Below are 72089 nucleotides of genomic sequence, written 5' to 3' on the forward strand. Positions count from 1 at the left end.
AGTGTAAGTATACTTCGATAAAAATTCTAGTGATGAGGAACATGAAATAATTTTAAATCAAACTTCAAGCTCTTCAAATATCCAGAAACTTGTAAATCAATGAAGCACACCTGTGACAATTTTAAATTAAATTTTATTTGGCTTTAGTGCTCCGAAAGCAAAACGCGCTACATTATTCAAAACATTTTTCGACAGAAAAAAGATCCATACTTTTTTGAATAGCCGAGCAATCGTATAAAGAGAAAGATTGATTTTGAAATTAAATTCATTAAGCGACAAAACTTTATAAGCTCTAAAAGGCACACCAAATCAAGGCGTATAAACAAAATATTAACAAGTACTTCTGAGTAAGTTTTGATAAAAAATTGAACACTTATTTTGCAACATTAAAAAAAACTAAATCACATAAATCTACTTCAAAATAGTATGAAACTGATTGATTGTCTAACATTTTTTTCAGTTTTTTTCTTTATTTTGTCAAAAGTAGCAAACTTTTTCCAAGTTTATCTCTTTTTGGCATTCCATAAGCCAATTTAGGACCAGTAACGTTTTCTCGAAATCTGTCATTGGCGGGTTATGGAAATTATTTTCGACCAATCCTTGCTGAGAAATAACACCAGCATAAGGTAACGGTCTAGGGTCGCCCACGTCGGGAACCGAACCTAGGTCCTCTGGGTTGTTAGTTGAACTCCTGTTTTTCTTTCTGAACTGACGTAATGTACTACTACTGGCACCTTGACTGTCAAAAAACTGGTGCAGTTTTTTGAAATCGATCTCGGAACCTCGATAAAATGATCCACTAGAAGTCACATCTGCATTTTGTTTATCTTGTATACATTTCATTTGATCAAATTGTTTACCAGTGACATCGAATTTCGTTTCGAGGTACTGATTTCGTTGGCAATGTTTAGACGTTATGGTTGAGTAATCTGGTTCTCTTGGATTATGAGTCGATTTAGTCGAAAGCAAATTACTAGAATTTTTCAAGAACCTTTCGCCCAAAACTGGCGACGCGGGCGCAGACCGCCCGTGGTTTTTACTTGTTGTCGGGGGCGGAGAGTCGACGCTCCCATTTGGCAGATATTTATAAGTTTCGGTATTTTGTCTGGAATGTTGTTGGGATGAGTTCTGCTTAAGGTGATTCGGTTGGGCGGATGCTAAACTAAAATCGAAGTAGTATTTAACTTGATGTGATTTTACAGGTGATTTTGGTGTTGGTGATTCTGCAATCGCTTCACTGACCGAAGACTTTCTAAGTCGAAAATTTGGGTTCGTTGATGGCAAAGATTGCGGAACGTATAACGACGACTTGGCAGAAACTTGAGCCGTAACTTCAGGATAGGTTTGAGTACATTTCGAATCTTGTCGACCGTTGATACTTTCGGCTTCGCGAACATCGGCTCTGTGATTTGACGAGGATTGCTTCCGGATATCACCGAGCGGTACTCGTGCTTGCCGATTGGTCCTCAGATTTGGTGTCGGCAACGCGGACCCGCCTTGAGAATGCGCTTGCAACGTTGTCGCCGAAGCGCTCCGAGGTGTGGGCGTATTTGTACTGCTAACAACCACGTCTAAATTTGAGTGATTTGATTGGCTGATATTTACTGGATTCTGATTGGCTGACGCGATTCGAGGCGAGGATTGGTTGACCAATAAGGAATTGGCAGTATCGAGTGTTGCGTAACCGCTGCTTTTATGTTCTGGTGATGACGAAACTGAATGGTTGTTTGTGGCGGCGATGAAATTTTCCAAGGATAGCACTCGTTGCTTTGAGGATGAACTCGGGTGGTTGTGAGATTTGTGGGATCGACGGCTGTTTTTGGAATCCCTTCTGAAAAACAATAGAAACTTTTAGCTCAAAAGTAATAGGAAAGTAAGCATCGTAACTGGAATTTTCAAAACATATTTGCCCGAAAATTTTTTTGCTGAACTTTTTTACGTTCGTTTTTCAATCATAAACCTAAAAGTTTTACCATCATTTTGCACCATTCAAAAATTTGAAGCGTAAAAACTACTGCTCGCAATTATTTTAAAAAATTTGTAGAAAAACCGCAGAATTGAATCATAACAAATAAAAACAAAAACGACCAAGCAAGAAATAACAGTGAAGAAAATTCCGAGAGAGTAGCTGATCTAAACCATTGATTATCCTCATTCAAAATTGCTGCTCCTTTCTTTCAAAAATTCATCCCTCAAATTTGCACTTAATTTTGTCTTCTATTTTTAGTTTTGCAAATCTGCAGTTATTCAAAGAAAATGTCCCCTGTTCAATTCCTCAAGCACTCCCTAATAAACCCAATTATCTTTTGATCAAAACAATAATCCGTGAAGACATTTTGTACCTCAAAACTGATCAAGTCCTAACAAAAAAAATCCATCATTATTTGCGGGGAAATGGAAAATTTAATCAAATGCACCCAATTGTACCAGAAGGGGGAAATAGTAAAAGAGAAAAGCCCAATAAGGAATGAATCGGAGAATCAATTAGCCCTTCAAACAATTTCGTCCCACTTTCTTCCTTTTGATTAGTTATTTCCCTACTGAGAAAGTGATACCAAATTGATATCAAAACGATACCAATCTTAGCATTTCCTCAATTTAATATCCGCGAATCTCTGATGGCATTTGAAGCAAAAAACTGCGCAAAAGCGTGAATAAAGATTGATTTCAGAAGAAACTTGAAAATAAACTTGAGCAAAGGAGTGAACAACTTTTTTTGAACAAAAATATTCTGTAATTCACCAAACCGGAAAAATTGGAAAAACAATTATAGTAGAACCAAAAATATGCGATTAACTTCAATTGGAAAAACATCACAGCGAAATTTTAAAAACCGCTAATCTACAAAAAAAATTGTTTTGTTCAAGGTGAAAAATCCTTAGGCAAAAAAAAACAAGACTAATTACCGAAAAAAAATCAGATAAAACAATTGTCAGTTCTAAGCCTAGACATTTAAACATCAATGAAAATCGAAGGCGTTGATTTTCATTATGACTAATTTATGTCTGAGGTTTGCCTTTTGCATGAGGAAAAATCAAATCCATTTTTTTAATGTGCGCTAGGCTACAAAATGAGTCAATACTAAAATCAGTGCAAGTTGATAAAAAAATCATGTTACTCAAAGTAACATCTGCGCAAAAGTAATTGTCTTTTTATCGCAAGAAAACGAAAATTCAAGCACTTTCGAAAAGTCCTCTACACATTTAATAGCCCTCTATGCTACATTCTTTTAAAGACTGCCATCTTAAAAACGTAAGAAGTTGGCAATTATGTCAAGTATTTCTTATCGAACGAATATAATGAAGTTGTCAACTTCACGAAAATTAAAAACTTACGTTGAATTTAAGGGACCGCTAGCGCCTTGACGTGAAAATCCACCTTTTTGGGCTGTTGAGTTTTGATGTGCTTCTGGGCCGTGGAAAACGTTATCGGAACTTTCGTTGGACGAAGTAACTTTCGGACTTCGCATTTTTCGTTCGTTGCAGCTTGTCATTGATTCTTGCGTATGTTCATTGTTCAAATCGGTTTCGCTTGTCAAGTTTTGAACATTTTCGTTGGCAAAAATCACAGGACTTGAAGTTTTATTCGGTTCCATTCGACATTTTTCCGAAGGTTTTTGAAGTCCATTTTGGTTTTCAGCAGAGAAATCACGATACATGTAATCACTTTGCTGGTAGCTTTTAGGCACCAAAAGATTTTGTTGATGCTGTTGTTGTTGTTGTTGTTGATGATGATGTTGATGAATAGGCTGATTTTTTTCTACAACCCGTTTTGAACCGTAAGTTGGGTTTTGCATCTGGCTTTGATTATGATGGTTATGAGTTGTAGCGACAACGTTTGACAAGTTTTTATTTATCTGTTGTTGTTGTTGTTGTTGTTTTCGCTGTTGATGATGATTCTGATGCTGCAAACAAGCACTTGTACCATAATGATTTTGCTGGACCGAATTATTAGTACTACTATTAACACCGCTATTCGTGAAATTACTCTCATAAACCTGGTTCGAATGCGCGTTCAAATCAATGTAATTATTCGTAAAACTAGCAGCTTGATAATCTCGACGATTTGGCTCGACTGTTTGATGCGTGCTTGGGTAATACGTTACGTATGTATTAGACCGATCGGTTGTTATAATTGGGTAATAAACTAGTTTGTCAACTTGAATAGGATCTTCGGCTTGGAAAACAATCGGTTGATTCGAGTTTGGGTCTTTGTAGTACGAGTGATTCCCGAACGAATGATTTCTCGAGTGTTGAATACTAGTGGGTTGCATGTATCTCACGTTGCTTCGGTCGCAATACGGCTGCTGAGCCGACGACATGTATAAAGGTTGCAAGTGATTCAAGCAATCTGATTGGCTGACGAGACCGTTGGTTGGAGTCGGGTTGTTGCCGGGATGTAGAGGTGGCACTCGGCTGCACGCGTTGCCACATCGATTTTCGAGGAAGTCACGAGTTTCGTAGGCTGGAGTGTCGTACCTGAAAAGCAAACAAGAAGTTATTTTGTCAGTCACAGGGTCTAGGGTTCGAGTCCAAACAAGTCAATTTATATTGATTTATTTTTTTGGTTTTTATGGATATATTCTAAAAAAAAACACGAATTTATGTTTAGACAAAGTAATTTTCCCTTTCATTAAAGACGATTATTAACCTGTTGCTGTTTGTTTGTTTTAAGTTCTTAATTTCATTAAATTCAAGTATTTGTTTTCGATATTTTTTGAATCTCTGTGAAGAAATTTCATTCGGCATAGTTGAGTAATTGTTTGAATTATTCATGAATGTGCTCTATTAGACTGGGAAACAGTAAACAAAAGTCTGGATTCCTATGATTCATTTTTCTGGATTAAATTTTTTTTATTATTATTCAACCATGGAAGAAATTAATTATGTTTATTGATGTAGATTTGAGTCTCCTTATCTTTTGACATAAAATATGTTAGAAAAGATATTAAATGCGTAAGCGGCAAAGAAAAGCTAGTAGTTTAAATAAAATCATTGGGAAAAATGTTATGCAAAAACCAAAAGTATATTATTGAAAACGAGAAAAAAAAATGAATAATATATTAAGCTAGTCTTGATCAACCGACATTTTACTTGAAAACCAGACTTCCGTGACGTTTTGTGAATGAGTCACTTTTTTTTGTTCTCCAGGCATCGGTTTAAAGACAAACAATGCTTCACATTTGAAGGGGATAATGTTTTTAATGTTTTGCTTGACATATTTCACACAATAAATAATAGCCACCCTCTCAAAATAAAGATCGTGGATCACATATTTAATAAAATTCAGCAAATTTTTTTCTGTTTTACTCTGTTAATTTCAATTTAGCAAAAAATGATGAATTCATTTTTTCAGAAAAAAAGTTAAAAAATTGAGAAAAGTCATCTTAATAAGATTACAAATCATAACAATATAAATAAATTTAATCCAAAGAAGGTAGTTTTAACCTTAATTTTTTTGTCAGAAACATTTCACTGTAAATAAGTTAAGATAAATTTTGCTCAGGTGAAACATTTTGATCCTTTTATGGATCGTATTATACACATAATGCCACAACAAAACATCTGTTTTGATGTATTGTTCGCTTTTTACAGGTGAAAGTCCGGAAAAGATCTGAAATGTCGTCTATAAGGAAATTCTTTGATTCCAAAAAGTCATCACAAATTTGCAAGGTGTGCATGCCGATTTAATAAGCTACTTAAATTATTAAGCAGTAAATTCTTTTTAAAAGTTGACTTGAAAAATAACAAAAGACAGTATTTTTCTTTTGTTTTGATCAGCTGAGCTAAAAAATAAAACAGCACCTTTTTTGGTGCTCATGCATTTCTTGCTGTCATAAAAAGTAATGCAAAATCAATAATGCGGTTAGAATTATTGATATTGTCTTGACCAAAACGAGTAGTAAAATTAGGGGTGGGGCTATGGCTATCCTTTAAGCGTTCATATGACAAGGTACTTGATCATCTTGAAATTAAGTAGTTTTTGGAAGATGACTAGATCCATTTTTTTCACAACACATAATAAAAAACCAAAAAAAAAAACTAAAAATTTAATCCGATTAGGTTTTAATTTTATAGAATTAAAAAGCCGAACAAAATTGAACTCGTTTTCGTTATAAATGTAATGTCTTTTTGCCGTACAGGATTTGATTTTTGCTAATTTTGCAGAGATTTATAAAAAAGAATTAAATAACCCGAAAAAAATAACTCGACTTTGTCTGCAAAAAAGAGAACCGTAGATTTAATTTAAACAAGATAAAACAAATAATTTGAAAATTCGTATTGGCAGGAAACAAAAATGCTTGTATTTCGGTCGTTTTAATTCAAAGGTCATTTTGATTACGAAAATGAATTCCCCTGAAGTGATTATACATAATCATCAATTTCCGGCAACTTTTAACCTTCATTGCTCTAACGACCGATTTCAAATAGTTCAAAAAGAATCAAATTCCTTTAAGGGACAGTGGTAAAAACAATTTGTGACCAAGAGACAAAATGAACTGAATCATTGCAAACATTTTGCTGGGCGTATTCTATATCATTTGGTTTGGATATTTAAGTCCAGGGTTATACAGCTATAGAAATCTATGTACTTTCTAAGATTCCCAACCTCAAAAAATGAGTTGGAATCGTAACAACTAATTTTACTGTTAACTTACAAAAACTTGCAGTTTGAGTGGACTAGAATCTGTTGAACTTATAAAGCTTAAAATAATTCAAAAAAGTTAGAGAGGGTTTTAAAAATAGAAATGGGACGAGCAAAACCAAATATTTTTGAAATGTCAGACATTTGTCGCTCTCGAGTGATTTTTCGTCCCAGTAAAAACACTTCGCAAATTTACTTCAAGCTGAGCTAGAGACAGAAAACTCAAGTGCGCTTATCAAATTTTGCTATAGTTCGAAGTCACTTTAAAATTAGGGTCAAAAATTAAAATATTGCATTATTTATAAAATCTCAAAAGATACGGCAGACTCAAAATACATGAAATTACAAAAACTTTGTCGAAAAGAGTTTTCATTGAAAACTGAATCACACTGATTAATTACAAAGACATTGACCATGTTAATTGGGCCACGTATTAAGGATTTCAGTTTTGAATGTGCGTTTTTCGGGCAAAAAATGTAGCCAATTATTGTTAGACATTAAATCAAAACAATTGATTTCTTATGGTGAAAGCAAGAGACAAAAAAGAAAAAAAAATGTTTTTAGCCGAAATAGAAACTGCTATTCTTGTTAGGCTAAAAACTAGAGACAATATGTAAAAACTTACATTTTTTTTGTTTTGCTGAGAGATTTGAAATTTTTCATTATTTTGTTTCTTTGTTTCAATTTTTTCATTTTTTGTCATTCAATTTTGCAGACAAATGTGGGTTCTACCAACTACAGTAAATTTTTACCCGGCTATACAGTTTTTTAATCACACCAAGTAAACGACACTAGTTTGAAGAATAAAAAGAGCAAACTTGTTGTATTTTTTTATGATTGTCGTCGGAACATTCTGTGCCACTTGCACAGCAACCGGCTATCCTTGTTTTGATTTTTTTATTGAATTTTTATTGGTTTTGATTTTTTTTGTTTTTTAAATTTTTATTTAATGAATAAATCTGTAGCACAAAAATCAGGGTTGGGAATGTTTTAAAACATGTTTTAAAACAAGGCAAAAAAACACGTTTTAAAACAGAAAATAGAAAACTGTTTTTTATTTTAAAACTTTTATCGTAAAAAGCTAGCATAAGCAGGGAGTCGAACCCCTGCGCCATCCCTTCTTATCCCAATTGCAGTCGCCTGCCCTTCCCAATTGCTCTATTTTCCTTAATAAGATGCGGTTGTTTGCTTGAATAATATGACGTATACGTATGTTTGGGCGATCGCGGCATTATTTGGAAGAATCATTGGAAAATCAATTAGAATCCGAACTGAACAAATTGTAAAAAAAACATGTTTTTTATAAAAAAACGCTGTTTAATTGATTTTTTCAATAAAAAATGTTTTTTTTTCACAACCCTGACAAAAATCAAACCCTCGAAAAAATCTCGAGCATGTATACTTCTTCTTTTACAAAACTCAGTCGACCAAAACAGTTGAAAATCTACTCAATTTATTTAAGTTTAAATATAAAATCCGAACTTTAACTACATTCGACTACTGCGCTTTTTGCCATCCCCTGAATTGTTTCTAAAATTCGATGCACGAAAACATGTCTAAAGTGATTTTTACTATTCCAACCAGCAATAAACGATTCGGTCTGAAGAATTTAGCAAATTTAACAAAGTTTCTTTCATAAAAATAGCTATTTGAATAATTTTTAAGCAACTCCATATTATAATTTTAGGAGATCGGTGGAAAACTTCAAAAGAGTCGATAACTGCTCTGTTTGAACAAATGCACCTTTTTCCCGACTTTATAATTTTCTCCGGAATTTTTACTTTGCGTTTCGCTTGTATACATTTTTTTGTGAAGACTTTCTAGTAACAAAAATTTGTCGGGCAAACCAAGAAAACAAAAAGAGAACACTGCAGTTCAAATTTTATTAAGGTAAAATTGAAAACAACACGAAGTTCAGAATAGTTGGCACAATTTTGAAAATTCTTTTACGTTTTCCTTTTATCATATAAAAGCTTAATATTTCCACTAATAAATTTTTGTAAGCTTGAAACGATGATAGCAAATCCTGGTGAATATGTTGGGTGAGGCTGCGACTCGAACCTGGAGCCTATCGATTAAAAAAGAACGGCGCATCACTAAATGCAGTTTTTTTTAGTTTTTACAACCAATAATTAATTTTTTTTGCTTTTTTTTCTAAACAAAACGTTTTAGTAAAATGTTTTTAATGTTGTAGATCATTAAAAAAACTTACAATTGTTCCATTGACTCGCAATTATTAATCGTGCAAGATCGTTTTCTCAAATTCGGCAAATTCTGAACTGCAATGAAAACTTCTTCTCCTTTCTCGTGCTTTGACTTATTTCTCCTTCGGAAAAAGTTGGGAATTAATTTTGGGAGAAATTTCGACTTTTTCTTCTTGTTATGATGAACGCAATGACCTTGCTCGACGCAATTCCAAGCTTGGGTCGAGGATAAGTTTTCGCAACTTGCTGCTGTTCGGCTAGCTGCCTCTTGAATGCAACCAAAATTAGCTTGAGGTGCTTTTGAAACGTTGACCTTTTGGTGTGAACTTTCCTTTTTTTCACGTGTGTTCACTTTTGAAAAATCGACATAATCTGAAGATTTTCTGGGATAGGCGCTGCCCAAACTCTTTCCTTTTTGAGGCTTTTTCGGTTTTTCTAGGGCTTGGTAATCGGTGTAGAATTGGGCACGTGTTATCGAAGGGGTTTGGTAACAGTAGTTGTTTTGATGGGCGTAAGGGTTTGTTTGACTTGGCTGAGCGTTTTGGGGTAAACTGCCAGGGTAAATTCCATTTTGGGCTAAGAACTCTTGGTAAGCAGCCTGCTGCATTTTGGAATCTAAATGAAATTTGATTTTTTTAAAACAATTTACTAACTGAATCTGAATGTAAAGGAATACTGAAAAAGAATGATTTTTTTCCTTGGTCGAGTTTTTTTAACTCGGCATTGCTAAAAATAAACTATTGTGGAAACTCGTCAGAAAAACAAGCTGCATAATTCAACCTACGTTGTCCTTATTGACTTTTATTGTCTTAATGGTTTGAATTATTTTGGCTAAAACCATAAAAAACTGAGCTATGACGCTTAAGCACAGCTAGCAGCTCAGTAGCTAAAATTACAACTAATCAATTTTAGTCAGAAAGGTATTTTGGTACAGATTGGTAAAAATGTAACTCCAGAACACCAAAGTTAAATAAAAACCAAAGCTCGCCAGTAAGTAAAAGCAAATGGTAAAATTGAAGATATATTTTTTAACTTGTGTTCTGGCTAATTACTTCTGAATTTTCTGGCGTCACGAAAGCTCGAAAAACGAATAAAACACAAAAGAATGACTGTTTTTCAGTCTCCTACGCGAGATTGATTGAAGCAATAAAATAAAAACAAAACATCTACAGGTAAGTTATGAATATGATAAAGTTATTATAAACTCGATAACTTTGATGTTTTTGTTTTTAAAGCAGTTTTTGACCAAGTTAGAAAAACAAGACAAGTGCGTTCAACTCACGATAACAATTGAGTTAAGTCGCTGGAGATAAATTCAAGGCTCCAAGATTATTATAACCAATAACTATAATCGGTAAGTTCAAATCCAAAAATGATGTTCGAAATTGCTATTATTGGATACTCAATCACAGAACATATCAGAGGAACTTTGAGTTTTTGATCAAATAAGATCATAATCGTGACAAAAAAATTTCCAGAATAACAAATCTAAAAGGGTTAAAGGTCAGGTCAAAAATGTGATTTTTGAAATAAGGAAAATGCTCAGAATCTTGACAAAATGATAATTGCTAAAATTTGAACTCAAATTTGTCGAACTTTTATCAGACAAGAATCAACGGATAACTGCTAAAGATCGCAGGTAATTTGAGGTAAACAAAATGTTTATAGACAAATTTTCTGGATTTGTGTTGTTTAGTCGATCAAGTTCTGACTTTCCGCAAGAACAGTCTTGATTCTTTCAGCAGGCGGCTTGGCTTGAGGTAGATTAATCAAGAGATCTAAGAGCTCTTAAACGTCGTCTAAAACACAAAGTAAACAATAAATTTATCATCATTATTTCACACACCACCGAAATTATATAGTTTAACTTGGTTAAGTAGAAGTTAATTACATTTTTGAGACGAGGCTTTTTGTTTGAAGAGTCAATATTAGTTTTGAGTGGTCGCCCCACATTTGCGATAAATTTCATAAGTTTTGGATTATCGGACTCAGCATGGGATGATATTGCTGGGTTAGTCTATTTAGTAGACTGTCAGATTGACCGACAACTTTGACAGCCCAAGCTGGAAAAAAAAATCAAAACTTTGCCAAAAAAAACTTAAGATTTTCAAGTTTGTTGAGTTTGATTGCCAAAAAAAAGAAAAGAACAGAAATTGTTAGAAATTCCGGCCGATAGTGTATAAAATATAATTTAAACGATAAACTATATCAAGCGATGAGCATTGTTTGGTTTTGATTTGTGCTTTTTCGGCCCTTTTTGAAATCGGGTTAGTCGTGCGTCGACTTAGTTTCAGGCCAACATACAATACCGAGGTTATAAGAAGACTAAGACGATATCATATTTTATCGATCAATTTCATCATCTTGCATAACAAATTTTCCAAAAAAATCTTATTTAATAAAAACCAGGGTCGTCAAAATTTTGATGAATGTGTTAATCATTGAGTTTATAGGTTTGAAAACTTAAATTTTCCGATAAACAGTTTGAAAAATTGTGCGCACTGTCGATTCCACAAAATTACCAGACGTTAACATTCCACATGCCATAATAAAACACCCATTACTAATGTGGCCATTTTTTGGCTGAAAAAGAAAGGTATAACACAGCGACAGGGACAATTAAATAATCCGACTGAAAAGCTCCGAATGACATGAAAAGAATATCGCTTACGGTGCAAAAAAAAAATCAATAAAGCCAAGATAACACACCGTCAATATCTTTTGTTCTTTTTTTAAGGGCACTATATTTAGAAAAATAGCCCGCTAGGCTAAAGAGATTAATCAGGGTTTTATCACTTATACGAACCTCAAAGACGACGAAAAATGGTACATTCTAACCTTACTCGGTCTGAAAAATGGATGAATTACTTCTGGCAAAAATGGTTAGAAGGTTCCAATAAAAAAAAATCCTCTATAAAGAAAAAATGAAAATATCTGTTTTTTTTTCGGGAAAAAGTAATGAGCCAGGGAAAATTTTCCCTTTTGGTGATAAACTTTTAATTATGGAGAGCAAATGAAAAAGCAGGGTAGTTAATTGAACTTTTAGCTAAAATAAGTGTACAATTTTTATTCTTTTTCAGGTCAAAATAAGGAAAGATTTCAGGTATTTATGAAGGAAAGATGAACCCCAGTGCCTTGGGAATTGCAAAATAAAAATATTACCTGAAAACTTTATCGGTCAATTGTATAAATTGTAATTTGAATTTATCTGCTCAGCAGAAAAGAAAGATGTAATTATGAAAAAAGCTTGTTTTTGTTTTTCAAAATGAAAAAAAAATCATTTTTCGGAATTTGCGACTCGTGTTAATTAAGGCTAATGGATGTACATAAAGAATAGGTGTAGATTTTGACTAGTGTGAGCTATTTAAGAGGAAAAAATAAATATAAAAACACACTTGGCTAAATTGCCCAACCATAAATTGGAAAGATAACAGCAAATTCTTGCAGAAATGCGAGGCCGCAGTCTTAAAAAATTTAAGTATTTGCTAAATATACATAATCACGAAATGCTGGCTGACATTAAAAATCAAAACAAAAGGTGAACTTGTTTTACCTGCGATTTGCTATTTCAATAGGGAAGCCAATTTTAGGCCTAAAATTTTGGGGAACCTATTTAACCTGCGAATTACTAATTTTGAGTTATTATTTGAAACAACAAATAACGAATTAACAAAAAAGAATGTCGAACTCGCATACATACCGAAATTGAATATAAAAAAGAAAATTTGCTTTTTTGCAATGCAATTCCCAATAATTGTTGGCAAAATGACAATATTTAAACTAATAACACCCACTTAAGCTCAATTAAAAAATTATTTCCTATAAGGAACAAGCCAAGATAACTATCAGTACTTACATAGCGAGTAATTTAGCTGGATTCCATAACTTTTCCAAGCTTGCAATGAAAATATTTTGACAAAAGGATTAAGAAGTATGAACAAGACTTTTCAGATCTGAGTTTTCGTTTTGAAAATTGTTACCTGAAATCAGAACAGCTAATAAGATAGGCAATATTTTTTTATTGGCTTGATTATTACTCGAACTGGGAAAATAATAATTTTTAAGCTAGCAAAATTCGGAGTTTCCGATCATAGCTGAAATAAATAAATAATCACAAATTGAAATCAACGATATATGAATTATGGTTTTTGAAGAGGAGACTCGATTAAATAATTTATCGCTTAAACAAAAATAATTAAAGTAAACTGCAAAACTATGATAGGCGGGAATTTTAAATGAAGAAAAAAATGCTATTTTTCAAATTGAGTATGAGCCGCTTTAACTAAATATAAAATTTTTTTTTCAATTTCGTAGCTCAACATAAATCTCTTTTATCTAAGCGAAATAAAAATAAATATGCACATGTTCCCAATGAGAATGCTACTTACATACACGCTCATTCACTACTGCTGTTTTTTAAAACTGGTATTTTGGAACAGTTTAATAACGAAAAGATAAACGTTATGCATTTGCTATTGAAACATTCAATGAATAAAATTACGACGACTAAAATTGTATTATATTCAGGGAGCGGATAATAGTTTTAGCAACTAAAAACAACTATTTCCAACTTTTCTGTTGTTTTTCCCTATAACTATCTATTTTCCAATAAACTTCACAATAGCAACTTTTTCGGAAGTTTTCTTTGTTTGAAGCTCATATTAACGGATTCAACGAACACAGATGCGCTGCAGCTGGCGAATATTAATTATCCAATGGCAGCTCAGCCATCCGTGCTTCGTTTTGTTTGTTTCGATTCTTGTTTCTTTTCAGACTTTTGACGGAGAAAACTGTACGCCAACTTATGTTCTGCTACTGTAACAAAACGTTGTAAATTTAACGTTTTTCTGCAAGTTTTTACCAACTTTTTGAGCAACTTTTCCAGTCAATTTTGAGCAACTTCTTAGTAACTTTTTTGCCTTTTTGAAAGCAACTATTATCCGCTCCCTGATTATATTACTGCATGCATAGGAAAAATTAGCCACCAATTGTTTTTTCTAGGACGTTTTATCTTCAAAGTTTTCTGAATATCTTCTAGTTAAAAAAACTTGCTCTTTTGTGAAAAAATACAAAACTTAAAAATCAAATAAAACAAAAAAATAAACATAGAGTGGGTAGAAAACAAAATGAAGTTTTTCTTGAACTCAAACTTGAAACTACGGAAATATAGCAAAAAAATTATTGAATGCAAAAATTGGAAAAATTTTTCTAGAATTTCCAGCTATTTAAATGAAAATGAAGATCAAAGTAAACTTTTGATTTTTGCAGACACAAATAGTTACTAAACAAAAACAAATAATTCAACGAAATGCAGACCAAACCGTTGAAAAAAAATTAAAAAAAGTTTTTGATATTGACATTCATAGCTTTTTCATTCTTTTTCTAACCAAAAATATTGAAGCCCAATTGAATGGCAGTTGAAAAATTCAAGCTTTGTGCTGATATTCGAGCAGTCTTGTTCTAATTCTGGGATAGTCCCGAGGGGTTTTTTGACAAGCCTTAAATTTCAATTGCTACAATTATAAGCTGCAATTAACCGAACAGCTATAATCAATTTAGTTGCATTGCAATCTCGGGTCGAGTTCACATTGAAAAGTAGCGACAAAAAAGTAGAAAAAAAAACAGCAATCGCCATTGGTAATTTCACGATGTTCATTGCCACACTAGCAAATATTATCGATAGGCAATTTTACTAATTATCAGCGATGAAACAGCAATGAAAAAACCTATCAAAATGAGCATGAATGGTGAAGTGCCGGGGTTCGATCCTAAATATGCGGTACTAAGCCTCAGCAATAACAAGTTATAGGTTGAATAACTCACACTCTCATTTGAAAACTACTAGATTTTCATAAGTTTTAGCGCTGATTCTCTGCGGAATAATTACTGAAATAGCTCTGAAATACAAAATCGCTTTTTTATTTATACAAAAAACTCTGAATTACACATCAATCGGCGCTGGAAAATAGCGATTACTGGGATACTACAGAAAAAGCAAAAATCAACGGTGTGACTTCAACTCGAGATAAAATTAGGCAAATATATATTCAGTTTGTCTGAAACGCGCAAAACAATTACGCTCAGTATAATTTTAACGATACCTCGCTAAGTTCTCTTCGTCGCGGATTTGAGTGACACCTGTTTTTGATGTGGAAAATGGCAGATATCAATAAAAAAAACTCGGATAATTCGATATTGTGTTTCAAATTTATTGCAATCCCCACATGCAGGTCATGTGAGGTCTCAACTCTAGGGGAATTTTTTTGAGATCGGTTAATTTGCGGCTTGCGCTTCAATGGCACAAAACATGTCGAGCATTACTTGTCCCAACAAATAAACAACTTGGCAATTTTCAAAATCCCATTGTTTTTTTGATAAAAATCCCAAATGTACAGATTTTTCAAATTCAATCTCAGGGGGTAAATACCTCTCAAATAGTGTAATAACTTTGTTCAAAAGAGACAAAATAGAAAGATTTATTAGAAAACGCCAAAAACTTTAACCTGACTGATAAAAAAAGCCAGCACTCAGTGATTAAAAAGGTTGGTTAAAATTTCTTCAACGGTATTTTGTTACTTTTGAAACTTTTAAAACTATTTTAAACTAGTTTTTAAGAGAAACAACCTTATCCGCCTTTTAATGAAATATATTTATCTTTAACTTTAGAGGGATTTTCAAAAAACCATTCCCTGGCTTTGATCATTTCGAATTGGGTCCATTTTTTTAACCAGCGGCTCAATTTTCAGAAAAATTCTACCATTGAAACTAAATTTCGAAACACACAGCAACATAGGCCTTTCTGAAAACCTTTCAAAACTATGCGAAATACACAGCAACATAGGCCTTTCTGAAAACCTTTCAAAACTATTTGAAAACGTGCCAACTCTTTATTGAAAGATATAAACTAATTTTTTTGCGCCAATTTTTTTGCTCAGTACTCGGTTTTTTTTTAGCTTTTGGCCGTAACTCCTTTTTTCTTACGCTTTCACCAGTCTAGAAGTAGAAAAAAACCCGCGGGATTAACATAAAAATTGAAAGAGGAAACTTAAACCTGTAACTAATTTTTTGCCATCCCGAAAGTGAATTCACAATCAAACATCTCTTACATCTGCTTACGCAGTATCACAATTTAATCAGTGAAAAAAATAAAATTTGAACTTGATATTTGATGTCAAACTTAACCTTCGTCGATCGGTAATCAGTGCTGTACGATGGAATTTTGACCCTTTTTTGGAGACTCCAGATTCAAAATGAGACACTAAAAACTAGAGAAATGAAGCGTTGCAAGAAATAATTTGAGCGAAGATACAACAAAAAACAGCAATTAATCAGTCAATTGTCGAAATTTTTGCAAGCAAATGGTATCGATTATTGTAAAGAACTACAAAATGAAGCTAAAGAGTAACAAAATAGTTTTTCTTTGCTAAAACCACCAAAACCTGGAACCATATAAGCACATGTTTAAGCTCCGAAACTGTTGAATAAATCATAAAGCTAAGCGTCTTAAAATTCAAATTTTGCCGGGAGGAAAATTTTGCCACTAAGCAAGCAAATTTTGACGCTGTAAAATAAAAATGGAAAAGAAGGAAAAAAAAAGAAAATGTAGCGAAGGTATTTGCAATGATTATATGGTAACATACCATATGGTGAAATGCATAAATTTGAAGTAACCGCGTGAATATTTTATGATCGAACGCGGAGCTTTGAAGGATATTTTTCACCATTTCAGCAAACATTATAGGCCTTCATAAATTTTATGATAGCAACCTTGTTGCCTTTTTGACCGTTCAGAAATTTTGATCGTTAGAAAAAAACACGGCAGAAACCAACGGTTAAGATCTTTTTTGTTTAAATAATGACAAAAGAATTTGCAGTTTTGTTTTAAGATTGCAAAAAAGATTAGTCGTTTGATCAAATTTCTTAAATATCGCCGTCCTTTGAAACTAAAGTTACTCATCGAAATTAATTATAATTTCAAAGGTTAGCCGAAATATGATCTGTCGTTTTTTTCTGAAAGACTTTTTGAACTTATGAACTTCAATATTATCACGGCGAATTTTTTCAAAATGGCTTTTGATGATATTCAATATAGCTATCAGAAAATTGAATTCATTATCGTTTGGATGATATTTTCATTGCGTCATGGCGCGGCGCTGTTAGTCATGGAAATTAAAACAGCTAGGGTTGATTTGGAGGAAATTGAGGTTATAAAAGTCTGGGCGCGGGGGATTTAATTTAAGTATTTGCCCTAGCAACCCCATGAAATAAACCATATCATATCTCAGTACCTTCAAGTTTGATTTTTTTCTTCAATATTAAAAAAAAAACGTTTAAAGAACCAAAAATTTTGAAAAAAATGTCAAAATTATGAAGACTTTATAAGGTTGATCTAAATTTTGTTACCGTTTTTTATCATGAACGCATGAAAAAAACGTAGCGGTTATTTACCTGGTTCCAAGGATTTCGAGTTTATTTCGAATTGGCTTCTCAATTTTTGAAGATAATAAAGTTAAGTGTCCGCTAATAATTTCCAGAGCGCGTTGCAAGGCTTGAACGGAATGCGTGGGATATTTTTTACACAATGCTCCAGCTTATTTTTTTTACTATTTACTAAATTAACTCAGAAATAGGTCAACGGCGAAAAAAAATCCAAACAGTCGGACCAGGTATTAACTTCAAAGCAATCAAGCCGCCACTTTACTTGCAACGCTTGGACGCTATAGGGGAGACTAAATCATATAAAGGATGTAAATAAGTGATTTGTTTACGCGTATGGTCATGCTTGGCTAGAAATGCAATAAAAGATTCTAAATACAAAAATCAGAAAAAAAATGGAAAAAGTCTCTCACATTGTATATGAAAAAGACCGGTGTTATTTTTCTAGGGCTTTTTGTCTAGACTTTTTTTATTAATTGTTTATTGGTTTAGAAATACAAAACCCAAATTGGAAATTCAATTTCAAAGACAGTTCAAGTCTTAATTGAAAAATAGGTTTTTGTTTGAAAAATATTTTATGATTCAGAAATGGGATTTTTATGAGGCTACGCGTGCATGAAAGAAAAAGTTTCCGAATTATTTTCTTGAAAAATTTGAAGCAATCATATTGGCAGGCAGGACAAATTGTTTCGAAAAAAGAGTCCATAATTTGTAACATACAAAATTTATTGGTATTCGTTGCGAATGAGCAGTGAACTGATTTCTGGTTATTTCTTTCCAGAAATTGCTGATTTCTAAACTAAGAAAGAAATAGATCTTTTCTGTACAGAAAAGACAAAAAACTGGCTAAGTAATCTATGTAACATTTCTATCAAGAAAAGCGGCCTTCGTTGGGTACGGGACCCGGGACCCAGTCATCGAAAAAACATTTAAAACCGATTATGCTTATTTTTGATTCGAAATAACAGAAAATGCGGGTTACAATTGGGCAAAATGACACGCTGTCATCTTATATTGTCATTCAAAATTTAAAAATAGCTTAGAATCTGGAATGCGTAAAGCCTTAAGAACCGAAGAAAAATTTTAATTGAAATTTTTTTAAAGAGAAACAATTTTCGCACCTATCAAATCCACTTCTAATTAAATACAAAACCTTAAAAATTAAACTCTTGTTTTTTGATATTACAATTCGGCTCCTGTAGAAGCAAAATTGATTCGAGACAAATATAAGTTGAACAAAATACTCAAACATCGGATTTTCGGTAATGAGATTAAACAGACTGAAGACAAATTGCTAACATTTTGGCGACATTAAACATCATATGTTGTCATTATGTGACTAATCCAAACTGAATCTTTGACTTCATAAAGTCATATTCTGATAGTTGGTTATAACACTTAAAGTCACTGCTTGAGTGCGTAATCACCAAATATGTAGATAAAATTACGTAAAACTCTGTGATTATTACGAAGATAAATCTAGGCCGGTTATGGTAACTGATTTAATGTTGTTAACCGCGAAAAACGCGTTATTTTTTCTGTTTTTGGTTAATTAACTAAGTTATATGTTAGTTATTAGTAGTCATATCATAAAGTATAAATTATCAGGTGATTGTGATGTGAAGTCGCCGCTAAATTGTCAGTTTTTGCCGTCATGAATCTGATTGTTGTTCTTTTGTTTGACCTGTCAAAAGAAATGTTGATCTGGCTTGATAAAAATAAACAAAATCATTAAAAACCAATTTTAAAATGTCAATTTAATGGTAATTAAGCTAATGAGCTGCTTTTCGTTCGAAAAAAAAACATGTTTTTCTGCCAGTTTTTGCCAAACAAGAATGCTCGTATCAGAAGCAAAGCCATGAACAATCCGACTTACGTTAAATGTGTCTGAAGTAACTGTTCTTTGAAAATATTCCCTCAAACCCAAGTAAAAAAGAAAATATTTTGAATATGTTAACCCAATATTTGGACCAACTAGCTACTGTCAGTTCAACTTGGAATCAATTCTGAGCCTGAATTTTTTTTGCCGCTGACGCCGCACGATTGTTCGGCCGCACGAAAAACTTCGCGCGAGCAACTATTTTACATGTATTCCAAATCTGCCGTTCTGGCCAACTTCCGAAAAATGTTACGGCATCGCTATATTTCAGACTGTAGAAAGCACTTGTGTCAAAATTTCTTGGGAGAAAAAGATCACCCAAACAAAAACGTTCCGTCACTTTATTCGAACAATACTGGGGTTATGCAAGGTGTGGTTTTTTTCAGTCAAATTTCGACTTGTTAACTAAGCAATTTTGACGGAAGTTTTTTTTACCAGCTGAGAGATAATATTATCTTTAACTCAAATTTAGAAAATATATTTCACCTCTGGTCATTTTTGATAAAGTTACGGGCGTTTGGAAAATGCTAATTTGGCCGATTGGGGATAACTAATGTGCGATAAATTCCGTACTTATAACACTCGCTTTCCAAATTGAAAGGAGGTCAATAAATCAATCCCATTATTAGATTAAGAGACGTTTAATAAACTCTTATTTTTTTCATGGAGTGTGGGGGGAAGAAAGTGAAGAAACAACGAAAAAAACGTTATTTTTTCTACAATTATATTGAAGAGTACTCAACCAAAAAACTTTTCAATTGGCCCTAATTGCAGTCGGAGCATTTAAGGCTTTATTCTGATATACGAGCAGTCTTGTTTTGTTTCTAATTCTACAGTTCAAGGAATAGCTGGTTGCTTTGCTGCTTAGCAAGCGACTGTACCCGCACTCAATAAAAAGAGAAAATAGTCGATCAGATTGCAATTACTTTTGTAATTTTCATCAAAACTATAATAATCTATATGCGCTAAGTTAAGATGTTTAGGCAATTTATAATCAATTATAATGATAACAATTTTTGTGACAATATAACGAAATGTATTCAATTATAATTGATTAGAAATTTTCCGAAAACCTCTTATAATTTCTTATAGTATCTTATGATCTATTAAGTTCTATTATATTAAAAAAATAATCCCTTTTTCTGTCAAAAATCACTGAAAATGAGAATTTTTGCCTCATTTTAATGAACCTAAACCACAGAGTTTTACAAGGAAACAAATGTTTTATAGACATAGTTTCATACTAGTTGAAAGGTTTCTGCGGTAGGTGAAGATTAACTCATCAAAACAATTGATAAAACTTTAAAATTTAAAATGAGCATCAACGAACAACTGTAGTCGATAAGGAATGAAAAACAAAAAACTATAAATTTGAATTCCTTAAAATTATGCGAACAGATTTTTCTCATCTCTCACTTAAACCAATGTTTACGAAAAGCAAAAATTACAAGCAGTTCAGATGTAAAGTCAAAGACAAATTATGCCAACAACAAAGATTTTTATCGATTGCAGAACAAATGAATTAGAAAAAATGAAATAAACTATAGAACAAATGAATAAGAACTTCGGATTGAAACAATCGAATATAATCGATTATAAGTAACTCAAAAAATAATTGAAATATGATTCAAATCATACTGAACAAAACTTATTTTAATCGATAATAATTTGATATTAAAAACAGAGATTACAATCAATTATAAATTAATCAAAATCAGTTTTTTCTCAGTTTTAGCAGGACTGGTAATAAAATCATACTATAATGATTATCAGCGCTTAAAATTGGATGCGGAGAAAATTATTTTTTTTTAGAATATTCCAGAATAATAAATAATACTAGCAAGCGACTGTACTCGAACTCAGTAAAAAAAAAAGAAAATAATCGATTACATTACAACTTTTATTTAACTTTTTGTCAAAATTAAATTAAAATATAAGCGCCAAATTTAGATGTTTAAACAATATAAAACCCATTATAATGATAATATTTTTCGTGACAACTTATAATACTGTAACCAAAAATCATTGATTATATTTCTTTTTGAAAATGTCTTACAATCACATATAAATTACTATAATCTATTATAGTAGATTATAATTTTTTTTGGTCAAAAGCTCTAAAGTTGAGATGTGTTGTCTACATTTGGTTCATCTGAACACAATAATATACCACGAAACGAAAATTCAAAGAAATCCCTTTATATTAGTTGAAAAGTTCCTGTGGTAGGTGGAAAAAAATCTTCCAAACAAATCATGAAACAAAAGCAGTATACTCAAAATTTAGTGCTTAAGAAAACTTATAATGTGCATCATGAAATACTGTAGTCGAGAAGGAATGAAAAACTGAAAAATTTTTAAATTTGATTTAATTTGAACAGTTTTAAAAGATTTTTCTTATTTTTCACATAAACCAACGTCCACAAAAAGCATAAAATATAAGCAATTCAGATGTAAAGTAGAAGTCAAAATGAGCAAACAAAAGAGATTAGAATAGATTTTTGTCGATTATAATGGATTTTGCTGCAAAACAACTGAATTAGAAATTCGGATAAAATTATTGGGTTATAATTGATCATAATTGTCTCAAAATTAGATAGGTTAATAATCGTTAAAAATGATTGAAGTGCATTTTAGTTGATAGTAATTTCATTTTAAAAAGAGAAATTATAATTGAAAATAAAAATTGATTAAAAATTGATCTCAATTTAATACGACTGGTAGGAAAGTCATTTTATAATCGATTATTGAAGCTATTGAAGCTTAAAAATGGATGCGGATAAAGATATTTCTTCAAAATTTTCCAGATTTATTAACAATAGAATAACTTTAGGAAACTTTTGTTCCAAGTACTTAAAGTAGGTAACAAATTTGCCTTTAGTTGGGTTTCAGATTTTTTAATATCAAAACCTTTTTCATTTTTTTATTGTTTTCATTTTTCGCAGACAACTGTAATCAAGTATGCCCAAATCAGTAACTTTTTCTCAGTTCTATAGTTTTTAACCACAACACAATCGATACTTTATTGAAAAAGTATGAAAAGTCTACTTCATGATGAATGTGTCGTAACATTCTGTGCCAATTGCACAGAAGCGGCCTGTTCTTGTTCTGATTGTAAAAGTCAACAACGGTCTCAATAGTTTTCAATCTAGCCTTCAAAGCTCACTGGGGTACCAAGAATGCAGATCATTATCTTTGTATTTAAAACTTTAAAAGTAAGAAACGAATCGAATTTATAGGATAAAGCAACGCCTACCCATTCTAAATTTTTTTTATTCCGGTAGCCCTAAGGAGCTCCAAGGGATTCTGGTTTTTTTGTCATAATAAAAACTGTATTACACGCAAAAATTTTCTTAGTGTCATCTTAGGGCCTCTAAGTATCATTTTTGCCCATGGATGTTGTGTTGAAAAATCAAACATTTTGTGGATCGAGAAAAACTTGAAATGAAAGGTTTTACTACTCAGATTCATCTACCGCTGAGCTGAATATAAAACTGAAAAAATTGCTTGTCTGAATAAATTGCATTTCACATTTGGTGCTGTTTTTGAGGCCGAATAGTTTTCTCTTCCTATAAACAATTACAAAAAAAAATGTTTGGTATTTTTTTCCAGAGGTTTCTATACTAATGTTGATGGAGCTTTCCTGATCAGCTACCTGTTTTTAATGCTACAAATTTGAAATAATACGACAATGTTTGTTTTTTATTTGAGGTTGCTGTAATAAAAATTGTTTGCTGTATTCAGCTGTCAAACAATCTCCTGAAAATTTCTCTCGACAAAAAAAACACTTATCGCTCGTTATGTCTTTTTTTTCAGATTGCTCCGTTTTGCTTTTAGTCTTTCTTGGTGTAGGAAAAAAGAAAATTTTTGGAAAACTTTCAAACATAATTTTCTAAAGATTTTAAAAATTTTTACACTTACAAAATTAGGAAGCTATTTATTAAGTAAAACTCACCCCTAAGTAAAACAACTTATGCACCTCCGTGAAATATCTCTACAATAACTCAGAATCTCAATGAAGGTAAACTGACACCGATGACCCTTTAACTAACGCAATAACTCAAAAGTCTTCGAAAGATAGATAAAAGCCAGACTGCATTAAAAAAATTAAGTCTAAAAATAAACGTTGGAATTTTACATATTAGATTATAACTTGACCTCAAATGCCATGAATCTGTGACATATGTCGAGATCACATGTAGTTAAATCAAAATCAAGAAATTAATTTTTGACCTCTTTTATGAACTTTGAACCCTAATAAATCTGAAATGGCGATATGATAAATGATAATACATGATTAGGGTGAGACTTAGAAACCATAAATTATTGGCGTGGTTTCTTACCTATATAACAAAAACTTCGTTTGTCATAAATGGTAATTATCTAGATAAAAGTTAGAATCAATATTAAATACTTCTTGAATCTTTGCCCAAAATTAATTGAAATGTTGTCTTTGGTCAGACGTAAATTTTCAACGAACCTAATTTCATGTAAATTACTAGGATAGTTTGATTTAAATTTACAATCTGATTTTTTCATACCATTTCTGTCATTGCAACGACAAAATAGGTAATGTTATACCCAATTAAAGTCTAGAATGACGGTGATATAGTTGTAGTATATCGACAGAAACGCAACACGTTTTGCAAGTTTCTGGGATATCCTTGGTAAATTCTAAATTAGGTCTTGGGCTATTTTAACCCTGTCATGCTATGGTGTTCTAAGTTTATTTACGCAGTTATAAAACCGTTGCCTGAGATTTATCTTCAGTATTAGTTTCAGTGCCTCCAATGTTTATAACTATGCTCAAAACTCTCGCAAAATGTTGAAAATATGTTCAAATTTTAGGGCAAAGTTTTCGACTTAATATATAAAACTTAAGTGAAACTCAAAACTATTTTTATCCTTTTCCAAAAAAATTATTTGAGTGTAAGATTACACTTTAAGGTACGGCTCATTCTTACACTTTCAACATTTCTTATATTTTCTTACAAACCAACAAGTTTGATTTATTGGTCAAATAATCGAAAACTTAAGGATCATAAAAGTTACATTAAATGCAGACAGATTTACCTTTTTTGTTTTGACTTCAAAGCTTATAACCGGGATAAATTTCTCATTACAAATTGAGAGCCCAAATTCGTCGCTGGCTGATAGAAAATTTTTCATAAACATAAATATATGAACAGAAACTAGCTCACCAAAAAATGTGACTTGAAGATTTTTTAATAGCTGTTTGTGGTCTTGAAATTAATTAACCAATTTTGCTCATAACAAATTGGTCTATTTTTGAACAAGATCGCTTGAAAAGTTAACTTCAAAAGACATTTGTGAGAAAATACCACAAGTTTTTTTCAATTAACTGATGCGAAAAGTTTGCTCAAAACAGCAGAAAATTTCGTATTTATTAATAACTTCGCATGTGGTAAATAATTAAAATGTTCGAGAGTTTAAAAATTTAAGCGATAATTAAGCTACATTTTTGTTACATTTTTGTCGCGGTTTTTTTAAATAAGAGATGTGAGACTTTTAGAATCATTTTTACATGTCTTTGTGCTCAAGAAAAATGGCGGGAACACTTTTTCATAAGGCGGCCCTTCCTTTGTTTCAAAGTCGACGGTGCTTCAATTTTTTCATGAACCTCCATTTGATTATTTTAACTCAGCAAAAAATCAGGAAGCTCCTTTTTTGAATGCGAAATTTGAAAAGTTAACGACAAAACGACATGATGTCTTGAAATTTTGAGACCCTTCATTAAAAGTCCGACTTTTAGGTAAATTTCAATGCAAGTCTTTACTTTCAATGCAAGTTCAATACTTTAATACAAGTCTTTGAGAGCTTAATAACCGCTAACTTATTATCTTTATTTATAACTATTTATCTGACTATTTAGGGTTTTTGCCTTTTAGTTTTTACTGTAGTTACATGATTTTCTTAGTGGCGACACCAAAATTAAAAATAGCTCCACCCTTATCCTCGTCTCCCTCCCTTGCTCACTCAAGAAGCATAAGGGTAACAACCGCTTTAGTGAAACCGTCCATGCTCATCCACCAACTGCATGGGGTCGTTGGTGAAGTGGTAACGTCTCTGCCTCCCAGCCGGAAGGTCAGATGCTCGTTGCTCGAGGATGTGACAGCATTACTCAGCCCAGAGAATAAACCAACAAATGCATGTAACTCTTAAGCGGGGGTACAACAGCGGTTCTTCGCAAAGAGTTAAACAGCTGGTATGTTGGCCTTTTTCCGTGTGGAAATTTTGTCTTACAAATTTATGATCTGCGCTCGTTTTTTTTTGGTGTGATTCAGAAGCACCTATGAAAATATTGTCATGGGGGGGGGGGGGGTTGGGGGGGTATTGCAAATGCTCTTCTTCTCAGGGATTCAACCCCCCTTTGTACTATTTTGAGATATCTTTTTTTTGGTGACACACAGTAAAACTTTTCAAACGGCGCCAATATAAACTAGTTTTAAGGGGAGAGCGCGCTCCAAGAAAAAAAAAGAAAAAAACCGCAATTTTGTGGTCAAAATACTCCAGATAGTGCCTAAAGACGCCTTTTTTGGCCTGTTTTTTCAAATTTTTTCCTGCGGCGCAGAAATTTTGGACAAAACCGGGTCTGCTTAGTGCTTTGGGAGAGCTCAGAAAATCAACTTGTTCAAACTAAAAAAAGTCGACAAACTTTTCGAAACTTTTTCGAACATCCGCTCCCCTCAAAAAAATCCTAGATCCGCCCCTGTTTTGATTCATATCTCACAAAATCATATTACACAAAAAGATAAAATAGACTTATAAAAACAAACAAAAAGGTTTGTTTTTTTTTCATTGGAAAAAAATAATATTTGACTTTCAACTGTTTTTGGAGCACGGAGTACACATCGTAGGAAAAACTATATAACCCTTATTTGCTTCGAAAAGTAGCCCGGCTTGACCTCCATACACCAAAAAAGCTTATCATACAATTCCATACATCAAGTGTATGGAAAAATGCTTGTCATACAATTTTCGTACAACTTCAAAAAATGGTTGAAAAAAGATATAAACAAAATTCTGCGACTGTTTATTCTGTATTTTACTAAATTCTGCGTTTTAATAAAATAGTCTGGAAATGAAAAAACTGAGGTTTTTGAATTTTGAAAAAAATGCTTTTCAAACAATTCTCATATGTTTTCCGAGTAATTTTGAAATTGCCCCCAATATTTTTAGTGTTGTTAATCGTTTGTTTGTTAATGTTAATTGTTTGTCGATCTTTTTACTCAAATGAACAATTTCAAAAAAAAATTTTTTTTGCATGCAAAATTTAATTTTTTTCGTGTGCATAACGCAGTCCTGAATACACTTATGTTAGATTTTTTTTTCCTTTTTGCTTAATAACTTTTTTCTAAGTCGCTGGAATTTTTTCTCTATGGCATGTTTATGTATGCCTTCAGCACTATCTGTTAATTTAAAAATTCAAATTTTTAAATAAAGTAATCATTGTTAAAAATTTTTGCCAAGAGTTAAAAGTTCGTTACTTTCGATAGATCATTTGTGAAAGACAGCTCCAAGACAATTCAGGTCGTTTTCTATGCATTTGAAATACAAGACCAGTCCAACCTTTGGTGCTATGAACAAACCAAGGTGTTTGTCACTTGCGCTCAGGTACGAACACGAACCAAAATTTTGAAGAAATTAATTTTAGAAAAAAATTCTTTCGTTTATGGAAAAATACTTATCATAGATATTTCATACAATTTTCTGTACGTATGGAATTGTATGAAATTGTATGGTAATAAGATTTTCAAATATGGAAATTGTATGATAAGAAGTTTTGGTCAACCTGGGAAGTTTTACGACGGGCATGCGGGGATAAAATCTAAATTAAGAAAACAAGTAATATGGGCTTATTTAAATCACTGCTTAGACAACTCTAGCCAAAAGAAAAAATTTCAAATAGTTTCAAAGAATGAAGTCGATTCTGCTTTGTTTTTGTTGCCTTGTGAAAAACAGATAGAGTTACACTAATTTGGTTAAAACATATTAGACATGGCTCAAAGCCATTTTTTATCTGCTCAGAGAAAAGCGACTAAAACAAAATTCTTGAAAAATTCCAGCCTTTAGATTTCATGCCGCTCGTTCTAAATTACTATGAAGCTTTTTACCTTATCTTTTTTATCTTTGAAAAGAAACAACTAAACTGCCTATGCATTGCCAATTTTCTTCTGCACGAGGTAATCTGAACTCTATATTTTTAACTGTGGTAGAAATCACTCAACACAACCAAAACAAATTCAAGATTCAGAGTTTAAATAACCCCAATCTTTTCTTCAATTTCTGCATTATTTTGATAGAGAAACCAAAAAATTTTATTTCGAGCTCTTTGAAATTTGATTAAAAATTTATATTAAGTCATTATTTCAACAAAAAACCAAACCGCTTACAAAATGATATTCTGCTTTTATGATACAGGGTAATTCTGTCAATCTAGTTTTTTTCTAACTTCGCTAACTTTTTAACAAATAGGATTTTTAAAACATGTTTTTGCAACCAGATATGTCCATTGTTAAAAAATATGTCCAATGGCATGACTATGACAGATATGTCCATTGGCATGACTATGAAAAAAGGGTACATGTTTGCCTAAGCAATGGCTAGTCCCTACTTCCGTTTTAACTGCGGCATTTTTCCATCTTTTTGAACAGACTTGCTGTTTCGCAGTCCATCCTGAGCTGGCACTGGGTGTGTTACGATTTCAACACAGTTGGTTAGAACAGTCAAGTTTTTAGGGTTAACATTATAAGCTTCTAGTGATGCCTATCACCAAGACACCGAAGCCTGTGTATCACAACCAAGCAGTTGAAACGTGACAGAATGTAAAAAAAGAGCATGTTTGCGCGCAAATAATTTTTTTTTTTCGAAACGTTTTCAACTTTAACACTGAAAGTTTCCCTCTTTGACTGAAACTTTTCGGTGGTTTTATATCAGAAATTTCATATCAAAAGCAATTATAAAACAATTGATCGACGAAAAGGCCAATAGAAAATGTCTCAATAGATGATCCTAAAAGCAGACAAGAATGCTCGTATCTGAGCAGAGACCTGATTGTTCCGACTGCCTTTTAAGTTGTATGGAGCAAAAAAAAAACAACATGAGAAAATAAATGTAATAAACAAAAAATGATTTTTTTTTTACTGAGATTTTTTGCAAAATAGCAGAGTGATGCATTTCGCTCCTATTAACATATCAATTTTGGCATATTAGCTTCCTTGAACCAATTTGGAACGATTTTTAATACAGTTTAAAAATCGGCTTACGCGTTTATGGCGCGAAATATATCGTGCGTTAATTGTCCCTAATTGGCTAAATTGGCAACTTGTTAACCCCCATAACTGTACCAGAAAAGATTACAGGTGGAATAATTTTTCAAATTTGAGCTGAGGACAACAATACTTTAAGAATAAAATATAAAAATTTTGCCTAAACTGGCCAGTTAAAAAGTCGAAATTTGTCTGATGAAAAAAAAAACACCCCGAACACAAATATTCCATTACTTTTGATACGAAATTCGAAACCACAAGACTGTTCGTATCAAGGTGAAACCCAAAACTTTGCAGAAATTAATTTTAGAAAAAAATTCTTTCGTTTATGGAAAAATACTTATCATAGATATTTCATACAATTTTCTGTACGTATGGAATTGTATGAAATTGTATGGTAATAAGAATTTCAAATATGGAAATTGTATGATAAGAAGTTTTGGTCAACCTGGGAAGTTTTACGACGGGCATGCGGGGATAAAATCTAAATTAAGAAAACAAGTAATATGGGCTTATTTAAATCACTGCTTAGACAACTCTAGCCAAAAGAAAAAATTTCAAATCGTTTCAAAGAATGAAGTCGATTCTGCTTTGTTTTTGTTGCCTTGTGAAAAACAGATAGAGTTACACTAATCTGGTTAAAACATATTAGACATGGCTCAAAGCAATTTTTTAGCTGCTCAGAGAAAAGCGACTAAAACAAAATTCTTGAAAAGTTCCAGCCTTTAGTTTTCATGCCGCTCATTCTAAATTACTATGAAGCTTTTTACCTTATCTTTTTTATCTTTGAAAAGAAACAACTAAACTGCCTATGCATTGCCAATTTTCTTCTGCACGAGGTAATCTGAACTCTATAATTTTAATTGTGGCAGAAATCACTCAACACAACCAAAACAAATTCAAGATTCAGAGTTTAAATAACCCCAATCTTTTCTTCAATTTCTGCATTATTTTGATAGAGAAACCAAAAAATTTTATTTCGAGCTCTTTGAAATTTGATTAAAAATTTATATTAAGTCATTATTTCAACAAAAAACCAAACCGCTTACAAAATGATATTCTGCTTTTATGATACAGGGTAATTCTGTCAATCTATTTTTTTTCTAACTTCACTAACTTGTTAACAAATAGGATTTTTAAAACATGTTTTTGCAACCAGATATGTCCATTGTTAAAAAATATGTCCAATGGCATGACTATGACAGATATGTCCATTGGCATGACTATGAAAAAAGGTACATTTTTGCCTAAGCAATGGCTAGTCCCTACTTCCGTTTTAACTGCGGCATTTTTCCATCTTTTTGAACAGACTTGCTGTTTCGCAGTCCATCCTGAGCTGGCACTGGGTGTGTTAAGATTTCAACACAGTTGTTTAGAACAGTCAAGTTTTTAGGGTTAACATTAAAAGCTTCTAGTGATGCCTATCACCAAGACACCGAAGCCTGTGTATCACAACCAAGCAGTTGAAACGTGACAGAATGTAAAAAAAGAGCATGTTTGCGCGCAAATAATTTTTTTTTCGAAACGTTTTCAACTTTAACACTGAAAGTTTCCCTCTTTGACTGAAACTTTTCGGTGGTTTTATATCAGAAATTTCATATCAAAAGCAATTATAAAACAATTGATCGACGAAAAGGCCAAGAGAAAAGGTCTCAATAGATGATCCTAAAAGCAGACAAGAATGCTCGTATCTGAGCAGAGACCTGATTGTTCCGACTGCCTTTTAAGTTGTATGGAGCAAAAAAAAACAACATGAGAAAATAAATGTAATAAGCAAAAAATGATTTTTTTTAATTGAGATTTTTTGCAAAATAGCAGAGTGATGCATTTCGCTCCTATTAACAAATCAATTTTGGCATATTAGCTTCCTTGAACCAATTTGGAACGATTTTTAATATAGTTTAAAAATCGGCTTACGCGTTTATGGCGCGAAATATATCGTGCGTTAATTGTCCCTAATTGGCTAAATTGGCAATTTGTTAACCCCCATAACTGTACCAGAAAAGATTACAGGTGGAATAATTTTTCAAATTTAAGCTGAGGACAACAATACTTTAAGAATAAAATATAAAAATTTTGCCTAAACTGGCCAGTTAAAAAGTCGAAATTTGTCTGATGAAAAAAAAACACCCCGAACACAAATATTCCATTACTTTTGATACGAAATTCGAAACAACAAGATTGTTCGCATCAAGGTGAAACCGTGAACCTTCCGATTGAATTTCAATGTCCAGGGAGCAGCAATAAAATGAAAAAATTAATTGTAATAAATTAAAATGAAAAAAAGAACATTTGTTCAAAAATTGAGATTTTTTAAAAAAATTATCACCCCATATGCATATAAAGAACAAAGTGATATATTTTGCTTCTAGTAACCAATCAATTATGATAAATAAGCTTACTTGAACCATTTTGGTACATTTTGGAATGTAAAAAAAAGATATTTGCGGGCGAATAATTTTTTCGAAAGATTTTGAGTTTTAGCACTCGAAAATTCCCTATTTGGCTGAAATTTTTTGGTGGTTTCAAATCAGACAAGTTCCTACTAAAAGCAACAAAGAAACAATTGATTTTACAGAAAATGTCACACCAGAAGATCCAAAAAGCGAAAAAAAACTGCTCGTATCAGGGGAAAGCCTCCAATTTTACGACTGCCTATTAAAGTCTATGGAGCAGTTATACCATGAAAAAATTAAATGTAGAAAAAAAAACAAAATGATTTTTTTCTTCAAAAATTTAAGTGTTTTTTTTTGTGAAAAAACCATCCCCCCACACGCCATACAAAATGCAAAGTGATAAATTTCCCTCCTAGTAAAACATCAATTATGGTAAGTAAGCTTCCTTCAACCATCTTGGATTTTTTTCTATTGCGGACTGAAGCTCCACTTACGCGTTATTAGCGCGAAACATATCGCGAGTTAATTGTCCCTAATTGGCTAAATTGGCAATATTTTAACCCCCATAACGTTTAAAAAAAGGATTACAAGTGGAATAATTTTTCAAGTTTAAGCTAAAGACAACAATAATTTTTGAATGATATTTAAAATTTTGTCAAAACTGTCTAGATAAAAAGTCGAAATTTGTCTGATGAAAAAAAAAACACCGCGAACACGAATATTTCATTATTTTCGATACAAAAGTCAAAACAACAAAACTGTTCGTATCGGGGCGAATCCCTGAGTGTTCCGATTGAATTTTAAGGTCCAGGGTCCAGCAGAAGCATGAAAAAACTAAATGTAATAAATTAAAAGGAAAAAAAAAGTTTGTTCAAAATTTGAGAATTTTTGTTAAAAAATTATCACCACATACGCCATGTAAAGAGCAAAGTGATAAACTTTGCTTCTAGTAACCAATCATTTATAATAAATAAGCTAACTTGAACCAGTTTGGATCATTTTGGAATGTAAAAAAAAGATGTTTACGGGCGAATAAATATTTTGAACTTTAGCACCCAAAAATTCTCTCTTTGGCTGAAATTTTTTGGTGGTTTCGAATCAGACAAGTTCATACTAAAAGCAACAAAGAAACAATTGATTTTACAGAAAATGTCACACCAGAAAATCCAAAAAGCGAAAAAAAAACTGCTCGTATCAGGGCAAAGCCCCCAATTTTACGACTGTCTATTAAGGTCTATGGAGCAAAAATGACATGAGAAAATTAAATGTAATAAAAACAAAATGATTTTGCGTTTTAAAATTTTAAGTTTTTTTTTTGTAAAAACCTACCCCCCACACGCCATACAAAGTGCAAAGTGATAAATTTTGCTCCTAGTAACACATCAGTTATCGTAAATCAGCTTCCTTCAACCATCTTGGAGCTTTTTCTATTCCGGACTAAAGCTCCACTTACACGTTATTAGCGCGAAATATATCGCGCGTTAACTGTCCCTAATTGGCCAAATTGGCAAAACTTCAACCCCCATGTTTTTACAAAATAGGATTGCAGGTGGAATAAAGTTTAAAATTTAAGCTAAGGCCAACAATAATTTTTGAATGATTTATAATGTTTTGTCAAAACTGGCTACTTAAAATGTCGAATGTTTTCTGATGAAAAAAAAAACACCCCGAACACAAATATTCCATTACTTTTGATACGAAAGTCGAAACAACAAGACTGTTCGTATCAGGGTGAAACCCTGAATCTTTCGGTTGAATTTTAATGTCCAGGGAGCAGCAATAAAAAGAAAAAATAAAATGTAGTAAATGAAAATGAAAAAAAAAGAACGTTTGTTCAAAAATTGAGATTTTTTGTAAAAAATTATCACCCCATACGCCATGTAAAGATCAAAGTGATATATTTTAATTCTAGTAACCAATCAGTTATGATAAATAAGTTTACTTGAACCAGTTTGGATAATTTTGGAATCTAAAAAACAAGATCTTTGCGGGCGAATACATTTTTGGGAATATTTTAAGCCTTAGCACTCAAAAATTCCCTCTTTGGTTGAAGTTTTTTTGGGGGTTTCAAATCAGATAAGTTCATAAAAAAAGCAATAAAGAAACAATTGGTCTTACAGAAAATGTCCGAACAGATTATCCAAAAAGCAAAAAAAACTGCTCGTATCAGCGCGAAGACCCAATTTTCCGACTCCCGTTTAAGGTCTATGGAGCAGTTATAACATGGAAAAGCTAAAGGTAATAAAAAAAAACAATTTTTCTTTCAAATTTAAGTGTTTTTTTTGTAAAAAACCACCCCCTCCCCCCACACACACGCCATACAAAGTGCAAAGTGATAAATCAGAAAGTTCACATCAAAAGCAAATATAAAACAAATGATCAACGAAAAGGCCAATAGAAATTGTCTCAATAGATGATCCTAAAATCAGACAAGAATGCTCGTATCTGAGCAGAGACCTGATTGTTCCGACTGCCTGTTAAGTTCTATGGAGCAAAAAAACAACATGAGAAAATAAATGTAATAAACAAAAAATGATTTTTTTTTATATGAGATTTTTTGCAAAATAGCAGAGTGATGCATTTCGCTCCTATTAACAAATCAATTAGGGCATATTAGCTTCCTTGAACCAATCTGAAACGATTTCTAATACAGTTTAAAAACCGGCTTACGAGTTTATGGCGCGAAGTATATCGCGCGTTAATAGTCCCTAATTGGCTAAATTGGCAATATTTTAACCCCCATAACTGTACCAGAAAAGATTACAGGTGGAATATTTTTTTCAAATTTAAGATAAGGACAACAATACTTTTTGAATGATATATAAAATTTTCGCCAAAACTGGCCAGTTAAAAAGTCGAAATTTGTCTGATGAAAAAAAAACACCCCGAACACAAATATTCCATTACTTTCGATACGAAATTCGAAACAACAAGACTGTTCGTATCAAGGTGAAACCCTGAAGATTCCAATTGAATTTTAGGTCCAGGGAGCAGCAATAACATGAAAAAATTAAATGTAATAAACTAAAATAAAAAAAAACGTTTGTTCAAAGTTTGAGATTTTTTGTAAAAATTATCACCCCATACGCCATATAAAGAACAAAGTGATAAATTTTGCTTCTAGTAACCAATCAATTGTGATATATAAACTTAGTTGAACCAGTTAGAAACTACTTGGAATGTTAAAAACAAGATAATTGCAGGCGAATAAATTTTTCAAATTTTTTGAGCTTTAGCACTCGAAAATTCCCTCTTTGGCTGAAATTTTTTTGGTGGTTTCAAATCAGATAAAATCATGCTAAAAGCAATAAAGAAACAATTGATCTTACAGAAAATGTCACAACAGATGATCCAAAAAGCAAAAAAAAACTGCTCGTATCAGGGCGAAGTCCTCAATTTTCCGACTGCCTATTAAGGTCTACGGAGCAGTTATGACATGAAAAAATTAAATGTAATAAAAACAAAATGATTTTTCGTTTTAAAATTTTCAGTGTTTTTTTTTGTAAAAAACCATCCCCCCACTTGCCATACAAAGTGCAAAGTGATAAATTTTGCTCCTAGTAACACATCAATTATGGTAAGTAAGCTTCCTTCAACCATCTTGGAGCGTTTTCTTTTGCGGACTAAAGCTCCGCTTACGCGTTATTAGCGCGAAATATATCGCGCGTTAATTGTCCCTAATTGGCTGAATTGGCAATATTCAAACCCAAAATTTTACGAATTAGGATTGCATAGGAATATCTTTTCAAATTTAAGCTAAGAACAACCATACTTTTTGAATGGTTTATAAAAGTTTTGTCAAAACTGGCTAGTTAAAAAATCGAAATTTGTCTGATGAACAAAAATCACCACGAACACATTATATTTTGGTTACTTTCGACGCAAAAGTTGGAGCAACAAGACTGCTCTAGTCAGGGCGAAGCTTTGAACCTTCCGACTGCATTTAAAGGTTTACGGCAACAAAATTGGTGACAATTTTCCAAAAAGTCCCTAAGTACGCTTTTTAGCCTGTTTTTGACGGCGGGCACAAAATTTTGTCACAATGCGTTCTTCATTCTGATTTCGGAGAGCTCAGAAAATCAATTCAATTTGGTCCACCTAAAAGAAAAGGTCGGCAAAATTTTCGAAATTTTTCTTAAAATCGCCACCCCCCCTCGAAAAAATCCTTGAGCCGCCCCTGACTTTTCCGAGAAAAAAATCTATTGCCCTTTTTTAACTTTACTTTAAAATTTTAAAAATTTGGGGCTTTGAAATCTTAGATGAACGGCAAATATTGGACAAACTTTAATGACCGTGAAAAATATAGAACAAACCTTCCTTTTGTTTTCGTCAGCTGTCAAAATCTGTCGCAGGGTAACTGCAGGTCGAAATACCTGACAAGTTATAAAAATGTACTTTATATTGAACTTTTGAATAAATATTTAACATGTGTTTCAAATTAAAAAGTCAGTTTTACAAACCAAAAATAAACAAAAGCTCAAGCATAGAGCCGAAATGAATATTTTTTGATTAGTTTGTGTTTTCATTGCTCAAAACTAACGCACGAATAAAGATTGGTGTAGTTATGGCTTAAAATATGGTATACGGATTTTAGTTTCAGCTTTATAGTAGTTTAATAAGGCTTATAAAATGGACTGAAGTTTTGAAGAAGATTCGAATAAACTCAGTTAGAGCTTGAATTGAAATCAGAATTGAGAAACGTCACTAAGGAAAAGTTAAATAACCAACCGGGGTTATTATTGTATACAACTAACCAGCGGGCTTCTCTTCAAATTGAATTAGGGATTAAGATTTCAAGGCTGATTTACTTCATAACTTGAAGTTAAACATAATTTATGATATGGTGACTTGAAGTACGGTAAATTTTGCAGAAAACTTTGACAATTTTTTTCTATCAGCTTTTTCGAAAAAATTTCAAACTGCAAAATTATGAAAAACTTATATCCAATTTAGAAAAAAATGCTTGCAAGATTGTTAATAAAATGCAAGTATTTGCAGTTTTGTAGTATTGAAACATTTTACGGAACTGTATAGTCAAAATAAACTTCATATCGGATTTTGGGGCTGAAAACATTTCAAATTTGTTCACTTTTACACATAAATAAAATATTCAGTTTACTGAATCGCAAAAGTGGGTCTAATGTAATTGGTAAAGTGGGAGTTTGGGAATTTTTGGGACAAATCAGAAACCTGTTTACTCGAAGTAGCTATCAAGGGTATTCCATTTACCCCCGAAGGTATTTTATTTGTTCTATTTAAGGTATCGATTGTACTTTAAACTTCCCAACTTAGGGAATTATAAAGCTTTTATTGATTTTGTTTAGTTTTCTTTAACAAAAATGAATCAGTGAATTAGAAAAACAAAGTTTGGAAAATATATCCAATTTGGGCTCAAAAAAGTGGCAAAATTGGATTCTTTTCTGAACAACACACTGACAAAAATGGTTTCAGATCAATCTCAATTATTTTGAAATCGATTTTAACTCAATCCAAATCCATGAACAAAGTTTATTTAAGAACTGAAATGGATTTTGAATTTCTTTAAATAGAATTTTCTTCGAAACTTTGGTTCGATTTAAGTGTCTTAAAATTGTTTTAGAATGACTTGGATGGATTTTCCAATACAGTAAAGCCCCTCCCAGCTTTACTCAAATCCATCCAAATATTGCTAAAACCCATTTAAACCCGTTTTCAATTACCCTGGGCAATTTTAGTGTCTAAAACACCCATTTCAAATCAATGTAAAAAAAACCTATGCAAGAAATCAACAAAATGATCATCAATATAGACCAAACTTGAGCTCAAAAAACTGCAAGGAAATCAAAGAAGAACATCGAAAAAATCAGATTTTGAGGACAAACTCATGTAAGAAATCAGAATATAATCAATAAAATCAATTTCGATCTCAAAATTGATTAAACCATAAAAATTGATGAATAAAATTTAGATTTAAAGCTAAATTTATTTTAAAAATTGAGAAGATTTTCAATACAAGTCAGCTTTGAAGCTTGAAAAATGCAGGGAGATCTTAAAAAATCTTCGAAATAATCCATCTTTTGAGCGAAAAACTATGTTAAAAATCAAGAAAATTGTTAAAGAAAAATCAGACTTTAAGCTCAAAATCTTTCCACTAAATCAAAGTCGAAACGAGAATGTAAACTGATTTTGCACGAAAACTTGCTTAATAAGTTAAAAAACAGTCAATGCATACCAAATTTTGAGCTCGAAAAATGCAATGTTAAATTGCAAAAAAAATCACACAATATTATGAGAAGAAAATGCAATTCAAACCAATTAAAACTAAAATTGATTTTTTAAAAAGGTTATTCCATTTGTTGTAATACTGCTACCAGCCAGGCTGGATGTAAAAAAACGATGCGCAAGGAAAAAATAAACTGAAGACTAATAATATGAGAAACTCGAATCAAAAATATCAATTTGAAGCCGTTTTCATCCCCCTAGAGTTAAAATAAAATAAAATTGGAACAAATGGAATATAATCGATTTGGATTATTTTGATTTGAATGGAATATATACTTCAATTAATAATAATATCGAGTTGACCCAAATCATTGTTTCACATTTTTTAGTTAAACTTTAAGCAGAGTAGAAACTCCAAGGGTGATTTACTTCATAACTTTAAGTTAAACATATTCTTACATATAGTGACGTTAAGTACAGTAATTGCTGCATAATTGTTGATAATTTTTTCTGTCAGTTTTTTTTTTCAAAAAAGTTTCCAAATTAGAAAATTAGGATTTTTTTCCATAACTTGGAAAAACAGGCAAATTTGTTTGCCAATTAATTTTAGTCAAAACTAAGAGTATATCAGATTTTGGGGCTCAAAACATTTCAAATTTATTAGCTATTACACAAAAATAAGATATCCAGTCCACTGAACTGCAAAACAGGGTCTTATGCAATTGGTAAAGTGGAAGTCAGGAAATTCATGGGCCAAGTCTGAAAAATGTTTGTTCGAAGTATCTGTAGTTATCAATTAAGTATTCCAGTTACCCTGAAGGAGTTTTTTTTTCTATTTGAAGCATTCATTGTACATTAAATTTCCAAACTTAGTAATTTAAAAACATTTTTAATGAGTTTTTTTTATTTTTCAACAGTAACAAACAAAAAAGTATAAAAATTGATATTGAGAAAGTTGTCCAGTTTGGGCTCAAACAAGTTGGCACAATTAGATTTTCTGATAGAACGCACTGAAAAAAATGGTTTCGAATCGATCAAAATTATTTCATGCCAAATAAATGAATTCAAACAAAATAACGAATGGCAAGCGTCAGAGGGGATTTAAACACTTCCAAATTGAATTGAAATTTGATTTTTCAAAAACAAATAGTCTTTCAATTGTGCTACCAGTCAGACTGCATGTAGAAGGAAAAATGATGCGCAAGGAATAAATGAAACCCAAACGCATAACCGTTGAATTGAAAAAACTCGAAAAAGAAATATCGATTCACATCCATCTTCAGCCCTCAAATTTGAAAACAAATTGAAATAGAACAATGGACTTACCTCAAGTCAGAAAATTTTTGAACAAACAGAAAAAGCGAAAAAAAACGATTGCTGTATTCTTTTTTAATTTTAAACACTCCGTGACCTCAATTTGAAAAAAAAAACATTGAACAAAACAAAATCAGTGAAATAAAATTTTTCAACACAAGAATTGTCCTAGTCAAGGAAACAAAAATGGATTATAACAGTACATGAAAAGAATAATCAGTCCTTAAAAAAATTAGTGATAAACACAACGATAACATAAGTTGATCTTCTCTTTAGCTATCGAAAAAAAACTTTTTCTCGATTTGCTGATTATAAACTTAGTCATGTACACATTTCTAAATCGAATTATGACAAAAATACAGTCGTCCAGTACTTTAGTTCAGACTTTTTTGAGGACATTTTGATAGAATCTGCCTTTGTTTTCAATCAAGTGGTTTTTTACTTTTATTATATCAAGTGTTGGGTTTAATGGTATTGATATCTTATTTAACACGACTTGTAACAAAGAGTTTGAGCAAATCCAAAAAAGGAAAACTTTTGGAGATAATGGTCTAATTCAATTAGTATTTTTCAATTTTAAACTCTTACCCCGCACGTTATGAAAAACAAAACCTAATATTTTTTGCATGATATAACTTATCAAGTAGGGTTAAAATCTCGCCTCTTTTCAATCACCAATGATTAAGGAGTCAGACTAAGTCTTTGCTCACGCACTGGCTTGAACTATATTGCTCGTTAATTATCCCACATTGAACAAACCTTTATAAGCTACAAAATACTGAGCTAAAAACCGAGGAGTTTTCAAACCTTTATAATCTACAAAAGATTGACGGTGAAATTGCTGCTCATATTTTAACTCAAGAACTCGGTATCTTTCAAGTTTAGGATTAAAAACCAACACTTGCCTGGGGGGATAACTCATAGCGAGAACAACCCAAATTTGCAACTAAAGACAAAAAAATCAACAGTTTTTTCTATTTTTGATATACATATTTTTTTTCACATAAAATATTCATCAAAGATATTTGGGGTTCAATTTTCCGCCGCTGCTCATTAATTTTCAAATACCTAACAATTTTTACCTATTTACAAATAAAACGATCAAACTAGCTACATTTACATGTTGAAATAACAACCCTACTTAACCAAACTTGTCGCTGAATGTTTTGAGTTTATAATAGAATAAATTTTAGCTTATTTTTATTTTTTTAATGCGTCTATGGAAGATTTGAGAAAAAAAAACAAAAAAGTGCTAAAAGGAGACTTATACCAGAAATTGCTATTTTTTACTTTTCACTGCCAGTTTGAGTCAAAAATCTGCTCAGTTATTTAGCAAATTAATGGACGCTGAAAGCGCTTAAAACAAAATAACACTTAGTTTTTGGCTCAGCTAAAAGCTTAATTTTTTCATCCATTAATGTGCCAAATTTTCAATACCGTATCTTTAAATATAGTAGCAGAGAGGAAAACAATTAACCAGCAGTATCATTCTGAAATCTGAAAAAAAGAATCTTTTTGTCACTTTCTTTGTACTCAGGCTTTACTTTTTTGAGACTGCCAAAACAGCTTAATTGTCTGCGTTTATTGAATTGAATTGTCTTAAAACTAACTGAAAACAGACTAAAACAAAGATAGCAGGTTAATGTGCAAAGTGCAAAAATGTTCCGACTATAGTCTTAATAAATTAAACTAAATTTTTTCAAATTATTGTTGTTTTTTTTTGGCAGGGTGTGATAGGAATTGAACAAAAAACTGATTATTAGTTAAATTCGACTTTCATTTGAAATTAAGCAAATTGAAAAATGGTTTTTGTATAAACATTACTAGAAAAAAGAAAAAATTTTAAATTTTTTCGAATATTTTTTCAAGTTTTCATTGCAGTTTTTTTCGAGTTTTTGAAAAATTTGCTTCAAAAAGGCGCTAAAATACTCAAAGTAAAACTAACATTACTCAAGTGCAACCAAGTTTTACGTTTTAGTTTAAACTATCGTAGGCTTTCAATTAATTAAAGTAGGACTGCTCGCTCGCTTTATTCGCTTGGAATAAGAAGATTAATCAATTTTTTAAACCGGTTTTTCTCGTTTCTTCAGAAAAATATCTGAAAATTTCAATCTTGGTTCAAATCACGATTGTAAGGGCTTCAATATGATGTATCACTCAACCTATTCCGATATTTGTGGTACCTGGTTTTGCGTGGAAAACAAAAATTCGAAAAAAGAAAAACAATAAAAACACACCCAAATCCAAATAACCTCTCCATTTTTGATGGTCGGATCCAAAAAAAACATACGACATCATTGGGGCCAGCAACACGACTTTATATGAACGTACAACATTCTGAAATCATCGCTTTTCCTGTAAGATCTCGAAATAATATTTGGTGAATAGTGTATTTTGATAAATACCGCAGTTCATGACGTTGTTCCTGCCAAAATTCCAGCCACAGGCGTCCCAAGATCCCAAAAATTGACAAGTTTGTCTGCTTTTTTTTGCAATTTGCAATGAGGACCTTATACAGATTATCTGAGATCCGACAAATTTTGCCAAAAAGTAGGCCACAGTTTAGCTTTTTTTCTATCCCCCCTGTGATAACTTGATGAACTAAGATAAAATTAGTCAACATTTAATTCATCTTGTATGTATAAATACATAAGTAACAGTGATATATAATGTCATGACAAATAAACTGTGTCTACTTAAATCTTGCAGAGTGAGTAAATGAACTGCATAGAACTAACCGATATTTGACAGGTCGTTAGCGACCTTGAGACCCAAAAATAGATTAATGAACTATGATAAGCATGACATCATAGAGTACACAGAGTTAACACTGCACCACATTTCCCCCTCTAGAGGAAAATTCAAATGGGACACATGAAATTTAAGGAAATTTAATTAAGTTTAGTAACAAATTAAATCGAGAGAAAAAAAGCCTTATGTTGTTTATGAATAATGATAAAGTACTCTAAAAATTTTGACAAGAGTTGCTAACGCGAGATTAATGGCTATTGAGTTTCAAATGACTGAGTTTTGATTCTCGTTTTTCCTCATTGAATTGTCTGAAGACGGCTTTGAATTTGGGAAGCGAGTGAATTTCCTGGTAAATCCTGTGGTATCTTTGGACGAACTCGACCTGAAAGGTTCCACTTGAAAACACTCGGCTTGACTGGCCTGTGCGAAACGGACACGCGTATCCGGGAAAACCACATCTGGACTTGACACCTGAGGGTGACCAGATGGTGAACCGATAAGATTCACAGAATGCCGAATTGGGCTGCCGAAAAAAGAGGTTTGCTTCTTTTGACGAGACGAAGCTCGAGAATAAATTGATGCCGATGAAGTATTGCCATCACCATCCGAGGCAGGTGCCAAAATAACGCAGCCTGAAGCACCTGGTACTGCCGAACTTGACCTCGAAGGGCACTCTTGCATTTTGGGGACAGGGGAATCGACATCTGACGGGATGGGGATGAGATCCGGGCAAGCCATAAGCGTAGGTTTCGACAGTGATGGTGCCTGAGCTTTAATACCTGACGTATCTAAAAGCAAATTTCCCGAAGAAGATGAAGAGGCCGTTAGATCAACCACAGGATTACTATCTCTGAGAATTGGGCGAATAACTGGAGCGTCCGGAATATTGTCCTTAGGTGGCATTCGTGACACAGATTTGGAATGTAGCGACGTTGAAGCAGACAAGAGGGTCGGACGAATAGGAATTGTAACCGTTTTGGCGTTAATACGCGTGGGCGGTTGTGCTCCGGCGAAGTCCAAGAAGAAGATGACACGATTGGGCGTTTCTGCCCCTTTTTGACCGGAGTTAACTGTTTGCTTGAAAAACCTGCAGAGTTTGACTTACAACGCACCGCAAGATGACTCCTTCTTTTTACTTATCTTCATCAGTAATATATGTAGACCCAGTATATCTGACAATGCTACCTTTGTAATGTTTGAATAATTCCCGACCAGATTTCCTAATTAGAAATTTGTCAAATTTTTCAACCTTGTCCGGATTATTGATAACTAAATAATCCAAGGTACATTTGGGTTGAGACGGATGAAGTTGCTGTGCCAGCATTTGATTCCGCAACCGAAGAGTGCCAGTCAACAAACTCAACCGAAGAGTAGCCGCAAGAACTCGATTCTGTTCAGTTAGAGTTTTGATGGTTATGACGCCCTCATCATTTGTCAAAGTCTTTTTTAAGGCCAACCACTGATTTGCTGATTTAGCAAGGCTTTCTAGGGCCCTGTAGTGAGGCGTTTCCGAAACAAAATCCGTATTTCCAACGAAATATGGTGACACTGTTGGGCTGGATTACCCCTAATTGACTAGCTTGATCCTGGGTCGGCTGTCACATTGCTACCGACACTGTTCGGCAGTGAGAAGCTCTCACTCCAGCTGTTGATTATCCAAATTAGCATGCGAGAATAGACTTTCCGCTGCAATAGACATTTTTGTATTCGGTTGTCGATCAAAATATAATTCAAAAGGTGAACTCCCCGTAACCGTGTTTTTAGTCACCCGAATATCTTCAGTAATGTGCCGTAGCGTATCCTGTACGTTGGAAAAATCCGGATTTAGTATAGAAGCACCTAACCGACTCTTGATGGTCTGGACGTTCCACCAATCACAACCTCGAAGGTCACTCACCGGGCAGAATTGCTGACAAATATTTTTTTCCTTACAGAATGCTTGAAACTGAATAATGATCTGTTTTAATTGACATGGGAAAACTTTGTTGTTGAATACAAGATTCCAAGAACTTAATTATCTTTTTACTCCCAGCGGATTGAGTAATTGTAACTGACGGATACTTGGAGTACCAGTCGATTGCGACCAAGATGTATATAAAATTACCTACAGAATCTGGAAGAGGACCAGCATAATCGAGCTGAAGTTCCTCATTCGGACCTGACAGTGGAGTTAAGGGTTGGGAAGAGTTAAATGAAGCATTAGACTTAAGATAATTATCGAACTCAGTACACTGAGGGCAATCTTTACAAAGCTGAATGATATCTCGGTGCATTCGGGCCACCAGATATATTGTGCCGCGTCCACCATGGCGAGTTGTCCCGCATATGAGCTGTGAAGTCGTGCATGAATTGGTTTTTGTAGAACATGTGCCTCAGACGTACCTCAAATGTTGGAAAGCGAGATAAGTAACCGACTATTCCCAATTTGCTTCCTGATATGTGCAGAACATCAAAGTCGAATGGCAATAATCGATCAGCCCAACGGGTTAAATGGGACTGATGGGTTTTGTTACCCCTGTTGGTCTTTAGTGCCGAAAAGATTGCTTTGTGGTCTGTTAGAACTTCGAAATGGTTACTCAATAAGTAGTTTCGGAAATGCTCACAAGACCAAATGGTGGCGAGATTTATCAATTCATTCGTGCTATATTCCTTTTCTTGGTCGTTTAAAAACGGAGATGCAAACGCTATTGGGACCCAAACTTCATTTTCCACTTCTTGCCTCTAATGTAATTCCCAAACCACTGTGACAAGCATCGCATTTTATCCTTGTCTTACAGTTTTAGTCATAAAGAAACATTTTTGATATATTTGCGATCAGTTGAAGGATGTTGGAAATGCAGGCTGTTGCACATCCCCCATACGAATTTGTATTTATTACTTGCCATGGGCGTTGTTGGTCCGAATGAACCTGAAGGTTCGGCAAAAATCTTTGCAGATGATTGAGTATGCCCATGAATGACCTAAGTTGTTTTAACGTCTTTGGTGGTTCAAGAGCTAACACGGCATCGATTTTAGAACGCTTTGGTCTATAACCATCTGGATCGATGTCGAAACCTAACCAGGACAGATGATTTAAAGAAAACTCACATTTCGACAATTTGAGAGCAAATCCTTCCTCCTCTAGCCTGACGAACAATTTCTCCACAAGAATAATATTATCAACCACTGAGCCTTTTAAAACAACTAAAATATCGTCCAAGAAACAAAAACCTCCCGACCACCCCTGAAGAGTATTATCCATCGCTTTTTGGAACTCTTTATGCATGTCGTTATTAAGTCCATAAAAACCAGTCTTGAAACGATAACTGCCTGTGTGTTCTCCACAAACAGTGTTGAAATTACATTGACTACTAACGGCATCACTCAGTGGAATTTGACTAAACGCGTATTTCAGATCCAACGACATGAACCAAACATAACCATTCTTATTCGACACTTTTTCTGGGCAGCTGAGTCCAACAAGTTTAGCAATTTATATTGATTCTTATGGTTTTGGTCAATCATAGGTTTCGCATCCCTTGCAAACTTAACCGATCCGTCTTTCTTCGCTTGATCACAATCGGAGATATAAAATGCTCACTAGTGAACTTGTTGAGTCGCACAATATAGCCTTCTTGAATGAGTCTCCAAAATTCATTTGCGCTTTTGTCCTGAGTATGAACTGGGAACCGCCTACCCTTTTCTTGAATTAGAATAAGCGGCGATTTGAAAGTGGAGAAACTTGAAGGTTAATTGTTCTACCGATACGAGAAAATGCGAAAATACTTCTTTTGATAATGCGATCTCCAAAACTCCGACGTCTCATTCGTGTCTGATTGAGAAATTTTGCTCACCAGTGGCCTAGGCGATCTTACTTGCATTGTACGGACCCCCAACTGAGATTGCAAATCTAGACCCAGCAGACAACACGCGCGGTTCTCCGAAATGAGAAATTTAGCTGACTTCACATTCCTGCCCAAGGATGACAAGTCCACAATCAGAGTGCCGAACAAATCAATGCGTTTCCGACTGTAGTCGACGTACACTGTGTCTATCGGACGTTCTTTTTCATTGATTACAACTGCTGAGTGCACTGATTTTACGATATATTCTACCGTTGTCTTATTTACAAAGGAAGCCGGGGGGCTTTCTGTATCCGCTGTGGCTTTAAGAAATGTCCCATTGCAACAAAGGGTGATTTGTATACAACGCAATTTTCCGGTAGCTTCATTTGCAACTTCCAGTTTCTTCACTGATGCAGCGATTGAAGACGTAACTGGGCGCGAGAGCCCGTCCACCGCCAAAACTGCAAACTCAGATTCGCTGTGAGAAGTAATGAAATTACAACCCTCCTCAGTAGTTTCATCAGATTCCGCGTCCATATTGGCCACACGTTTAGAATTGCAACCCTTTGTAAAATGCCCCTTCTTGCTGCAATTCCCACAAGTGACATTCCTTGCCAGACAGCTTTACTTGTGATTGGCGGAGAATCTATTTCCACAAAAATAGCAGGGTTTAACATCTCTGGAATTGTTATTTCCTTTTGGCCTTCTGTTCGACTGAGCCCGACTTATCCTGTCAGATAGCTTCTTCTCCTGCACCGAATATGTTGGTTCTTGCTTAATACGAGCATTTTGAGCAGAACTGGACCCCTGAGGGGAGGAGCTGCCCGCCACTGACGAAAATCCAAATTGTTTTTCTAAACTTGTTGCTGTTTGGGCCCCCTTCTTCTGCAACAATGCCGACTGTAGGGTTTCATCTGGAGTGTTACCTGGATGAATACATAATTCGCGTTGAATATCTTTATAACGCAATTTAGTAATGATTATATTTTTCACTACTTTTTTCTTTTGATCTACTGTCCAGCCACACAGGGCAACTTGACCCGTGAGACGCAAGTAGAAAGCTTCTAGACACTCACGATCGGCATGAACTGCGTTATATATTCGAAGACGTTCAAAAATATATTTTTCTCCTTTTTAAAGAAAAGAACACAGTTATCATAAAAATCTTTAAACGATAGCTTTGAAATCGGCATGAGGATAACTCTGAAAAAACGTTTTCTGCCTTCAGAACCCAGAGAAAAGAAAAGACGAGATTTGATTCGTTGTTCAGTCTCAAAGAACAAAACACCAGGTGTAACTCCGGGGCCTTTATCCCTCCGTTCCTCATTAAAATCTTCAACTCTGCGAACAGCTGCCTCGTCTCTTGCAATACGATTGGCCGTTGCCGACGCACCCTGAGTAGTTCCAGCGGCTTCCGGTTTCGGGGTCGGGTTATCGTGAACTATTCCAGGCGGTTTTAGCAGTTCGCGGGGACCAAAACGCTCCCGCAGTGTGATGGCAAGAATGAATTGTCTTATCCATGAATCCCAACTACTGGGTAGGTCGGACGTTGGTTTGTGCCGGAACTGCTGGCTGCGCCATGTGGTAACTTAACAGACTAAGATAAAATTAGTCAAGATTTAATTCATCTTGAGTGTATAAATATAAAAGTGAGAGCGATGTATATGGTCATGAAAGTTAAACTGTGTCTACTTAAATCTTGCATAAGTCGACGAGAGAGTAAGTAATTAAACTGCATAGTACTAATCGATGTTTGACAGGTCGTTAGCGACCTTAAGATTCAAAAATTGAATAACGAACTATGACAAGCACGACGTCATAAAATGCATAGAATTAACACTACACCACACCCCCATTTCGGTGAGCCATAATATCATGGTTTAACTAGTAAGTTTACGAGGTTGGGTATGATGATAAACTATGATCTTAATAATATAATTAGGCTGTTTTCCACGATCCCCCGCATTTGAATCTCTTCGTTGAAAAACTTGTTTTACGTTGTAATAGTGTGATCAGATTCTGCTTGGTGAACATACTAACTATTGTGAACAGATTTGTTTTTCATACCTTACTTCGTAACATCACACATTCAGCCATAATAACACGTAAGGCAACTGAGAAATTTGAGAATATGAAATATGGGGGAGGCAGAGTGGAAAAGAGCCCTTTTTTAAGCCGCATGCCAATTTCAATAGCAATCGGACCTTGTAAAGAAATCTTTTACTTATAAAAAGTGGAAGTTGGGGGAGAGACAAAATTTTTGCCAGGTATTAGAAATCATCTTCCAAAAACTGAAGATGAACATTTTCAAATTTTTCAAGAGTTTGTGGCTTTTTCTGGAATTTCAATTGCAGTTGTCGCTTTCAGAAACACTGGCTGGGTTTGCGAAAACTCAAGTCGTGGATAAAAACATGACAATCATTTGTACTGGAATTAAGTCACCGGAAAGTACTCTTTCGATATCAATTTGAAACACCTGAAAACGGGCCGTGCTGGTTTTATAGTGTTCTCCCAAACGATTCCAATTTGTTTTTGAAAATTTTGATCAACAACTAGATATCGTTTGGAAACAATTTCTTATGATTATTCTTATTATTATGATTTTCATTATTATTATTATTCTTATTATTATTATTATTTTTTATTTTTATGATTATTATGATTATTATTTTTTATTATGATGATTATTATTATGATTATTATGATTATTATGATTAATATTATCATTATTATAAACAAGAACTAGACCTTGTAAAAATTTTTGAGTTTAATATTTAGCATCACCTATTCTGCGAAAGTTTTAGAAAAAAAATAGTGATTTTGAAGTTTACCTTTGTGTAGTAGATTTTACAATTTAAATTGCCAGCTTCAAGACAATAAAAAAGACTGATTTCCTGAATATATGCTTGAAGTTCTCTGAGTAAAATTGCTCAAAATAACAAACTTCAAAAGCGACTGGGTTAAAACTGATATAAACAGGTTGTTAAACAGAATGTGGTTGTAATAAAACCACATAACTAGTTTACAACCAGTCGACGAATTAGATTATAACAACAGAATGAAAATACGACTACCCAGGGCGAAATTGAGCCCAATTTGACTCGTGATTCTACCTTATCTAGCCAGTATCGCATTTAGTAAACTTGGTCATACCCCGAGCAAAGCTCCATTTTTCGCACCACATTTTATGTTGTTTTTGTTTTTCTTTGCTTAAAAAAAATGAAAAGAGCCACCGTTATTTTTAGATAACTTTTTTCAAATTCAAACAACTTAACATGGTAATAAAACTTCATTTTTTGCACTCCTGTTTAGATTTTCATTTTTTTGTTTCTGAAAACACTTGAATCGAGTCACCGTTTGTTTTACATTATTACATTTTTGAATCGAAACCACCTAACACCGCACGTTTTTAGATTGCAGTGAAAAAAAAACCGAAGAAAAAGTTTGTTCATTTGGTATTGAAAAAAAAAGTAGCAACTTCATTGTCTCGTGTCTCATTTCAAGTTTGTTATTGGGCGCGCCTTTTGCGTTTCATCGCATCGCGAAAAAGGCGGGCTCCTATTTTTTCTGTTTGCAAGCTATCAAAATGTTGACGAAATGGCGGCGGTACAAGTTAAGTTATCCAGTAGGAAAAGATTTAAATTGATGTTAAGATGTAAAAATTTGGTGTTAAAATTTGAAATATGAGTTGAAGTGTCTAGGATATAAATTTTATAAGATTTAAATTACAAGGTATTAAGTTTACATTGATAAATTGAATGGGGTCAAAATGTTTGACATTTCTTTGGTGCAACGCAAAGAAAAAATTATTTGTGAACTGCGAGTGAATTATTTTGTGTTATGAAAAAGTCGAATGAAAAAGTCGAAGTTCTACAAGGTAAGTGGACAGAAAATATTTCTAATGTTTGTCCAGGTAAAAATAGATGTCCAGGAAAGAATGTTCATGACCAATCTTAGGTTGCAAGATGGCTGAAAACGTCAAGTTTGTCGAATATTAATTTTAAAGTTAATGAACTCATTTTCTTTTCTACAAGTCAAGCAGAGCTTTTCAAAACTTTTATCGCACAAAACGGGTTTCTGTTTGAGCAAACGGGTTTCACAAAATGGATTTCTGTGTGCGACTAGCTTAGTGTTTTATCATCTGTTTTCTGACTCCATTTATAGCAAATTTTTCAAACACCGTCGATTGTGGTGCAGATGGAATCCTGTAACTGAGCACATAGTTTACATGTCACTAACAAAAAAGTTGGAATTTGTATTGTAAAACACAGTTTTTTCTCACCTTACAAAATAGGTTGGTGACAAATACACCAAATTTGCTGTGACCTTTCAGCTTGATTTCTTTTTATTATATTGGAAAAATTTTTAGCTTCAATTCTTGACGAAAATGGCAAGATACTTTTGCCTTATCATTTCTGCGGGTTTGTTGGAATCATCTGAAAATTTTTAATGCCCACAGCATAAAACTAAAATATATTTTACCAGTGTCCATTTTAAAAAAGCTTCTTGAGTTTGAACAAGACCAGATTCGCCAATTGTGGGATGATAAACGCGCAATACAGTTTGTCCTATTATAGAGGAAGCGGCAAATTAAATCATTTCAAGTTGTTATTGAGGCAACTATTGTTTTTTTTGTAAAGAAACCACTGTCAGTGACAGGCAAATCATATCAAGATGAACTGCTTATAATATGTGAGAAAAGTTGGGGATATCCAATTTAAAAAATTAACCAATTTTTCAAAACATTTTATCATGTTTTCAAATCAAAATTTTTAAAATTTTGCGACGTTTAAAGGCAATTGGATCCCTCATGGCTTCGCCGTGATACGATCATTATTGCTGTTTTTATAAAGAAAGAAGCAAGCTAATGGACGCTGGGAAAATGTGTTACTGAACTCCAGATCACCGAAACAAATGACAGATTTTTTTTAAAATTTGCAATTACTGAGTTTTAACACTTCCAGAAAACAATAATTGTGGTTTTCGCAATCGCATTCTGAAAGGCAGTCCAGACTACCTACGCCTAATCCGTTGATCTTATTTCTTCACATTCAAGACTGGGTTAGTTCGTTGAGTGAAGCTCTTTTTTTATAATCAACTTAGTTTTTGCGTCTAGTTTTTGCAGCTGAATTTGGTCAAGTTTGGTTAATCTAAAGCTAGAGGTCAATTGAGGGCTTGCCCTCACTCACTATTGAGATTGAAATTGGGATTTCTTAAGCAGTCGCAAACAACATAAATATGTTCCAGCCACTAAACCCGAAAAATGGCCTAAATTTTTTGACCCAAAAACGTGTCCACGGCTGTTACGACCGAATGGACGCAACCTTGACTTTCTACCGGAATACAAGAAAATTAATGGCAAATGGCTAGAATGGCGTCCGATATGACAATCTGTACTGAAAAGTTTTCAAAGTTTTCTATCAACAAAGATATCAAATTTGCACAATAAAAATTAAATTGAAGAGCAAGTAAAGAAGTTTAGTTTAAAAGAAGAAAAGACTTTATTTGCGTTGAAATTCGCATCTCAAGAAAGTGGAAAAAAATCAATTTTAAGTCCACAAAGTGAACTAAAAATCAATTATAATGGATTAAAAATGGATTTTATTGCCCTGAAAAATACAGTGCTGATTTAAATTAACCGGACAAAACACGTTAAACTTGAAATTTAAAAGCCGTTCTCCTCAAATTGGGTTGAGTTTAGGTGAAAACTTATGAAGACAAAACTTGCTTAAAATTTTAGCAGAATTAATATGGCGTAATTTGTTTTGCAAAATTAGGGCCCAAAATTTCACCCCAAAAATGGGTCCATTTGGCTTTTCTTAGTTAATCAAAAATTACGCCGAAAATACCCAGTCGAGTTTTTTAAATTTCAAGTTTAACGCGTTTTGTCCGGTTAATTTAAATCAGCACATTTTTAATTGATTATAATCGTTTTTTTTTTCAATTTTGTAGACACTGGCAATGAAACTCAATTATAACTAGACTGCTCGTATCAGGGCAAAGCCCTGAATTTTCCGACTGCCTTTTAAGGTTTATGGAGCAGTAATAAAATTAAAAATTAAAGGAAATTAAAAAATTGAAAAAAAAAATTTCTTAAATTTTTTATGAAAACCATCCCCCCACACGCCATATACAGTACAAAAGAATCTAATTTGCCCCTTGTAACCAACCAATTATGACAAATAGGCTTCTTTCAACCAATTTGGAACAATTTCTAAGACGGATTAACTCTCCGCTTACGCGATATTAGCGCGAAATATATCGCGCGTTAATTGTCCAAAATTGACCAAAATGGCAACCTTTACACCCCCGTAACGTTACGAAAAATGATCACAGGTGAAATAGCTTTTCAAATTTGAGCTCAGCACAACAATACCTTTCGAATATAAAAAAATTCCGTCAAAAATGGCTAGTTAAAAAGGCGAATCTTGTCTGAAGAAAAAAAAACCCACCCCGAGCACAAAAATTCCGTTACTTTCGTATCGAAAGTCGGAACAATAAAGTTTTTTTATGGAATTCCATTGCGGGCATAGACTATCGACATGGACTGGACGCCGGCTTTAAATTAAACACGTCGATCGAAGATGACGTCAAACGAAGTTGATGTAAATTAATCGAAAACAAAAGCGCATCAAGAAGATAAAATATTGTCCCAAAAGCTCTAGTTTCTTATCAAAGTTTTAAGACTATTTTGGATAATAAATCTGCTTTTAAGATGTTCATCAAATACATTTGTTTGAAGAGAACACTTACCAACTTTGAATCATCTTTCCTTTTGGCACTTATGACGCAGTTAAACTCGTTTTGACCGGTAAAAGATTGTAATTAGATTAAACAAAAATCTTCTTTGAAAAAAATTACCAATTGTTCGAAATGTTCAAATCGAATGAACGCTATAGGTAAGATATAGGATCGGGTAATCTGAACAATAGGGTTCAATTTACACACAATAGAATAAGAGTGAGCGAACTTGATGCTACCAGCGGAGCGAAATTGAAATATATGATACCCTAAGTTCGGACTAAGAGAAAAATTTCAATTACTACTTGAAAGGTGACTGGTAATTGAATTGCGAAGTGTTATAACCATCATTGCTATATATTCACATAGTAAAATGCCTTGTATAGTAACAACGGCGTTTCTGTTTTCAGAAACAACGATACTACTCAGATTTTGTTCCGTTTTTCTTAAGTTTTTTTTTCGAATAAAAAATGAAGTTTGATGGTTTCAAGGCTTTCAAGAGTTCTGAAAGGTTGCGATCTCAAATTATTTTGTTATTTCACAAAGTCCTAACTAAATCTTACGTTTTCAATTGAGACTATATATAGTTCGGCTAGAAAATTAATCGGTCAGGAGGCTGTGATGAAAGTGAATGGTGCCATCAGACATAAAATGAAGATAGACTTGATCAAAGGTCGTTCAACCCTCACTGAAAAGAGTTCACAGGAAATTGTTGAGTTCAAGCTGATCACTCAACTACGAAGCCGAAAACTCAACCAAAGAATTTTTCAACTAATGTTTTTTTGTACAGAAAAATTGCAAGGATTTCTTAAGAAATTCTCGTGTCAAAAAAAATCATATTCTTTTGCAATTAAGACACATTTTTTTATTGTGTTGACCTTCATAGCACATTTTTTAAGCACTTAGAGAGCACTTAACTTATCTGCTTTCTTTTGTCTCCTTGATTACATTTAAGGTTACTAAACTAGTAAGTAATGGTATGTAACACACCATTAAGCAAGATTGCTTCTTTTTCTACTTCATTGATTTTGATGGTTACGTTCTCGCTTGAATAATTAAACGGTTCACATGAATTTGATTCAGACTCAGAGCTAACTATGTCCTAAAGCAGTTCATACAGCCATAAAAGGAATTAGTTTTCCATCCGTAATCGGATACAAACTCGTTTTATGAACAAGCTGAATGAATTAGCCGTATTCAGTTTTGTGATTTGCATTAACTAGATTATTACATAAGCAGTTACGGTTTTATGAATGTTTACGTGTCATGTTACATGCAAGGGCGGATTTATTTAAATTCTGAACCCTTTGAAAATTCAAAAACCCTTTTTGGTAATATTGTTTGTAGTCTTTTTAAAAAAAAAAAATTGGTGTCTGAGTAAAAATCAGTAATGATTCATTAATATTTTACAAGAAACTCAAAAATACGGAAATGAGATTAGTGAGAAAAATTTCTAATGACCAATGATGAGATCAGCAAACTTGCAGTAATTTTGATTCGAAGATGAATCGTTCTTGATATTTTTCTGCTTAGGAAAAATATTTTAGCTTGGTAAAAAGTTCATTGCAGAAAATGTGGAAGCTATCAGGTGTAAATTAAACTTTAGAAAGACAGATGTCAGAATTGGTCTGTTTTTTTTTGGTAGCGTAGAGCGGAAAAAAATGTGTCATTTAGAAACCAAGCAAGACTGCCCGTAACAGGGCAAAGCCCTGAGTTTTCCGATTGTGTTTCAATTTCTATGGAGTAATTTTTAATAAAATTGTTGATGAAATTTGCAAACCAGACAAAACGTCAAAAATTTAGGTTTTTTCTTTGAAAATGAACGCTATATAAAGTACAACATTTATAGCCAAAAGTATTTTGGAAAAAAGGAAAGAAAATTTTGAAAAACTAAATTTGCACAATAACAAAGATCAAGAGTGAAAAATTGAATCTTACCAAATTAATACGACCGACTACGTAGCCGCAATTCGACATGGAACGTTTTGTTTTGCGGGATACAACGCCACGCAGAAATATTTTGCGTTACGCTGTCAGTTTTATGGCTAAAATCTTCAAAGTGCGTGTAAAATAGTCCAAAGCATGGCCAAGTTGGTAATTTTCAAACTCCAAAAATTTTGCAAAAAATGATCGAAGGTTAAATATATTGTTAATTTGATGTTAAAGAGTCAATTTCTTCAACAGGTCATAAAATTGTTTATTAAAAACTATTTCGATTGTCGAAAAATGACTCAATGAAAAAATAACCACACCAAGCCTAAGTTTTATATTTTCTTCAAAAATCGGAACAAAAACATATATTTCGCATATAGAAAAGTATTAAATCGACCAAAGATGTCCAATTTGGAACATATTCTAGTACGAAACAAATATCCGCTAACGCGTAATAGCACAAAACATATCGCGCGTTAATTGTCCCAAGTTGGCCCTACTCGCAATCTTTAAACCCCCGTAATGTTACGATAAATGAACACAAGTGAAAAAATTTTTCTTAAAATTGAGCTCAAGACAACCATGCCTTTCAAATTCAAATGATGTTGAAAATGTTTTCAAAATTTGGTAGACAAATAGTCGAAAAAGTCTGGAGAAAAAACACACGAGCACAATTATTCCTTCGAAACTCGGAACAAAAAATGAAAGCTTCTTGGCTGTCTGAGAATTACAAATAAGCTATCACTAGATCTCAAATTACGCGCCTAAGGATACTCCTTTTTGAAATTTTTTTCTCACATTCCAGACACCGACACTTTGTTCAGCGATGCTTTTTTATGCGACTCAAAGCCATTTATTTGCGTCTACAATTTTTACTTGGTACCCCAATTGCAGCCGAAATTGTTCCAATCAGGGTGGAACCTACCTAGCAAGTCTTAACTCACATTTCCCAATGAAAAACAAATTAATAAGTACAGAAAGAAACCGCTGAATTTTTTTATTCCTCACTCGCTATTTAAAAAATATAAAACTTTGCAAGTAAAATTGTAAAAAAAAACTTAAATTGCTTGTCCAAGTTCAATAAAGTTGACGAACAAAGTGATTTTAAATTATTTATGTTGGTGTCTTTGGACCTAAACAGGAAAGTTTAGCAAACCAAAGCATACTTATATTTCGTTTTTCCAGTGTATTTTTCCTTTTATCAAGTAAAACTTAGCTCGTGACTTGGGCTACTATTAAAAAATTCTAAAATCTCTCAAATGTTGTGAAAAAAAAATTTCTCTCGCATGAAATGATTTTATTGAACATAAAATCTTTAAAAAAATCAACCAAAATGACATAGTGATTTTCAATTGTTCGTGTTGATTTGCTTTTGCATCTAAGAAAGACTATTTAAACTTCGTCTTCTTTTCTTAACTGGATCTTTTTTAACTTCAGATGAAACTTTTCCTAAATTGGAGAAAAATAGTTCAATCAACAAAAAATAAACTGATTAACCTGAGACTCTTAAGCTCAGGAATTTCAAACATTTTAAAACTCGAAACTCAAATTGGTTGATTGGTTTTTTCCCAAGATGAATAAACGTTTTAAAATGGTATTCTTTTTCCTTGTTCAGTGATTGCAAAAATTGTTATGTTTGATGTTGTAATTTGTTGGATCAATTTCTGATGGCTTTTCAAAGTAACCTTGTCATTCCTAAAGAAAAGAGAGACAATTTACTGTCTTTAAAAAAAAGAAAATACATCTGAAAATTTAATGTAGAAATTCAGCATCAAAACTGATTTTTCAAAGGAAAGTTCCCGGAAGAATATAAAAACTTTCCAGATCAGCTTTCTCATTTTTGGGCTGATTTAAATCAAACGGGCGTCAAACATAATCTATATGCATGTTTTGAATTGACGAATGGTTACTGTAGAGCGATGTGTCTTTTTTACCATTTGTTCAGGAAAATAGCTTGGACTTACAAGTATGCGTTTTTCATTTATTTTTTATCGAACTTGATTTTTAGATAGCCATAACTTTGCGCTCAACTAGCTATGTTTTGATTTGAGTTACGCTTAGTGAAGATCTTCAATTTAGGTACGTTTGTCATTTAATACTGACGCTGGCTCAACAATAAAGCTGTTTCGAGTCTTCTACTAAGCAAACCAATTTATTTGCCCAAAAGGTAGAACTGGAAGCATTTGTAGTTTAGTTTTGATATAAAAAAATAAATTCAAAAAGTTTTGGTTAAATTCAGGCGAACTGTATAGTTGATTGGAAATATTTTTCAAATCAGATTATTTGAATTTTTAGTTAAAAGCATTTTCAAATTAAATTTGAAAAAAATAGAGCAATATCCTAGAACTAAACTTGCTGCGAATTGGTAACGCTTGATCTAGCAATATCTTAAAGTTAACTGGAAAACTAAATAGGAGAAGTTGCTGAATATTCTTGTTTCTTTTTGTTCGGGAAAACAGCTTGAATTAGGCAGAAGTTTTTCAATATGAAATTTTCAAAATCTTTTGTCTTATTTATGAAAAAAGTTTCCCAGAAGGCTCTGCTTTTTGATTGTCAATTTGAAAAAATCCTTTCTAGGCTTTTCTTGGAACAATTTTTATTTGCTAGTTTTGGCTCTTTAATTATTCTAAGTCTAAGTAAGTCGTTAAAAAGTTTTCTTAAAAATAATGAAAAAAAAATATGTCAAGGATCTAATTTCTGGAAGCCTCATGAATCTAATATTTTGAAAACTTCTAACACTTAACCTCTTCAACTTAGGAAATTTAAAAAATTTTTTTCAGCTTTTAAAAAGGTCGACTTCTTCAAAATACTTTTGCCATTAGATCAGTAAAGTTCATTCTGATATTTGTGTAGATTTTTAAAAAATTTAATCGATTTTAAAAGGTGTTTTAGAATGTTTTTTATTTCTAACGAAATTTAATTCTTTGTTTTCATTAATTTTTTTTCTTAGAGACTCATGAGAAATTAGAACTTGAAACTAATCTTTGCGCTCATTAAGAAATCGGTTGACAAAACAATCATGATACGATGCTACAATACGTGCCGTGCCCACTTTTGACGAAGAGCTGAATTGAAAGTTTGCGTCACTTCTGATAAATTACAAACGAAGCTTGGAAACAATTGTGATATTTTTGATATGAAGCATTGTTCACAACTAAATTTTAACGTGAAAAAACCAATAAGGGCAGCTCAGTGTTCTTTTGAAATTTATTTTTCAGTAATGACCAACATAATGACCTCTCATTTGCTTGACTGAATTCCATCTTTCGGGCAATATTGCTAGATTCAAGTAGCTAAATAAAATTTACTATCATGACACTAACATTCAAATATAATTGAAAATAACCTTTTTGAGAAATATTACACCAGCTACTAGTAATTAAACATTGATTTCAAAAGCTTGCAGTTTGTTTTTTTTGAGAGTTTTTGGGAAAAGTAGGTTTTTTTTCAAAGTTGGTCTTTCTGAGTTTCAATTAGAGCTTCAGTTAGTCTGACCAGCAATATTTTGCGATATACCAATAATTATTTTGAGATCAAATATTTGTTCCACAGAAGAAAATGAGGGTTGCGCACTTTGAAAAAGCCAGTACAACACTTTAAGTCCAAGTCAAAGTTTTCTCATTAAAAACTTCAAAGATGTAAGACCACAGAATGTCCCAAATCTTTACAAAAAACCTACAAAAAGTGTGTTGAAATTTTTAGTTTTATTTAAATCTTTTAGAATATACGTTTGAACAGCAGAAAAATAAATGAACTTTTTTTAAAAAAAACTGTTTTTGTCTCCAACTTTTTCAATTACTCAACTACTTTCAATTCTATTGTTTACAAAAAAATTTTTTTTCATGAATCAGAATAGCGTTAAGATATGAACGGAATTTTTTCTTGGCAAAATACAAATCTAATGCAAACTGGTTTTCCATACCGTTTTTGATGGCTGATCATAGAAAACAGTTCTTGTAATTTAATAAATTTATAAATTTATAGATAGATAGATAGATAGATAGATAGATAGATAGATAGATAGATAGATAGATAGATAGATAGATAGATAGATAGATAGATAGATAGATAGATAGATAGATAGATAGATAGATAGATAGATAGATAGATAGATAGATAGATAGATAGATAGATAGATAGATAGATAGATAGATAGATAGATAGATAGATAGATAGATAGATAGATAGATAGATAGATAGATAGATAGATAGATAGATAGATAGATAGATAGATAGATAGATAGATAGATAGATAGATAGATAGATAGATAGATAGATAGATAGATAGATAGATAGATAGATAGATAGATAGATAGATAGATAGATAGATAGATAGATAGATAGATAGATAGATAGATCGATAGATAGATAGATAGATAGATAGATAGATCGATAGATAGATAGATAGATAGATAGATAGATAGATAGATAGATAGATCGATAGATAGATAGATAGATAGATAGATAGATAGATAGATCGATAGATAGATAGATAGATAGATAGATAGATAGATAGATAGATAGATAGATAGACTTCCTCAAACTTCACTTTTGTGTTTTGTTTAAGTCAGTCTTTGAAATTGAAACTGGAAGTTTTACAAATAAGTTTTTTGAAAAACTGGTTCGATATTCCAACCATACCATTACTTGGTACCAAACCGCAATGAAATGTTTTTTAAAGACAAGAAAAATAGGCACAAACCATCACAGCAATTATTATTAATTCACTGTTTTGATTAAATCTATCAGCAGAATAAAAAAAATGGCCTAAAGGAGTTGTGCACGATACTTTCAAAAAAAGATGTGAAAAAAAAGATGTGAAAATTTTCATTGGCAAATCACAAATCTAACGCAAAACGATTTCCTATACCTTTTGACGGCTCATCTTAAAGAAACAGTTCTTATGATTTAACTTAAGATTCCTATAAATCTATCTTTTTATATGTATCATTATTTTTTAAAGAGTTTGCTACAAATAACAACCACTTGCTTTAACAAGAAAATCTGGTATTACATTTTTTATTTTTAGGCATTTTCATGTATAGGTCCCGTCAGCATAGTCAAAAAACATTGAGTAACTGCTAAAAAATTTTAGATTATGAATAGTTGGATTATCATTCTTCTAGAATGTTGCAGACTATTACAAAAACGCATATATTATAAATTTTCAAATGTCAATTTTTATCAACATTCTTTTATGTCTATTTATCATTCAGGTCTGATTTTCTTTAACTTGAGGTCTGTGTAAAGATCATTCATCTTTCGTGATCCAGATATACTTTCCTACATATAAACGGAAGGTCATAAATATGGTAAAGAAACAGCTCAAAAACATTTTCTAAACTCAGCTTTTTGATGGTTCCAATGAACGCAAACTGATATCTAATTGAGCTAAGCTGTAACGGAGCCTACTGATTCAATTTTTTTTCTGGATTTCATTTTTTTACTTTTTTTTGTCGACTGTAGCTAGGACATGATTTTTTTGAAAACTGTTTGCTTAAATTAAATACTATGAAAAAGTAGATGAGCGAAAAAACTCAATTAAAAAATTTTTTTATTTCAAATCTTGCTTGATACAGCTTTCATTTTCAATTGACTTAGGACAAATTTTTATATTGAAACCTGTAACCATTTTTTGTGTTTAATTTTTGGTTGTGAAAAAACGCTGCTGAAACAACTTTAAAAACAACTTGATTGCAATGAAAAATTTCTGATTGGATTTTCATCCAAGCAAAAGATTTGCCGAGTGCATTACAAACAAGGAAAAGTTGTTCAACACGACCATGTTACTGGTAAAATTTTTGGTTTTGCACACACGGAGAGCAAATTTAAATTCACAGCTGAAAAGTTTTCCTCAAAATTTTTTACAATCTGAGAAGAGACTACTCGAATCATCTTATCAGACATCTTATAGCGGAAGGAGGTTATAAATAAATGTTGTTACAGGCGCAGACGGAACTTATTCATCCTTCAGCTTGCTCGTAGCCATCGGCAGCTCCAAAAACATGAAGTTGGAAATAAAACCAAGTCAGAGGAAAAAAGATTTCTAAGGGAGTTTTTAATTTTACCTTCGAAATTTCAGAATATAGATGATCTAAAACATAGGAGTGATTTGCTACTGCTTGGGAAAAAGTTCGAGAGTTCAAGATAAACCTTCAAGGAAAATTCTGACCATTATTCAAAATTATTTATTCCGCGCCTAAAACCATTGAGGGAAGCCATAACCAAGACAACAGAAATTAAGATAGTCTTTCACTGATATTTAAGATTTCCTTTTGAATGAAAACTCATTCCGAATTGAGCTTAGTAGAATTGGAGTACAATTTTAGATGGAAGCAACATACAATCGTTTTCCTGATTTTGTCATAAAATTTTTCAAAACAAGGCTTCTTTTTGAGTGTATTAGATTTTTATAGATAAGAACTGATGCAACATATGCCCATACGAGGTTTCAATTGGTATGATGAAGACCTGAAACATACTTAGTTAATAAACTCCTGACGAAATTGATATAAGATTTTTGTGATGATAGCCGCAGCGGAAATAGATATTTGCCGTCGAGTTGCTATCAGAAAAGTTTTGATTCACGGGGAGCTAAGACAGAAAACTTATTGGGGATGATTTTGAAAAAAGTTAATTGCCACTACTCAGACTCTAAGTTTGTGGTTCAGGAAGATAGTTATTACTAACACAGTCAAAGTTTTCAAACCCGCCAGTCCAACTTTTAAAGCCTTGCATTGATATAAACACCAGACAGACAGACAACAAACAGGAACTCTGATATCAAAAGAAAAATTTCATGCTGCGCAATATCTCAAGCTTCGATAACAAGAAATCGGAACCTGATAATGGCGGCAAATGCGCAGCAAACATATTTGTAATGTAATGAATCAACTTCAACAAAATCAGATTGTTTAAAGTTTTCAAGGTGGCCGATTTATCACTGGAGTCAGAGTTTCGGTTTTCCACCGAGTAGAAACAAAAAACTTATTTAGAGATCTTGTGTATTTCAAAGATCATTTAGATTTTAGTGCAACCCCAGAAAATCTTTTTCTGTTCATCAATAACAATAAAAAACTTTGAAACAAGCGGAAAAAAACAAACGAAAAACTATTACAGAAGCTCTTTTAATTCTGGAAGAAAATGTGATAAAAAACCAAATGCATTGACAAAAAAATTACACTGATCTGTCAAAAACACTTTTCATCAAGAGCGAAACATATTTTCAATTAGGCTAAATTGCTGTAATAAAAGAACACGAGCACACAAAAAAGAGCCTTAAATTATATAATCTATAAAAATGAAATTAAAAAAATATAAATGAATTGGGTAAAAAATAATTTTTTATATCAAGGATAGTATAAACTGAATGGCCTGTTTTATTTTCACCACATGAACACAGGAAAAAAAATTTGAATTGAATTTAATTTCTCATTTTGAAACAAACCCCAGAAGAACTTATGCTGAGGCAAAATACTTTGAGTTGAGATGTTTGAGAAACAATTTTTGAAACCAATGAGAAATAGATAATTGGTATGCACCAGTGAAAAAAAATGGAAAATGTTTTTTAATTTCAAACTGCCTATTTATTGAAATTCGACTGTTTGCAGAATAACATTGAAAAAAATGAATAGCCGAACTCAATGAAACTGGCAAATTAATGCAATTGAACACTGAAGGCCTCATTTATCAAAATTGACTACCATAAACCGAAAACAGATTAAACACGATCCTTGTAAATATGTTTTTGAGCAGAGGAAAAATTTTGACTTAAAACAACTCAAATTCCTGAAAAAAAACTTGTTCTAAAAACATATGTTTTAATATGGTCGTATTTGATTTTTTGTAGGTAGGCTTCTACAAGAAGTTCATATAAACTGGTTTTAGTGCTTCTAAAGCATATATGGCATAGGCTGTGTTATTTTTGTATCTCAGCTTTGCTTAATTTGAAAAAATGAACCTTTTTAGCCGTAATTTCAATTCCGAAAAAAAACAATCAAAAATTTAGAGTGTTAGTGTTAAGAAAAAAAAAACAGTCTAAATTGTTTCAAATTAAAAATTAGGTACGAAAAAAGGTACGAATTGGATAAGGAGTTGACCTCTGAACTTAATTCAACAAAATTATTTCGCAAAGTTTTTTTAGAAATGCTAGCATTTTTTTGTACTTTTGATCACATGTTTCAAAAGCTCTTTCTAAAAAAATATCAACAGTAGACTTTGATTTCGAAAAAAGAAAAAGACGACGAATTTTACAATCTTTTAAAATCTTGAAAAATTTCAGCCATCAGTGATGGGAAAGCTATCCTTCACAGATAGTTGACTAATAAAAAAATTGATCTCCAAATCTATTCACAAAAACACAAAAAAATCACTGATAATTACTAACATATGGGACCCTGGTTTTGAATTCGTTTTGAATAGATCTAAATGCGCTGATAAATAATTTCTATCTCAAAATGATTATATAGACATTGTTTGAACAAGTCTGCTTACCACGCGCGGGATTCAGACATTTGATTTTAGTAAATTGTGTGAGTTCACTGTGGTTGACCCTTTTAGGTGTTTTACTAAATATTTTTATGATTGGCTAGTGAAAAATTTCCGATTTATCAAATTATTCGGTAGAAGTTTAGCAGAGAAAACTTTTTTCTACAAAACAGTCCTTCAAATTTAAAAAAAAACTTAAAGTCAAGTAAGTAAAAGGTTTCATGAAAACTTACCCAATTTCGATTTACCTGATTCCAACCTACCCTATGCCAATAAACCTTTTGTTTTTGAATGGTTGAAAAGGCTGATTCATTCGGTTGGATATTAGTTTTACAAGAGCTTTACTGATTCAGGAAAAAGTGAGATTGGTCTATAGTTTCCGCACTTATCTTTTTTTCCACCCTTAACGGTTTTACTCTCGCAACTTTCAAATCTCCAAGCAGGCACTGCTCGTCAAAGCAACGATTGAAAAGTCTAGCAAGATCAATACAAACAGCAGAGTTATTATCTAAGTAGATAATTATTAAAGACCTGTCCGCTGATGTTTTGTTTTTAAACAGGACTAGCGTCAACAGGTTAACAATGATAGGGGCGGCGTTGGTTAAAGGGGGTTGCAATTCCAGCATCAGAAAAACTTTTTATCGAGTTCGATACTTGTATTGCTTTTTCCAAAGCATAATTCGGATCATTTAACGGTTTCTAATCTACACTTGTTTTTGAAGATTTTGGTTAATTTTTCGAAAACTTTTTTTGATGTTTTTTTTTGCTTTTCTGGTTAATTTTTGACAGTGAATGTTTTTTCTAAATTGCATAGTTTACTATAAAAGTCGAATAAGCCTAATTTCTAGGCGTTCGTTCAGATCCTTTCATCATACCACGCACAAAAAAAAACAATGACAATTTAAAAAATAATTAGCTACTACAAATAATCATCATAGAGTTGAGTCATTCAAACACTCAGTCGTGTTTTCAAACACTCAGAGCCCTTTCAGTCGTGATTCAAACAATAAATATTGTTCTAAAAACTTTCCCGGTATCGAGAAAAATCGGCTTGGAATTTTTTTAGTTTCGTCTACCTTTGAGTGAGCGAGCAGGCATCCAAGTTTGTGCTAATAGCTTAAAAGCTTACAATTGCTTAACTTAAGCGGTAGAAACTTAGTTTAAATCGACTTAAGTTAGTTTGTTTGAGTATTTAGCACGTTTTTCGAAACAAAAACTCAGAAAATTGCAAAAAATTTAAAAAAAATTTGCTCTTATCAATTTTCTACAAAAATTGTCTTCCAACTTGCTTTCTTCACTATGAGTGTCAAATACGCATAAGCTCTGGTTTTTTTGTTCAGATTGTATTATCACACCTCGCAGAAAAAGACACTAATTTGAAAAAACGTTTTTGTAGAATTTATTATGACAGGATTATTCTGTGCTTTTAACACAGTAACCACATATCCTTGTTAACTTATGGCATTGTTGCAAAAAAATATTAGATATCCCTTTAAACTTTAATCATGAACATCCGCCATTTTGACTTTTTCAAGAGCTTTATTTTCAGATACGAACTTGACGTGGCGATATACGATTTAACGTGATGAAAATTAACTATACTCGTGGAAGTGCTTAAGCTTACTTCGTTAACCTGATAAAAATTTCAATGAAATTTTTATTCAGAATTCCGAAAAGAAGAAATAAGTCTGACTTCTGGATAAAAATAGCAACTATTTTTGAAGTGAAATTATCAAACATAACACAGCAACAATAAATCAGGTGGAAAAAGTTGAACTTTAACCTAATCAGCGATTTTTGTAAACGGTTCATTATTAACTGACTTCAGGTTTGAAACTAAACGAAAAAAAAAGTATTCCAGATATAAAACACGAAAGAGCTTGAAGTTTCAGTTTTCATATTTTTCATGTAAACCTGACCAGGAATGATAGTAATTAAAATGCCTATTATCAAATTACCATTTTCAAGTTTCACGTTCAACAGTTGATGGTCAAATTGAGTAATTAATTATAAATATTGAGCAAAATATGTTGATGTTAGAAAATAAACTGCATCAACAAAATCAACCCAAGAAACGATATATGAAGCTGATGACATCATCTAATCGATATTAAGAACTTTTTTTTACAATAAAACTGCGAACTGTATCAACGAAGGGTTGATGATAGAACATCAGAAACTTCTGAAAAGCGTTTGAACATATTTCAAAAGATAAATTAACAAATCCAACCAAACAAAACTTTACCGATTATGGTCGACCAACATTTATCAATAATTCAATTAACTTTACTGAACTCTAGATAATTGAAAGTTTTTTAAAGGTTTGCAAAAGAATATTTAGACAGCCAATTTAACGAAATTAATGCATCTTGAAAATAACTGCTGAAAATGAACAGCAACTTGAACACGGATATCAGTTGAAAAGTTTTTAAAGTTTTATTGCAATCAAGTTGACTAGTACACTAGTTCACAGCAAATTTATCGGTTCCTTTTTCCAAACTTCGTTTGTTAATGCCATCAGTTTTTGTGAGTTTGATTCGTTTAACGTTCAGCCCATATTGACGAATTTCAGGATTAGTTTCATGTCAATTTTTCAGAATTACATTCGACTTTGAGAAACCCAACCGAAAAAGGACCATTTAGGAATAAATGACGCAACTATCTCAAAAACTGCAACTTAAATTGCTAGCATCGACATCGCCTTCATTGTTGTCTTTGTTTACTTGGCAGTCTGAGTTCTGTTCCTGTTGGATTTCATCGTCACTGTTATCCAAATTTTTTCTCATATTTTCCTGCAAAAAACTTCTTTGCTTCATTTTTTTCAAGCTTCCACTTTTCAATTTTTGCGACTTTGACTGTTTACTCAGCTGTTTTTGAGTTTTAGGCTCATTGTCATTGTTAGCATCTTCGTCGCTTTCTGATTCGTCTGAGCTTTCCTGTTGTAATTTCTTTTGGTTTTTCACTGAGCTTTTTTCATCGTTCTTTTTCAAACGTCCAAGTTCAGATTTCGTATTCGGCGATTTGTTCTTCAATTCAAGTTGAGGTACATTATTATTATCATCATTTTCACTTGAGTCCGAGTCCGAATTTTTCTCGTTGACTGATTTTGTCTTTTTCGGGCTAGATCCACTTTTATTTTTTCTTTCAGAAGTGTTCAAAGTGTTTTCGTCATCCTCGTCATCATCATTGTTTTCAAAACGAGCAAGGTACTCGTAATAATCAGGCGGCGGTTGAATGTTGGACACTAATCTGGAATCATCATACGTTATAACGTGTCTTCGTCTCGCTTTAGCTTCGTTTTTCTTTCCAGGTGAATTACTTACAACCTCGCTTTCACTTTCTGAAGAACTTTGAGCACTCTTACCATGAGACACTTTCGTTTTCACAATTTTATCTTGACTGATTTCAACTTCTTTTCCTCTCGAACTCTTCGACGAACTAATGGTTTTCTCGCGACTTTCGATATCGGTATTGTTGATGTTTTGATTGACAGTTTTCGGTACCAAGCCGGTTGAGCTTTCAGAAACAATTGACAATTTGCTGGCTGTTTTTCCTGATTTTTTATCTGTCACGTTGATGCCTAGGGTCAAGTTTCAAACATCAAAAGTTCAAAATTCGAAACAAAGCCGAGAAACAAGACAGAACACTAACACTACTACATACATCACACAATACAAACACTTACACAGCGATTAGCGATTGAAGAAGTTTTACATGCAAACGATCTGTTTAGAGACAAAATTTAATCTTTCAAAACAATTCAAAAGGTTTACAAAACTATCACTTTTAATGTTTTTTTTTCAAAATACGCGCACAAAACTAGAGTTTTCAGTTTTAGCTTTGTTTTAGAAATTTTCAATTTTGATATTTTATCGCTTGCCCGTCGGCCCATTTTGTTTCGTAGCAATATTCGACGAACGATTATGAACTGAATTCGAACTGTTACTCGAGCCAGTCGCCATTTTCTGTGCGTGTTTACTATTTTGTGAGCTGGTTGTTTTCCTCAAAAACTTATCAGCCGCTTTTACTTCCTCCGAAGCCGATTGCAACTTCTGCATTCGCTCTGTTGTCATTTTAGCACACTTGTCTTGGTATCTTTTCCTTTCGGCTTCGGGTAGTTTCTGCCATTCTGCCGCTACTTGTCTCATTCTATCGGTCATTGAATTGTCCTCGCCTTTGTAGTTTTGGAGTTTTTCGGTGAGTAGCAAAGAATATGCACTATTTATCGGCTTTCCAATTCCTTCGTGCTATATTTAAAACAAAATATAAAACTTAAACCAATATTATTAAATTTCGTCGTTTCAATTTACAAAATCATGTATTATTTTAGTCCTGTCTATCGGCGGTCTTATTAAATTAAAACTTTGCAGAGGGAACAAAAATTGTCTCGAGATTCTCGAAACCAAGAATTTATCTTCTTCGCCCGATAAGTGTGTGTGCCCTTACAGTGCGGTGGGCAACCTAGTTTGCAAAGGCGTTCCTAAATATCTTCAAGGACAAACATCAACTTTCAACCTTCGAAACAAATGTACAGAGAGGCAAAGCCGAGCTTCGCATCACTTACGACAATGGAAGCGTAGCATTGCAAGCTACCAAATAGAAAATGAGACGAAAAAAAACAAGAAAAAAATCATCTTTTTTAAAAGAAAAAAAAACCATTCAATCTCAGAGAAACAGACCAGAGACACATCCACTTACTTTAATCAAGCTTTAAGTATTTACCGAGCGTTCACTAAGCCACGTGGTTACACGCCCAATAATCCGAAAACAAAAAATGCCACAGGATATTGGTCACAAAAATTGTTTGAATTTTCAACTTATACTTCAACCGACCTGATTCATTTAAAACAGTAAAAATCATTTTTTTTGCCGTAAATCCGATGCAAAATAGTTTCACTCAACCGACAAAACAGAAGCCGAAATCATTTAGGCCCAATAACATTACGAAAAAAAACAAAAAAAAAACGGAAAATAAACCAGCCAGGCTGGGGGCTGGGACTCCAAACCTTGAACATAGTGTAAAAAGCAACCGCATTACCTCCAGGCCAAGTGGGAAGGGACCTGTAAGTTGCTAAGATTCGGAAATAACGCCACATCACTTTCTGACAAGTTTTTAAAAAAAATTACAATGGGAAAAAATCTAGTTCCCGATTACAGGACAATTGCTCTCGCAAGTGTAAAAAGAAAATACTGTCTGAGAATCATACTACAGGTTGAAAGCAGTGTCCTTCACCCCTCCTAGATTTCGCTACACTTAAAAATTATGGCAAATTTGCGCCTTATGTTTCACACACAAAACTCCGTTGAAAGTGGTGTGATATTTGCGAGCTGCGAAATGAAAGTAGTCCCCACGGACTGCACGAAAATAAAGTTAAAGGGTTAAAATCACCTGTAAGAACAATTCCAGTTCCTTCTTCGAGATTTGACTGAAGGGTGTCAAGGGTTTGAATGACTCAGATAAGTCAAGCTGCGATTCTTTCACTTCCTGTTGGTAACGTAGTTCATCCTAAACACAGGTTAAGTTTGAATCAGAGATCGATGACCTTGCATGAAAAAAAAAGATTTAAAGGGTAGGACTTACTTATTGCAGGAACTGCAAGAAAAACTCGTAAGAGCCGATTCTGCTTTTAAAAATCGAATTCTTTGAGAAACTGCTGGCTACGAGTACAAAAATAGACACTTAAACATCACTTGGTAGTAGCGACGTTGCAATTTAATGTTAAAAAAACATTCAAGCAGTCAGAAAAAAAGTCCTAATTTCACAGCAATTGGCTACTCGATTTAGTTTTGAAAAATATGTATAAGTTATAAAATTTAGTTATAAAAAATATGTAATTATTTGCTAACTGTAATTGCAGCCCTGATATGTCTGATCCTTTTTGACTCCTTCAACTCATTATATGCATCCCTCCACGCAGTTCTTGAGAAACTCTTCGGATCCATATCCTTGGTCGAACAGTACTTGACGATGTAAACATCTAGAGACGACATCGGTCTTTTTGGCCCTTCTGTTTCCAGTGCTTTCTTTGTCTTCTTTACAACACCGTTTGTAGCTTCATACGCGTTCACCTTCTTTGATCTGTTTAATCGCATAAAAACACACTTCACTTCAGTTATTTGTGCATCTAGTTTATATATCTCACCCTTATAGACATATTTAATATAGGTCAATAATGATCCAATCGCGAAACAAGTTCTTACCTGGGCGATCCAAATGGTTCATTTTCGGCTGAGTTCATCTCGCTCATTCTCCGTTTTCTTCCACCTTCGCAATTCGGACAGCTAAAAACTTAATTGTTAACCACTTAATCGTTAAAACATAGCAAATAGATAGTCAATGAACACAAGGAAACCTAAGAAATTAAAGCAAAAAAAATATACGGCCTTAAATCTCTTTGAGTTCCTAGAACAATTTATGATTGACACTTTTTTTTGATAAAATTAACCCAATTTGAGATAAGTGGATGAATAGGCAAAGTTTTATTCTGCTGTAAATTAAAATCCGCTTTCGAAAAAAAGTTGCTCAGGTTTTATGCGACCTTTACACTTTAGCTGTTCGATAGTGGAGTTTGCCTTCTTCTTAAAAATGGAAATGAACTGAACTTTTAAAAAAGGAAATGAACTGAAATAAAAAACCAAAAGCCACACGGCGGATGATCTTATTTGAGGGTGAACAATTTTTATGACTTTGTCGTGAAAAAAAAATCATTTTTCCTGAAATTAAGAAAATAAGAAAATTAATTAGGAGCTGCTATGAATATGTATATTACCAAAAAAATTATTTGAAATGTTTAAAACTCCCTTAGGGACTGCGAATTGTGTTGCTGAACACAGCTTGTATCGAAACTATAACTAATCTGTATTAAATTTAAATGGTCTTCGAAGAAACAAAAAAGTTCATATTACGCCTGAACAGTTTTGGATGCGAAAATGTGGGCTCTTTTCCAGGGACACGCAGTGACAAATTATTATAGTTGCTGAATTTTCTCTGAAATCATTTAATTAATTGACTGTTCTCTGAAAAATTCTGAAATCAAGTAAGTCATCATTGATTTTACGGCCAATGAATTAGTCCAATTCACCCCCAATGAACTGAAAAACTTCTCATCAACCTAGCCAAAACGATATGCGACAAACTCACGAAAGAAAATGAAGTAGCAGTCTTGCTAACTACATCAACGAGCGGAGTTTTTCTTCGCAGTTCAGCAAAAGGAGTTTAAAAAGCTTAACATTTGCATTAAAGGTTAACATTTTAACATGCTTCGATAGCTTGAAAAGTTTTGCAAAAAAACTGCTAATGAAGCTCTATGATTTCACTTTTTCGTATGTCTGGATTGCACGCAAAATTGGCGTGACAGCCAAAAAAACAAGGGAACGAAAACACCGCAAAGTGAATAACTTGAAAAATTCTTCGCACCTTTATTATAGTTTGCGAGACCACATTACTTACAGACCAAATTTTAAATAAATTCTCTGAACTTGAGGAGGATGCAAGAGGAACTACACTTGCCAAAAAAATAGATGACTCACAGACCAAGTAGTCTTAAATGAGAGTAACCTCCATGTGTGAAATTTCATCCGACATCAGTCATGCAAGTGCCAAACAGATTGGAAAGCAGATAAGAAAGGATTTCGCGGATCTACTGAATTATTTTTTGGCAAACGCAGATCACTCATAACAGCGCCTGAAGTTGAAGCTACCCTCCACAAACTTTTGACAAAAGCAGCCAAATGGCACATTCAACATGGCTGCATCAAAGAATTCAAACCACACTAAAAAAAAACAAGCAGTAGAGCTTTCGAAGACTAGAGACGAACTTCAATCAAACAATCCTGGTGATCCAAACATTTCCCTGCTGTCAATCTCTTTAATCGGCATCACAATCATCACCTGCCCGTTCCGAACAAACGGAAACACAGCACGCTCCGCAGACTGAAAGAAATACGCCGTGAGTCCGGTATAATTGTCCAACAAACAGGTCGTCGCAGACAAAATTAATTTGAGCAAGAAAAATGGCCCGACATCGCCCTACATTCATTTTCACTATTATGGTGATCAAAGTATCAAACTCCTTGCAGAACTAATATCACTCGCTCTCAACTACTCAAAAATTCAGCGAAACTGGAAAATGGGTCGACTCTTCCCTTTAGTAAAACCCGGCAAAAGCAAATATGCAGCAAGAAGCTACCTCCTCAGTAGCGAAATTGATAGAAAGAAAGTTGCTGGATGACTTCAACATCCCAGTAGCAGATCACCAGCACGAATTTCATAAACACAGGTTAACATACACGCCTTACACTGCATAGCCACAGACATAAGAAACGGACTAAATCAACCTCGTCCTCCACACATGACATTCTTAGTTACTGCAGCTTTCGACACAGTGGATCACGGCATCTTGCTGCACTATCTTGAAAAGCCGTCTCTTCCAAACAACACTCTAAGCTGGATAACATCAAATTTACAAGGCAGAGCAACTTAAGTTGAATTTAGAAACCAAAAATCAAAAATGCGACGAGTGAAACAAGATGTACCTCAAGGATGTGTCTTGTCACCTATTCTGCTCAATATTTACATGTCATCAATGCCCCCTCAGCTGCCAAAAACATCAAGGTATCAATGTATGTATATGATATTTCTATCACCAACACTGGTCCGAAAACTACTAAACTTGAACTAGAGAGGTACAACCCTACCTAAAAACTATACAAATGGCTTCAAAAACCCAATTTAAAACTATATGTAGACAAATCTTCAGCAACTATCATAACAACCTGAACAAAAATAAAGAAGACTTGTAACTGGCTGCACGAAAACGACTTCAATTGAACATCTTCATTGTGAAACTCAAATACTGTCAGCAAAAGAGCACAATGAAATGTTAAGCAAACAATTTCTAACGGGCTACCATCAAAACAAGAACGATGTGACTACCACACAAACAAACTCAACCCGATGACCACACTTATAATACCAACACTGGTCGAAAAAACTATGGCAATATCAAAAAAAATCTTGGTGAGAATGATCGCCCATCACCAGATCAATACAAAGTCGCTCTTGAAACAATTCATTCAAATGAGGTGGAAAATTACGTTACCAAACATCTTTCTAAACTGACGGTCTCTCAAGCTCCAGAAAAAGCTTCCAAAAAATCACGAAGGACTCTTGCTCAACTCAAATGTGAAAATAGCACGCAATTACATAGCTTTCTGTTGAGAACACGACCAAAAAGCAGCGCTTTCAAGTTAACTAAGGCTTTCAAGTTAAATAAGAAAAAGTAGAAATAAGTCTCGAATTAGCAAAAACTCGGCAAAGTGAAGAATTCGAATCTGCGACCTACTGCAATCAAGAGATTTTGAGTCTCACGCACTATCCTCTAAGCCATTTAAGTTTAACAACCGACAAATAATACTCACGAATAAAGCAGCTACATATGCTAAAAAAAATTGCCATTGCGATTCAGCGCCAAATACAATAGACTCAATTTTGCAATTATTAATTTGGAATATAACAAACTGAAGGCATCCACACTATCTTTGCATGTAACAAATCTAAAGAATAAAGCCATATTATGTATAATTATGCAATGCGAGATATATTGGGTTGGAAAATTTCTGAAATCGAGTTTTTAGTATTTTGATATTGTTTGAAACAAATAGCTTTCTTCGGTTCATTTGATGAATTTAAAATGCATCAACTGGGTTAACTTTTTTTTTCAATTCGAATGTCATGACACATGCTATCAAAATGCAGTAAAGGTAACCCACTGTTATAGAGGTGCCGCACCAATATTTGCGACTTAGATAGGAAAAAAGAAGGTTCGAACTATTACACTAGCTTCGCAAGTGTGATATTGTTTGAAACAAATAGCTTTCTTCGGTTTATTTGTTGAATTAAAAATGCATCAACTGTGTTAATTTTTTACTATTCGAATGTCATAGCACAAGCTTTCAAAAAGCTGTAAAGGTAACCCACTATTATAGAGGTG

At 33.0% G+C, this 72089-nt stretch overlaps 2 protein-coding genes across 13 annotated transcripts in view; both read right to left on the reverse strand.

The window, feature by feature from the left end:
* Positions 1–279: 279 nt before the first annotated feature.
* LOC134855106 (myb-like protein AA) lies at positions 280–51987 on the reverse strand. Of its 12 annotated transcripts, none has more exons than XM_063871495.1 (4): positions 51691–51987; positions 8858–10648; positions 3336–4478; positions 280–1831 (listed from the first exon to the last, which is right to left on the reverse strand). In XM_063871495.1, the coding sequence occupies exons 2-4, from the start codon at positions 9454–9456 to the stop codon at positions 478–480; spliced, it is 3096 nt and encodes a 1031-aa protein (XP_063727565.1). In that variant the 5' UTR covers positions 9457–10648; positions 51691–51987; the 3' UTR covers positions 280–477. The 12 variants fall into 12 exon arrangements, with proteins under 12 accessions (XP_063727565.1, XP_063727569.1, XP_063727564.1 ...); XM_063871499.1 differs by lacking the exon at positions 51691–51987 and adding an exon at positions 47769–47862; XM_063871494.1 differs by lacking the exon at positions 51691–51987 and adding an exon at positions 35161–35548.
* An 11901-nt stretch (positions 51988–63888) lies between these two features.
* LOC134855404 (uncharacterized) overlaps positions 63889–72089 on the reverse strand; it is a 163397-nt gene continuing 155196 nt past the window's right edge. Inside the window, exons 3-7 of the mRNA XM_063871915.1 lie at positions 68299–68379; positions 67945–68176; positions 67487–67603; positions 65978–66344; positions 63889–65677 (exon numbers count right to left, since the gene is read on the reverse strand). Of these exons, the coding sequence (XP_063727985.1) occupies positions 64761–65677; positions 65978–66344; positions 67487–67603; positions 67945–68176; positions 68299–68379 (1714 nt within the window). The 3' untranslated portion in view covers positions 63889–64760. The remainder of the gene's footprint in view (positions 65678–65977; positions 66345–67486; positions 67604–67944; positions 68177–68298; positions 68380–72089) is intronic.

The sequence above is a fragment of the Symsagittifera roscoffensis genome, chromosome 10, assembly GCF_963678635.1.
Source record: "Symsagittifera roscoffensis chromosome 10, txSymRosc1.1, whole genome shotgun sequence".
In the NCBI taxonomy this organism is placed as follows: Eukaryota; Metazoa; Xenacoelomorpha; order Acoela; family Convolutidae; genus Symsagittifera; species Symsagittifera roscoffensis.

What these genes read in the sequence shown, in the direction of transcription:
- LOC134855106 (XM_063871495.1), bottom strand. Translation starts at nt 9,456, where the DNA reads ATGCAGCAGGCTGCTTACCAAGAGTTCTTAGCCCAAAATGGAATTTAC. An exon ending in TGCGAGTCAATGGAACAATT is followed by an intron (nt 4,479 to 8,857) that starts GTAAGTTTTTTT and finishes TTTGCTTTTCAG; the next exon opens with GTACGACACTCCAGCCTACG. An exon ending in AGCGGTCCCTTAAATTCAAC is followed by an intron (nt 1,832 to 3,335) that starts GTAAGTTTTTAA and finishes ATTGTTTTTCAG; the next exon opens with AAGGGATTCCAAAAACAGCC.